This window comes from Azolla caroliniana, unplaced genomic scaffold, assembly GCF_043228905.1.
Source record: "Azolla caroliniana isolate FFs.n. ecotype wild unplaced genomic scaffold, voAzoCaro1.0.p SCAF_8, whole genome shotgun sequence".
Classification (NCBI taxonomy): domain Eukaryota; kingdom Viridiplantae; phylum Streptophyta; class Polypodiopsida; order Salviniales; family Salviniaceae; genus Azolla; species Azolla caroliniana.
In genome coordinates this window covers 12,410,672-12,482,760 of record NW_028230443.1, presented here as the reverse complement: position 1 = coordinate 12,482,760, position 72,089 = coordinate 12,410,672, and the positions used below count along the sequence as shown (strand labels likewise).

The following is a 72,089-nucleotide window of genomic DNA, read 5'->3' as shown; positions in this document are numbered from 1 at the left end:
TTCTTTTATACCTTTAAGTACTAATAAAAGATATCTTATCTTGTACTTATTAATACAACATTATTCACAATTGTTTGTACATAAGACCTAGTTCGTGTGCATACATGCACACCCTTGTTCACACGGATCCTACAAACTTTCCTCCTAGTGGTTGGAATCCTCCACGACAACATGGAAATTGATCACACTTCTTCGTGCATGAGACGTCCTCTCACCTAATCATACTTGGAGAACCATACATCATGGTGGCTCGGATGGAGACGACAGTGGTCAACAATAGTTCAGCCTACACACGAGTGAAGAACCAAGATGGGAGGAACTCCGTCCAATTTCTTACAGTTCGGCCGAACCACGAGCGAAGCAGGGACTCTCTTCGTGATAAAGGCCGAGAGGATTTTTGAAGAGGTTTATCAAGGAGTGGCGCCACGATAGTTTGGACAACCAACCAAAACCCCACACTTGTCCCATAGGCAAGAAATTTTGGCTCCCCGATAATGGAGGTTATACAGTAACTGGCGTCAACGGTGTTGTGAAGATCCGTCGCTAGGTGTGGATCGTGAGGCGGAACCGCCGGGGTCCTGGACCGGAAGGATTCGAAGTTTGCACTAGCTTTAGCGAGAAAGTATTTAAGATAGATTAAAAGAGAGAGAGATTGAGATAGGATAGAATTCTTGACTTTAGATTGAGAGAGAGATTAAGATTGAACTCTTGATTTTAGATTTGAAGAACAAGATTGATACATCAATTGGATAACGAATTTTCTTACTTTTAATTTCTTGATTAATACATCGCTCCTTTCGATCTTTTTCATCCACCCTTTTATAGATGCTCCCATGCATATGATGCATGTGAGGGTACAAGACATGCATACAATGCATGGAATGCATGTGATGCATGTTTGCCATTTGGCGCTCATGCATCACATGTCACTCAATCAAGCTCTAATATGAGAATTTACACGTAAAACTATAATGATAGGAAAAACATTTCTCAGGAAATGACATAGCCTAGTCGTAAGTCTATTGCCTCCTACCTTGGAGGTGTAATGTTCAAGTCTTGCTTACATCTTTTTCATTTATGCACAAAATACAATTAGGGACCAATTATCTTTAAAACGCCATGCACCGCGATCAACCGACCCAACCGATCCGTCCAATTTGCATACGTTCGGTTTGGCCCGGTTCGGTCCGCATCCTGAGGTCACCAATCACCGGATGCCGTCACCGTCCAAAACCAATGAACTTGGCTACATCCATTCATCAAGTCATTCAGCTCATCCTTTCTATTCTCCACACCTAAACAAAAAAATAATAGCTTTTTCTCTTCCTTATATATGGTGAGATCCTTATTTGTCGTGTCTATGTGGGATATCTCACAATTTTTTATTTTTCTCTTTTTCTTTACAAACTTCATACCCACATAACTTGACACTTAGATGTCTGTTTGTTATGTAACAAAGAGCATTCAAAAGCTCTTTAAGATCTCCATCTTTTTGTACCAAGATATTAAACTTATTTACATTATTATTTTTTCATATTGTGTGTGAAGAACTGCACTCGATTTTGTACGTTCCATGCAATTTTCACACTGTTGCCGAAAATCTTCACGACAACCGTGGGAGAGACGAGATGTTGAGGACAAAGCATATCGAGTGCAACCTTTGGATTGGACCAAGGCCTTCCATGTTTCTGTCAATGCATCAGATATAGCAATCATAAGAGCTTTAATGCAACTCATACAATCGAGATGGTACTGTCCGGTGTACTATGCTAGCCGAAAGCTATCTTGAGCGGAGCAAAATTAATTGACAACGGAAAGGGAAGCCCTTGGCATGATCTACAATGTTAATATGTACATGCCATCGCAGATTATTTGATCCGACTGGAATCAAGGGAAGCAGGAAACGAAGTGGAAGACGATTTTCCAGATGGCCACTTATTTCGGATAGTAGCGGCTCGACTAGCGGATAATATTATAGAGCAGGACGACAAGGGGCTCATATATATCTTCACGTTACTGAACAGAGGACTGCCGCCGAACAAGTTAAGTCAAGATCAAAAGAAAAGGTTGGTGGTCAAGTGTCGGAATTTATGTTTCATGCACTATGTGTTATACCATAAAGGAGTAGACAGAATCTTGACGGAATCTAGAGGCGATGCCTCGGAGCAGATCAAAAGCCTATTGTATTGAGGGAAGCACATTGTGGGGAAGTATGGCAGAGTGGCTTATGGTGGCCAACAACATTAAAGTACGCACTTAGGTAGAATTGGGAATGTGATTTATACCATCGCTTGGGCCAACTGACAACACAAGCACGAATGCCGCATCAGTCAATTCTACCCTTAGAACCTATTCAGAAATGGGGCATCAACTTCGTAGAGCCCTTTAAGCCGGCAACAACATGAACTGGCAATCGGTATATAATCGTCGCAACAAATTATTGCACAAAGTGTGGGGAAGCCAAAGCCTTATGCAACAACACAGCGGCTTCAACCGCAAAGTTTCTATATGGAAATATTTTGTGTCGCTTGGGATGTCCGATTTACTGAGGACACGGGCTAGTAGAACCGTTGTAGATTCGGCTCTACCACCATATTCCGGAAGACGAACGCATGGGCTCGCGGACACAAGTCGGTTAGAGCAAAACAGAGGAGAGAATAGAAGACACCTCCCCGGACCGAGAAGGCAAAGAATCGATTGTTAACACAAATAGACAGACCAATACAAAGATCCCACGAATAGTACACCAAATATAGTGAAGACAAGTAATCGGTTAAGTATAAAGAAAGAATACAATGAGATGGCCTTAGGCTAGTTAGCAAAGTTTCGAGCTCAACAGATACACAAACTAGTGAGCCTCTAGACAAGTGCACACGGGCTACCCACGCAAGCAGAAGACCTCACACCACCAATCCGACTGTGCAGAACAGAAAACCTACCGCCTGCGATATCGCTCCACAATTCAATCTAACAACACATTCCCCTTCAAAATGACTGATCCCTTTTATAGTCTCCCTTCCCTCCTTTTATAGCTCAAGGAAGGTCCATTACATCATGTTGTAATGATGGTTGTTTTATGTCAGAGATTTCCCATGCTTCTCGTAAATCCCTCCCATCACATCCTATTATTCTTCCCCTTTTTTTGAGGGCCCATCAGTGCTAATAAACTATTCTGTCTTGTACTTATACTCTTTATTTACATTCATTTTTATACTAAGATCATTTCATGTGCAAATGTGCACTCCCTTGTTCCTACACATCTGAGGAACCTTTCTCCTAGTGGTCGGAATCCTCCATGACATCCACCCCCACCAAATAGCACATCCTCTAGTATTTGCCGACTTGGGAAGCATTGGGTAATTCTGGGTTGACCCTTACTTGTCTTCCTCTGATCCATTGCCACTCTGATCCTTCTTCAACCCTTCGTACTCGTCGGCATCCTCTTCCTCCACCCCCGGATCCGCTTCTGCTTCCAGTCATTTCTTGAAGACATTAACCCGCTTCCCCGCAATCAGCATGACTATCCTAGTCTTGTCGAGCTTCGAAAGGTGATACATGGCATTGGCATTGGCACCTGCTACCACATCTGGCCTGAACCATCTTCTTGGGAATTTCTTTTTCCACCGGTGCTGGTTGTCGAGGCTACTGTCGTAGACCAGCACCCAGTCGACTTCTTCGATCTTCCTTGGTCTAAGTCGGTGCATTCACTCGAACCATACCTTGTTTTCTATACCCACCTCCTTCACCCTGCTCGCTCCACGTCTTCTGGTTGGCTCTCGAGTTGTCGAATTGATGCGGCTAGTAGCTCTTCTCGGCTCATTTCGTCCAACCAGTCGACCACGAACCACGAGGTGATCGTTCTTTCTACCAGCATGATCGGCTTTTGTCCGAACATGAGCTCGGTCAGCATGTACCCCGTTACCGAATTGTGCATAGTTCGGTCGGCCCAAAACACATATGGCAAGAGTCACTGCCAATTTCCGACTCGATCGTTACATGCGCGTACAATGGCCTTCATAATCGGCCCGTGCCCCCGTTTAACCTTACCATTGGCTTGCAGATTATATGCCTTCGTGTGAGAGAGATGGATCCCCAACCGGTTGAATAGCTCTGTTGCCTCGTGTACATCCAGCTTCCCTCTATCGGCCACGATATTTCAGATGCACCCGTACCGGCAAATCACATCTTGAATGAGAAACCGGTAGATGGCGGTGGTCGTCTTGTTCGCCAAGGCTTGCCCTTCCACCTACTTTGTTAGATCCTCTCTTGCCAACACCAGATACCTTACCTGGCCTACTCGCATCGACATTTCCACTAAATCGACCATCTACTTGAAGTGAATGCGTGGCAGGTGGATTGGACGTAGCTTGTCACGGTGACAGTTTCCAGAATGTACTTGGCAGCTTTTACACATCATCACGACTTGATGCATGTCGTTGTACATCCTTGACCACCAATACCTAACCTTTGAGCTTCTCAAATGTAGCCCACGTCCCTCGATGCCCAGACTAGGGACTTATGAAATTGAGCCAATAGTTTAGAGTGGTCCTCCTTCGTCACCACCTAGAGTGGTGTACCATTCTGTTTCTTCGTAGGCCGCCATATTAACCTACCTTTAGGAAGAGTTTGTACGCCTTCTTTCGAATATGACTCAGCTCTTCCTTCGTCCACGACGCATCTGGTATTAGTGTTCTCAGAAACTTCTCGACCAACAGCCACTCCCCCTTGTAGTTGTCTTTGTTGGCCACGTGTAGGGTCAGAGTGCTTTGTTCATTCGCCGATAGTCGAGCCAACTCGAAGAAGTCGACTCCAACTTCCTTATCCTCTAACACCATTCCGTCCTCTCCTTTGAGTCGTGCTCTTGACAACATATTGGCCATGGTGTTGTCCTTTCCACAAATATGTCAGACTTCTGGATTTAGGGATTTTATGTACGCAATCCATCTACGCATAGCCAAATCCAGAATCACGCATCCAGATATCATCCCGAGAATCAGGAGATAGTCTGTCTCGATAATTACGTCTGTCCCGATTAGATAGTCTTTATTGGCCTTCAGTGCCAAAACGATACCCCACAGTTCCCTCTTAACTTGGGTGTATCCTCACTGACGCTCACTTAGTATCTTTGCTATGAATTGGATGGCAAATGTCGTGCAACCTTCTTCCTCCTAGTTGATCAACCACCCGATTCCGATCAAACTTGTATCGATCGTGATGTAAATCAGAGTCTCATTCCCATAGAACTCCTTCCGTAGAGTTGGTACCACTATCAACATCCCCTTTAGTCTCCTCACAGCCTCCGTGCTCTCTTCTCCCCATTCAAACCTCCACCCCTTCTTCAATAAGCCATAGAGTGGTTCGGCAATATGTGCATAGTGGGGGCTTCAAATGTGGTAGAAGATACAGGCCCCCAGAAAGCATTGAACCTCCGTGGTGGACCTGCATTCTTCCTTCATCGCCGAAGAAGCTTCGACCTTAGCCGGAGACGGTTTCTGATCGTAGGGACCGCATAGATGCTTGACCATCAAAATCTTTAACTGTTCGAACACTGACTTCTCCATAGAGAAGGTAAGTCGTGCTCCCTCTAGCCTCTACAATATCTTCTCATAGTCGAAAATGTGCTCGGTCACGAATTTCCGGCACCCATCTTCCCCGACCTTCTCGTCCTTTCCAGTCCTCTGGACACCCCTTTATCGAGATGTCATCTAGGAACGACATGGTGATGTCCGGTATGCAATCCCTCAATACCTTGCTCATTGCATTCACATGTGCTCCACTGAATCTGTCACTCTTTGCGGTCGGGTACACATCTGAACTAAGTTGAGAAGGGTCCACAACATCGTGGTGTCCCTACTTTCGATGCCTAATTGGAATGGGTCATACCCTGAATATAAGTCACCGATCGAGTAGGTCGAGTTTTCAGGGAAGGCCTCTACAAACTCGTCGATGGTCGGCCTTACCCCTGCATTCCGAATTATTACTCATTTGAAGATTGCAGGTCCTGTATGAAACGCAGTGTGTCGCTCTTCTTTGGTATCGTAAACGACCTATTCGAATATTGGGCACTCAGTGGTTTGAGGATCCCCATATCAACCTTCTCCTTGAGTAGCTCCATTAGTTTTTGAATGTGAGCTCTCGGTACCGGAATCGTTTTAAGGTTCCACGGTGTCGTGATGTGGCTCGCCTAGAAGCGTAGCGTTGCGCACACAAAGGATAACGTGAAAGTGAGGAAGGAATCACAGGGATTATGGACGGAAGAGATGAAAGAGTAGATATAGAGTGAATAGATATCAATAAGATATGACAAATTAGAATTTTTAAGGAATATAAGATAAGACAAGATAAGATATAAAATAATATATGAGAAAGTGTATGAAATTTATAATCATTTTCATGAAAGAGTTACAAAATGATTGTACACGTCGTCGAACCTCCAAACTTTGTCTTGCAAGGTAATCGCTCTTCTCTTTCTTGATCGTAGACCACTACAATCTTCACTTCAATATTTTGATGAAGATAAGGCTCGAACCGCCTCCCTCTTGTTGAGAGTTGACCACCACGACCGCCAAGCTAGAGCTCCACCTTTATCTTGAACTTCTTCCTTTCTTTCTCTATTTTATGATATCTCTTATGTAATATATATTTGATTGATATCTCATACACATCTCCCTTTGATCTTCTCTTTCACCATTTAAATAGGTGCCCCCATGCATATGATGCATTGGAGGGTACAAGTCATGCATGTAGTGCATGAAATGCATGTGATGCATGATCGCCATTTGGCGTTCATGCATTACATGTGATGCATGATAAACATCTCGCTCATTTGAGCTTTTATGTATGAAACAATATATGCAATAACAATAAGCATAAAAATATAATCTTAAAGAGAAAGGGCCTAGCCTAATGGTAGGTGTGTTGACTTTGGTGTATGAGGTTGTGGGAACATACAACTCAAAATGCTGTTGAATACAACATACAACTTTATTTTTATATCATGATGCAAATCCTTTATGTAATATAAAGTATGCTTTATTTTATGTATATTACTAGTATAGAGTAAATGGTAAGATTTGAGAGTCATAGGGTGGGGTTATTGGTTCAAGTCCTCTCTTGTATATATATATATATTATTTTTCTTTACATATATATCTAATATTATCATATGGGTAAAAGCATGCGAGTGGAAACACTATTATAGCTAATTAGCTACTAAAATGGCCATAGCTAATTAGCTATTTGTTTAGCTAGTCTTTCTTGTGGGAAAATCAAATATTTGAAAAACTAATTTATGAAAAAACTCAAATATTTGAACTTCTGTTTCAGACGTAGTGGAACTTGGGGAATATCACCATCATCTAAGGTCGACTTCAATGTCATCAATTTCCTGTTTAGCCTAAGTCTGATTTTGAACGCAGATGGAGTACTCAGAGCACGAACACAGACGTAGCTCCCGCAACAGCAAAAAATCGACATTGCAAATTGAGAGCTACAACACAGAACCCGCTCGATCATCGTCCAGGTATGTTTCAGTTACAGAAACCCCAAACATTTGTTTTTTCTTTTTGACTACTGTCTGAACTTTGGTGCCGATTCATATTTCCCCAAAATCGAATAGGGCGAAGTCCTTGGAGTCCCATACAAGGATGTCTCGCAAATCGGGGAGTAGCAACAGGTGTGTTTATATTACTTTTTTTGTGTTTAATCCTGTCTTTAGTGATTAGGGTTTGTGATTGAAATTTCTGATTAGGGTTTTTGATTATAAATTTCTGATTAGAATTTTTGAATAGGGTTTCTGGTTACAAATTTTGATTACAAATTAGAATTTCTGAATAGGGTTTTTGTTTATAAATTTCTGCTTAGGATTTCTGATTAGGGTTTGTGATTGAAATTTTTTATTAGGGTTTCTGATTGAAATTTCTGATTAGGGTTTTTTATTATAAATTTCTGATTAGAATTTCTGAATAAGGTTTCTGGTTACAAACTTCTGATTACAGATTTTGATTAGGGTTTCTGATTTCAAACTTCTGATTACAGATTTTGATTAGGTTAAGTTAAAGATTTTGCACCATTTTTGTTGTTGTTGATTGGGGTTTTTGATTCTCACATATTCTGATTTTGCACTATTTCTGATTTCTGAAATGATATTTCAGATGGCTCGTTCCTCCGTATACGAGAGTGCTAAACTTCGCAAAATTTTGCGAGACAAAGGAGGACTTCCACAACACCTATGGTCTGTCACTCGAGGGTGTTGACCCTGCTGTCCTAAGTGATAAATTGATCAGTGATATAGACTGGATGACAGTATATACAGTGCCTAGAGTCAAAGGCAAGGTCAAGCTGAAGCATGTACGAGCCGACTTGTACGATGACTGCATGAGACTGCACCAGAAAGTTCATCAGGAGATCCCAGTCAACAATGAGTTGTCAGTTTCATTTGCTAGAGCATTTGCATATGAGTACTGCAAAACAGCGAAGGAATCTAGAGACCCTGAAATGTATAGGGTAGCTTGGGCAGTCTATGGTGAGGCATCGGTAAAAAGATGCCGAAAGATGGGGACCTTGGCACAAAAAATAGACAGATTTTGGAGCATGGCAGCTGTTGATGCAACTGCCGACTCCCAGCAAGACCGGGGGCATACACCACACCGACACCCAAGGAAAGCCAATGTCGATGATACAGGTGAGACATTGGTTAGCTATATGCTAAAAAATGTCCATGAAGCCTGTGAGACATTGGCATTTTTTAAGACTGATTTAGAGAAAGCCACAATGGCTTCTGCAATGGAGAGCAAAGTTACTTCTGCTGTTACAACAATTAGAAATAAGATTCAGGTAACTATTGTTTTGCTGGTATGTGATTGTGTTATAAATAACGGGTAAAATGTGCTAATCAAGCATTATCTGGAATAGGTTGCGCAACAGGAGCTTGAATTAGAGGGGCCACTGGATCCCCAGCGTAAAATAGAACTGCAAATAGAGATCCAGGTTCTTTCAATGAACCTGGACCTTCTAGGTGTAAATACTGTTGCAGATTACAATTTGGATAAGCTTCAAGTAAGTTAACGATTCCTGAGCAAAGTTGGTGTATCTTTCAACAACAAGAATAATTAATCGGTAAATTTCTCTGTTGCGTTGAAGGAACAATACATTCATCAAGAACAGGTAGTTAGCTGCCTTAAGAAGAAGCTACATTTTGTGGAGGGAATGGTAAGGACCAGATAGGATTTGGACCTGAACATTCTTGCTCCCTTACCAAATGAAGTAGAACCAGAAAATGATTTATTGACAGTTCAAGCACGTTGCATCGCTTGCGGGTTAGGTGTGGAGGACAAAACTGCGTCTTTGTTGGTTCACCTACAACCATGCAACCACACATACCATCTGCTTTGTTTTCAACATGCCTGTCGAATTGCTGCATTCTGTTTGGGAGATTGCAGTACAACTCTACCAAATGAGTGGAGAAAACAAACAGGTATACCATACTGTAGCTAATAAGCTTAGTCTTTTCTAATTAGCTATCCTACTAGCTAATTAGCGACTGGCAGCTAATGAGCTACTAGCTAATTAGCTATCCTAGTAGCTAATTAGCTATGGTACTAGCTAATTAGCTAGTACCATAGTTGTGTAAAAAAGCTAAATAGCTATCCTACTAGCTAATTAGCCACTGGCAACTAATTAGCTATCCTAGTAACTATTTAGCTACTGCCATAGTTGTGTAAAGTAGCTAATAAGCTATCCTAGAAAGCTAATTAGCTATCCTACTAGCTAATTAGCTAGTACCATAGTTGTGTAAAAAAGCTAATTAGCTATCCTACTAGCTAATTAGCTACTGGCAACTAATTAGCTATCCTACTAGCTAATTAGCTATCATAGTAGCTAATTAGCTACTGACATAGTTGTCTAAAGTAGCTAATAAGCTATCCTAGTAGCTAGTTAGCTATGGTACTAGCTAATTAGCTAGTACCATAGTTGTGTAAAATAGCTAATTAGCTATCCTACTAGCTAATTAGCTACTAGCAACTAATTAGCTATCCTACTAGCTAATTAGCTATCCTACTAGCTAATTAGCTATCATAGTAGCTAATTAGCTACTGACATAGTTGTGTAAAGTAGCTAATAAGCTATCCTAGTAGCTAGTTAGCTATGGTACTAGCTAATTAGCTAGTACCATAGTTGTGTAAAAAAGCTAATTAGCTATCCTACTAGCTAATTAGCTACTGGCAACTAATTAGCTATCCTACTAGCTAATTAGCTATCCTACTAGCTAATTAGCTATCATAGTAGCTAATTAGCTACTGACATAGTTGTGTAAAGTAGCTAATTAGCTATCCTAGTAGCTAATTAGCTACTGGCAGCTAATTAGCTGTCCTAGTAGCTAATAAGCTATCCTAGCTACTACATAGTTGAGAAAGTAGCTAATTAGCTTTCATTGTAGCTAATTAGCTATCCTAGCTACCACCATAGTTAATAAAGTAGCTAATTAGCTATCCTAGCTACTACCATAGTTAGTAAAGTAGCTAATTAGCTATCCTAGCTACTACCATAGTTGAGTAAAGTACCTAATTAGCTACCATAGTAGCTAATTAGCTATCCTAGCTACTACTATAGTTGTGTAAAGTAGCTAATAAGCTATCCTACTAGCTAATTAGCTATCCTAGTAGGTAATTAGCTATGGTACTAGCTAATTAGCTACTACCATAGTTGAGTAAAGTAGCTAATTAGGTATCCTACTAGCTAATTAGCCACTGGCAACTAATTAGCTATCCTAGTAACTAATTAGCTACTGCCATAGTTGTGTAAAGTAGCTAATAAGCTATCCTAGTAGCTAATTAGCTACTAGCAGCTAATTAGCTATCCTAGTAGCTAATTAGCTATCCTACTAGCTAATTAGCTACTACCATAGTTGAGTAAAGTAGCTAATTAGCTATCCTACTAGCTAATTAGCTACTGGCAACTAATTAGCTATCCTAGTAGCTAATTAGCTATCCTAGTAGCTAATTAGCTGCTGGAAACTAATTAGCTATCCTACTAGCGAATTAGCTATCCTAGTAGCTACTGCCATAGTTGTGTAAAGTAGCTAATAAGCTATCCTAGTAGCTAATTAGCTACTGGCAGCTAATTAGCTATCCTAGTAGCTAATTAGCTACTGGCAGCTAATTAGCTGTCCTAGTAGCTAATAAGCTATCCTAACTACTACCATAGTTGAGTAAAGTACCTAATTAGCTATCCTAACTACTACCATAGTTGAGTAAAGTACCTAATTAGCTATCATACTTGCTAATTAGCTATCATACTTGCTAATTAGCTATCGTACTAGCTAATTAGCTATCCTAGCTTCTACCATAGTTTAGTAAAGTAGCTAATTAGCTATCCTAAATAACTGTCATGTTATTGTAGAATCTTGTGGATTAAGGACGGCACATGATGTGTCTGGTGCTGATGATGCTGCAACAGATGAGGATACTACTGCCAATGTGGCTGAAAGTAAGAGTCCTGCTATCACATCTCCTTCAGATCAGCTGCACCCTATTCTTTTGGAACAGTGTACTGAATTAGGCAACGATGTGAAATGCCATGAAATAGTGGAAACAACATGTAAAACTGAGGTTCACAACAACAGTGTTTATGAACACTTGATGCAACATTTCTTCGAGTCTCAAGACCTTGATTCCACCCCACCGAGCCCAACTACTAAAAATGTCCAAACAGATCCCTCTGTACTTGAAAAGCTAGTTCAAGAAACGGCTGATGTGCAATTAGCTGCTGAGGCGATGGGAAGGTTGTCGGAGGAGGACACACTTGCGCATTGGGTCCTAGAAGCAAGGCTAAATGGGGAACCAACCAGAAAAAGGCTGAAGAAGGGGCCACGATCGGGAACAAGACCAGTTACTCGGTCAAGGGGCCCAGACGTAGTGGAGCGAAATACTGTTTAGTTGGATATGATTGTTAGCTTAGGGATTTTGCTAGGGTTTTATGAAGTTTTACTATCCTGTTGGACAAGTAAAACCTCAGATTGGTTGTTGCTTGATCCACATTATGTAATGGAACTCTATGATGTTTTTCCAAGATAATTTGAAGAGTGTTGTTCTATGACTGAAACTCTTTGATGTTCAGGATATTGTTTTGTGAGACTAGTAGTTACTTTGTGAGTGTGAATATGTTGGTGTTTTCTGATGTTGCAGAGTCTAAAGGGTTTGATTCTATTGCTCGTAAGGCCAATGGCAGTGTGGATACTGTTGATGTTGCGGCATGTTTAAAGGGCCCCATCTTGAAAGTAGATGTAGCAACTGACACAAGTGATCTGGTCACACAAGTTGATCAAGCATGTAGCACGGATGACTTGGTGTTGCAGGTAGATGCAGCATGTAGCACGGATGACTTGGTGTTGCAGGTAGATGCAGCATGTAGCACGGATGACTTGGTGTTGCAGGTAGATGCAGCATGTGATACCAGTGGATTGATATCGAGCAGAACAGTAGCTACATGCACTGAGGTAATCCAAGGATTGATAACTAAGTCGACAAAACAAGAGCACCAGAATGTGAAGCTAGGCCCAACACAGTCGACTAGGGGTTTAAAGAGTAAAAGGACACCAGTTGTGTCAGCCGAACCTGAGCTGATTGAGATTGATCGTATCCTACCAGAAAATGGTGTAACAGCGGCTCAGTTTCAGGAATGGAAACCTAAACCACTAGAAGTCGAGCGAAGAGCCTTGATCTTGGAGCTGGATAAAGTCTTGATGAGTGTGAGATATATGCAGCCAAGGAGGGACGCAAATCAGTTTCTAGAGTGGGCTGCGGAGTACTTCGATTTGTTTATTTGGAGTGAGAAACCAAAATCAGATGTGTGGAAGTGTTTGGCAAGATTCTTCCCAAAATGGCGAAGTCGTTTTAAAGGTCAATGGGCACGAGAAAATTGTGAGCAGATGGAAGCTGCAAGATTCAAGAGGCTTTCTGATTTTTGGGCTACTTGGCCTGAATATAATGCTGACAATACATTGATTTTGGATACAGAACATTTCCGACACTACTTCAATATTCGGAGATGCTGTCTCATTCTACCCGAGGAAATGCCTGAACAGTACCTGGTGCAAACAGTGAGCTGCCAACTAGGTGCATGGTTGTGGACTCCATACCGAGCTCAATATGCGGATAATATATGTAGACTCCTTCCACTGACTAGCAAGAGCTTAGCTGTTTATAGGAGATTTGTAGACATTTCCAATGGTAATTTATAAATATGTAAAGAGATGACATTATTCAATGAAGAATTTAATTACTTGTTCCCACTGTACTTATCTACTATGTAATTTGAGGAATATGTTGCAGATTGTTGATTTCATTCTATTGATGACTATTTAGCTATTGACAGCTAATTAGCTACATTTGTACAGCTAATTAGCTGCATTTGTACAGCTAATTAGCTACTGATGACTATTTCGCTATAACTTATAACTTAAAACTTAACAAAAAAGACATGATTTTATTGAGAAAGAAGCACAGAAAGCAGACTGTATACAAGAAATTGATTCCAAACGAATTTATTGATCTGTTTTCGCGAAATACATGTTTGTTTTACAAGAGAACATGGTAAGTGCTACTTGTAGCTACAAATTCCATGGCATAATATTGTAAATACATTTGTACAGCTAATTAGCTGCATTTGTACAGCTAATTAGCTACTGATGACTATTTCGCTATAACTTATAACTTAAAACTTAACAAAAAAGACATGATTTTATTGAGAAAGAAGCACAGAAAGCAGACTGTATACAAGAAATTGATTCCAAACGAATTTATTGATCTGTTTTCGCGAAATACATGTTTGTTTTACAAGAGAACATGGTAAGTGCTACTTGTAGCTACAAATTCCATGGCATACTATTGTAAATACATTCATACACATTAGCACCAACAGTGTATAAACCGGAGCAGCTATTGTATTCTGACATTGGGACGTTGATGCATCTGACCAAATGAGAGTACATATACGCTGCTGGTTTGTCTTCTAACAGCCTGTACACATATTCGTAGTCATCTAGTTTTGCATAAAAAATGCCTTCGATGTAGAATGTCCCGGCAGATACAAAATTTCCCCATGCATCTACAATATTCTGCCTTGCACACTGTTTACTAACCGTGCACTTTAATATATAGAAATCAGCACCCTCTGAATTGCCTTCTTCAGCATTTACAACGAAGTTATCCCCAACGTTCAGGACATCACTCAAAGTATCTCCAAGTCCCTCATATGTGAAGTCAGCATTCTGCCCTGTTTCTCCATCAACTGCTTCCTTATCATTCAGAGTGTGATACTCCCAATTCTGAATGTATGCTTTGTTTAGACAATATCTCCAATTTCCCTGCACACAATGGAAGCAAAAACAAGTCAATTCTCTAACCGCAATACAATGACCATCCAACCTGGAATAACCGCGAACAGCATGCAGAGATCGCAATTCGGGAATTCCTTGGCACTCCCAGGTCTTCTCCCTATTTACTTCATCTATCTTCACTTCCCAAAATTCACGTTTGATATCTCGAACTTGCGAGGAATAAACACCTGTGGCACTCGTCGACATATTTGTTCTTAAAAATTCAACTACATGTGATGCACAATTCATGTGCACACCATCTGTCTTTAGTTGTTCATGGGTAAGTGCCCGCTTTATAACAGCCCCTGCACCATCATGTTCACCTTTACCATGGCCAGACCCAAAAAAATTCCATCTCATCTCCAAACCTGTTATAGCAGGATACCTCCCCACAAAATAAAATGGACGTCGAGCCTTGAATTGTGACGCAGCTCCGTCAGACCAGACCCAATGTTGAGTAAGCTCCAAACGTTGAGCTAATAACCACTGCCAATGTAACTTAAAACAATGTTGGACGAACAAGGTATCATGCTTCTTATCATCGGAAATAAAGAAATGAATTACTTTTTTAACATCACCTGAAACTCGAAAATATGTTATGTGCACAAAAATGGTTACCTGAACTGAACACCAATGCATAGATTGAATTTCATTCTGCTGCTTGAAAGTATAATTCTCTGCGAAATCTACTACTGAGACTACTACATCATTTGGGAAATCAGATATGCAAGTCTTAAACTGATGGGCCTGCCATGAATAAATGAAGTTGTGTTTAATGAACTTTCCTAGAGATACTACAAACAGAGACACCAAATCCCTTGGTTTAAGCATCTTCCGAACTAGATCCTTTCTTTTACACACCTTTCCTTCGAAATTGGTGTTCACTGACTCAAATAACTTCACAGAGATCAATATTTCACTACTCAATTCATTTGGACACCACCTAAATCTAGTAGGGCCACAATCTTGACATAAACCCATGACACATTTATGAATATGGAAGATAGCGTCAGATTCTCTCGGACACAATATTGAATCTAATAAATAACTCATGGAAGAGATAACGTGCTCAGATGATTTACACTCCTCTTGCGGGCTTGATCGACAGATTTGGCACCCACATGTGCAAACTGTATTAGTTAGGGATGCGCTATGGTGACGTAGTAGATTAACAGAGTCCTTCAGAAAACCCATCTGTACATGGTAAATGCAACAACATGTGTATCGATCCTTTAAGCGTCTCACAAAGTGTGGCTTAAGAGACTCGAATGTTCGTAGTTGAACTTTGATAGTTGGATGCATTCGTTTGAACCTAATAAATAAATCGACCTGCGTAATAAAGGGGAATTAGTTATTCTCGTAACTAGCTAACTATCCTAGTAGCTAATTAGCTATTCTAGTAGCTAGTTAGCTATTCTAGTAGCTAATTAGCTATCATGGTAGCTAATTAGTTGTCCTAGTAGCTAATTAGCTATCATGGTAGTTAATTAGCTGTCGTAGTAGCTAATTAGCTATCATGGTAGCTAATTAGCTATTCTAGTAGCTAATTAGCTATCATGGTAGCTAATTAGCTGTCGTAGTAGCTAATTAGCTATCATGGTAGCTAATTAGCTGTCCTAGTAGCTAATTGGTTGTCCTAGTAGCTAATTAGCTATCATGGTAGCTAATTAGATGTCGTAGTAGCTAATTAGCTATCATGGTAGCTAATTAGCTATTCTAGTAGCTAATTGGTTGTCCTAGTAGCTAATTAGCTATCATGGTAGCTAATTAGCTATTCTAGTAGCTAATTAGCTATCATGGTAGCTAATTAGCTGTCGTAGTAGCTAATTAGCTATCATGGTAGCTAATTAGCTGTCATAGTAGCTAATTAGCTATCATGGTAGCTAATTAGCTATTCTAGTAGCTAATTAGCTATCATGGTAGCTAATTAGCTGTCGTAGTAGCTAATTAGCTATCATGGTAGCTAATTAGCTGTCCTAGTAGCTAATTAGTTGTCCTAGTAGCTAATTAGCTATCATGGTGGCTAATTAGCTTGTCTACTAGCTAATTAGCTATCATGGTGGCTAATTAGCTTTCCTAGTAACTAATTAGCTATCATGGTAGCTAATTAGCTGGTCTAGTAGCTAATTAGCTATCGTGGTAGCTAATTAGCTAGTCTAGTAGCTAATTAGCTATAATGGTGGCTGATTAGCTTTCCTAGTAACTAATTAGCTATCATGGTAGCTAATTAGCTGGTATAGTAGCTAATTAGCTGGTATAGTAGCTAATTAGCTATCATGGTAGCTAATTAGCTGGTATAGTAGCTAATTAGCTATCATGGTAGCTAATTAGCTGGTATAGTAGCTAATTAGCTATCATGGTAGCTAATTAGCTATCACGGTGGCTAATTAGCTGTCATAGTAACTAATTAGCTATCATGGTAGCTAATTAGCTGGTCTAGTAGCTAATTAGCTATAATGGTGGCTAATTAGCTATCCTAACTAATTAGCTATCATGGTAGTAGCTATTGAGAGTAGCCAGTTACCTATGTAGTAGCTATCATAGTAGCTAATTAGCTATCATGGTAGCTAATTAGCTTTCCTAGTAGCTAATTAGCTGGTAATAACGAAATAGCTAACTAGCTACCATGATAGCTAACTAGCTAGCAGTACAGCTAATTATCTGGTAGTACCTAAATTAGCTATTGAGAATAGCTAATTAGCTATCATGGTAGTAACTATTGAGAGTAGCTAGTTACCTATGTAGTAGCGATCCTAGTAGCTAACTGAGGTAAATGTAACTGATAAGCTAATTAGCTTTTCTGCTAACTGAGCTAATTAACTTTCCGAGTAGAGTCAAAACAAATGTTGAGATAAATGTAAATACCTGAGGTACATCAAGAAGATGAATGGGATGCTCCTCGTATTGATTTCTTCCAACACGTTTCCTGCATAAATCCTTTTTATTGGGTGAAACCCTACTCTCATTAGTCCAAAACATTGTGATTACATCCTTGATTTCAAATGTTATGGGTGTCATTGGCTTACATCTTGTAGTTAGCTTTAGTAGACTAGTTCCTTCACCCGAGGAAATTATACGGTTCATTGTATTGTACACTGTTTTTCTACTAACACCAATTACCTTAGATAGCTCACTGATGTTTATATCGTCAACATCACTATTAAGTAACATCATTAGACTAGACCTTTTTAAGACAAGATCATCTTCTGACCTGCTCATGGATACGAAACTATTACGAAGATTATTTACTAAAATAGATGATATGTTTGCATTAAGACCATCACAATCAACTAAGTCCTTTATCGATGGATCATTACATATTCCATAAAGTACTACCTTCTTTTCTTCATTGCTGATGTGCTTGGTTTGAACATTGAAATAGTCTACAACCTTTCTCTCTATGATGGTAGTCGCATTACTTACATTCTCATCTAAACTATCCTTACCTTTACTGAGTGTGGCTTTCGTATCCTTCAACAATTGACGATGTTTCCTTTTTTTTTCTGCCCAATAGTTTCGTATGGCTTGTTGTGTCCTGATAACATCATCCCTATCCTTATGATCATTGAGGGGTAATTCTAAACACCCTTCTTCCCCTTCCATTTGGCTAGACATGTTAAAACCCTAAATTTCCAGAAAAAAAAACAAGTATTAAAGATGGCTATGGGCAACAACAATACACAAAAATATTCCACACAATACACAAGATTAGACACAACAATACACAAGATAATCAATAGACAGAAAAGTTATTGCAATCCAAGACCGAACAGTAGAGGATTTCACTCTGTTGGATCCAACAGTTGAGGAGGCGATCCAAGACCGACCAATGGCAACAACTGAGTGTAGAATGTTGCCGTTGGATGAGTGAACTCCGTCAAATCGAAATGTGGAAGCAATCCGGGACTGGACAGTAGTGGCAACTGAGTATAGAATGATGGCAATGGAGGAGAGAACCCCGTCAGATTGAACAGTTACCGATGATGCTTGAAACGCACATAGAAGGCACTTGAGAATAGAGTGGCATAGAGAAGAGAACCCCGTCAGATTGAACAGTTACCAATGATGCTTGAAACGCATAGTAGCGGCCCCTGAGTGAGAGTGGAAAAGAGAAGAGAACCCCGTCAGATTGAACAGTTACCAATGATGCTTGAAACGCACAGTAGCGGCCCCTGAGTGAGAGTGGAAAAGAGAAGAGAACCCCGTCAGATTGAATAGCTCTTCGATTATGCTTGGAACGCACAGTAGCAACCCCTGAGTGTAGAGTGGCAAAGAGAAGAGAACCCCGTCAGATTGAACAACTCTTTGATGATGCTTGGAACGCACAGCAGCGGCCCCTGAGTGTAGAGTGGCACAGAGAAGAGAACCCCCTCAGATTGAACAGCTCTTTGATGATGCTTGGAACGCACAGTAATGGCCCCTGAGTGTAGAGTGGCACAGAGAAGAGAACCCCCTCAGATTGAACAGCTCTTTGATGATGCTTGGAACGCACAGTAATGGCCCCTGAGTGTAGAGTGGCACAAAGAAGAGAACCCCGTCAGATTGAACAACTCTTTGATGATGCTTGGAATGCACAATAGTGGCCCCTGAGTGTAGAGTGTCACAGAGAAGAGAACCCCGTCAGATTGAGCAGCTCTTTGATGATGCTTGGAACGCACAGTAGCAGCCCCTCAGTGTAGAGTGGCGGCAGGTGGACTCGATAGGGTTTAGCAACAGTGGTAGCAACTAACCCACAGTACTCAACTAGAGATGGCCTACGTGATGTGGCAAAGGATCATGCATAATGGACCTAGGAATTCGATATATAATTTATGGTACACATTTATGGTGCACACATCAATTTATGTTGCACATTTATGGCACTCATTTACATATGTAATTAAAACACTCTAGTATTTTCAATGGTAGTTTTTTGCATACTTAATTTATTAATGATGGCTTTTTACTAAAATGACTATTTATCAATGGTAGCTTTTTGCATAGCTAATTAGCTATGTCAAGGACATAGCTAATTGTTTCCACTCGCATGCTTTCACCCATATGTGTTGTTAATATTATCTTTATATATAAAACATTATCAAATGTTATTTTAGTTACGTATTTATCTTATTGTAGATTTTTAATGTGAAGCTTTCGTACTTCACGACAACGGTACATGGGGTATTGTGAATATCACCATCGGTTCGACGATGGCTGGGTCGATGCACCCCATCTCCTCCGGTGCGGAAGCCCTCCCGTGACTCTCGATCATCCTCCGAAACTGGTTCTCTACGGGTAGTAGGAAGCCACCCCCACTGATTTCGAGCTTCCGTAGCATCTCGTTAGTGAACCAATGCCATATGCCACGTGGTGTCACTCTCCTTCGTCCTTCGGGCCCAACTAACCGGACTAACCAGATGGCTTCCGGACTTGAGGACAGAAATGGAGAGGACATGTAAAGGCACCGGAGAAACAACCAGAGAGAAGGAGAACGAAAATTAAATAAAGGGAGCCGAGTCGACTAAAGAAATCAAGACATCAAATAAAGACAGAGAAAGAGGAAACAACGACAGAGACAAGAAGGATAGAGCTGATCAGAAAATGAAGGCTAGGACCAGGACATAGTCTGATGTGGTGAAGGGCCTGAAGAATGAAGATGAATTGGAGACAGTTAATTCAGACAACAACGGGAACGAATCGAAGGTAGCCAATTCGGTTGAACAGTTCTATTCGGAGGAGTTGGTTCACATGAAGGCCAAGCGGAATACAAGGCAGCAGACGTCAACACCGACACGAAGGAGCCAATGGGTCGAGAAGCACCAGAGTCACAAGAGCGAAGGAGTTGAGATGGGCCTTTTGAGCAAACAAGGTGACCGAGAAAGTCATTCAAAGCGGGAACATACGGTGTTGCGCAAGAATTTGCCCCTCAAAACTCTAGCACAATACATCTAGAAACACACAAGGCACATCATCATAGGGCACCATAATGTGAAAGTGTTTTTAGAATTCAAGGTATTGAACACTACAAGAATATAAGGTATGGAGCATTCACATCCAGAGTTCAAGAACATGAACCAAGGTCTTGAGGATAGGTTAAACTAATTGCAAGACACATGGAGAAAAGTAAAAGAAGAAAAAAGTGGGCCACTAAAACCCAGTCTGAAATGAATGCTCATAACTCGTTTGTTTTGAAGCCAAATATCATGTTCATATACAGGTTGGAAAGATTATAATGAGAGCTATCCATAGCATTTTAAATCTCTAAATTTAAAGTGTGGATGAGGGAGATATGATGATTAGAAGATCGTTGTGTCATACATACGAATAGGAGAAGGAAAACTTCTAAAAAAAGCGTAAAAAAGAAAGCAAGGGAAAGTTATCTAGTAGAGGAGACCTTCATATAAAGCAAGAAGAGTAAGGTGGTGGAGAAAGAGGATATTTCATGTGGTGATTTCTTTCCAATTCATGTAGTGTTGGTTGAGTTCTTATCAATATATATTTGTAGTTGTATCTTCTTTCTCTCTTCCTTCCATCATGATCATTCATTATCAATAGATCTTTGGGGTTTTGGATCTATATATTTTCTTTCTCACTTCTTTCTATCATCACCCTTTGACATAACAACATCTTTAAGTTTAAGTAAGAACACAAACCCAAAAGGAGATGAATGGGTATTACAAAGACAATCAATGAAGAAATATGAGGAGAAGATCTATATCAAGAGTTGATAATATTATATACATATAAATTCTCACTACATGAAAGAGGGTCTACAATATTTTATGATAATCATCCATGTACAAAAAATAAGAGATTGGAAGTGACAAAGATATGTATCATAATCTATGAGAGTGGAAAGAAGAATGAACATAGAGTATGTATTAACAAGACGGATATAAAAACTCACACTACATCAAGAGAGATATTTTAAGGCTATTCTATTCTCAAGGCTTCCACACTCATACTTATATACAATAGGGTTTTAATTGTTATTTCTTGCATGTATCCTGCCACTTTCCTTTGCATGCAACCGATAGATCTTTTATTTTGGGTATGAAGACGCTTGATTCTATCCACGACCCGTTCTAGACATTTGGAGTACAAGGAGCAATATTTCCAAAGAATGTTTATTTATTGAAATCCAATATTCCCTTGAAATATTACGACTAAAACATTGATTGCCTGTTGTAAAGTACTCTTTGAATATGTCACATCATATCATCTTGATTCTTCAAATCTACCTTCGACTAAAGCATCCACCATCATGCCTAAAGTGTCATAACCAGCTCATGTCCATATTTTAGTATCTTTGAGCTACTTTGTTGAGCACAAGTATTTACAACACAACACTTTAGCCCCCTCCAAGTAAAGCTTTGATAAAGTCAAAGATTTTTCTCGCTAAACACTAGTAAACTACCAACATCCTCTATATATACCTTATGCTTGTCTTGAGCAACAAATACCTAAAAACAATTCATAAATATGTACAACTAAAAGTTTCATTCTTTGTACTTTAAGAAGCCATTGTCATTGAGGAGCTTATTTGCGTAAATGATATGGCTTTAATCTCACCCCATTGATCCTTTCTCTCATTAATGACCAATCCATACTCTTTAGCTCATATGTACCATTGATAAACCTCTTGTGAATTACATAAGGTCCATCCCACCTATGCTTGAATTTTCATTGAAAAGTCTTATCCAAGGAACTATTATATACTAAGACCAACATACCCTCCATCAAGTTTTTTTTCCTTGCTAGTGCTTGACTTCTTTTATCCCGTCGTTGACAGAAGTCTTCATAGAAATGTATTGCCTCATCTCTTTTCCAAAATAAATCATGCATAGCTTCTTTTCGTATATCCATTTGAAATTCATCATGCACTCCTAAACACTCCATCATTTGAATAGAAGGAAACAACACATTTGTAGGCATCATTGCATCCCCCCCATATACTAGTAAGTGGAAGGGAGTAAAACCTGTGGAAAGCTTATGTGTCATCCTACATGCCCATAGTGCTTTGTTCAACTCTTTATCCCAACTCCGTGGATACAAGTCCAGAAGCTTGAACAATAGCTTCTGTATAGTCTGATTAAAGGCCTCCACCAATCCATTACATTGTGGGTGATATGGAGTACAACTCTTTTATGTGCAATCTCCAAATGAGTTACCAAATCTTTAACAAAATATCCTCTAAATTCAGGACCATTATTTGTAACTAACTCCAAGGGCAAACCAAATCTACATACTACTTGTTCAAAAACAAACCTTGCCATTTCTTTGCTTGTTGAAGTACTTGAAACATATTCTACTGTTGACATAATGTATAATTTGCCACTACTAGAACTAGGTAATGGCCCAATGATATCTAAACCACACTTAGAGAATATCTTATAGCTAACAATCCTACCTGGAGGTTTAGGTATTAATCTTCTTTGTTGATATAATTGACATTCATGACATGATGTACACCAATGTACCACATCCCTATACATGCTTGGCCCTATACATTGTTGAATCTCATCATGCCATAATACACGTTTAAGCACCTCATCTACATCTTTCAAATAAAGACCATCATGTATTATTACATATCTTTGTGCACGTCGTGTTACGGCAAGACGCCTATGATATGGGAACTCTTTTCTAGCCCTTCTTGTCCTTAAAATATATTCCTCCTTTTCTAGGCTCTCTTGATCTTTGTATGGTGACATATTTATAGCATGCACTCCCACTTCTTGTGCTACTATCTTGCTTGCTAGCTCATGAACCCTTGCATTCTTATCTCTTTGGATATGTTGAAATTGACACTCCATGAACTAGTGTTGCAATTGCATCACTTGTTGGAGAAGGGAAAGAAGACTAGCCTTTTGCACCTTCCACACCCCTTGCACTTGTCTTATAATCAACAATGAATCTCCCTTCACAATCAAACTTCTAATTCCTTTTTCGAAGCATACTTGTAAGGCATGAATTGAGCTAAGATACTCAGCCTCATTGTGACTATTCGCTTCAATGTGGTCACTTCCACTCCATAACTCATTGCATTCTCTATTCACAAAAGCATATCCAATTCCTACAATCTTTGTTTTTTTCTTAAAAGCACCATCAAAATATAATACCCCTTCAAACTTTTTTAACATTATTTTAGACTCATTGATTGGTTCGACATGAGCATCTACCTCTTTTACACTTTTTGTTGGCTCAAGCTCCTTATAGGTAAACAAATCCACCATCTTAGACCTAGTAGTTTCTTCTTTAATAAACCTTACTTCAAACTCTTTTATAATCATTATCCACCATTTCATACGTGGGTTATCTCCTGGAAATCTTAACATATGAGGGAGTAAAGCATTGTTACCGACTAGGAACACGGTCTACGGTCAGTCCTTCGACCTAGACCTCCAAGTGACTACGTGACAACGAATGGTAGCATCTGTGCGTAATACTTAGTGGGATATTCCCCGTACCCTAGCAGTGTATAAGGGAGATGGCTACAACCGAGCTCCTTTGACAGTGGGCTAGCGCACACACCGTTACTTACTCCTACGCTCTCACGTGTTACATATACACAGTAGATTAGCCGTAGCTACACACAGATATCAAAGAAGATAGAACTCTATTATGATACGCCTTTTACATTCAAAATTACACACTCCCTCTATCAGAGGTTTTCTGCCCTTTATATACGCAAGGTCTTTTAGCCATTCACGCTTCCCACGTGAACTGTTACATGCGTTACAATATTATACTATTTCGTTTTCCTGCGCTCTTGTCCGTTGGTTACTATTCCGGTGGACAACACCTCGCACGCCTGTGGGACAGTGCCATGGCACGTCGGACCTATCCCTTTAATCTTCTTCCAAAATGACCCTGATGTTTGGCTCTGCTATGGTGTCCGTGTCTGGGGACGGCGTAGGACCCATAGGTGCATCGTGGTGTGGTTCCCCTGCTTGGTCGGGAGGGTTTATCATGGTGTCGCGATCATCCTGTGTGGGCGGTCCAGGTTCTATGGGATCTTCTTGGGCTAGGCGGTTTGGCTCAGCCGTCGGCGGGCTTGCGGTCGGTCGCGGCTGCATTTCGTCTGTCACTTCCTCCGTGATGTCGGTCGTCGTTGTACGCTCTAGGGAATGGGGTCGCAGGTCCTCTTGGTACGCAACGTTCTCCGTGCGGTCGGCCGATAGAGTATGCTCCAGTAGATTGGGTTCCTCTTGGGCCGTGGTTTCGTTGTCTGGTATTGTGGGGGACTCCGCTCGCCGTTCCGTGCTGTTCACCGTAGTTGTAATTTCTGGTGAACTGGCCTGAGGTTCCTCTTCTTTGGCGGTATCCGGAATTGGCGTCGCGATGGATACCACGTTTGTTCGCGTGCTACCGGCTTGCGTGATTTGGTGAAACAGATCCTCCTGACTTTCACCAAAATCATCTAATAGCTACGCGAGTTCTTCGGAATGTTGGTCTGCTAACGTACGATAGTCTTGCGCTAGGTCCTCGCGTACTGCCGTAATGCTTTCCTCATTGAGTTTATAGAAGCCTCATCTGTCTTTTCTCCGGTTCTCCCAGTCCGCTCGATACGCGTGCAATTCCGCCGCTTGTGCCACCCACTCCATCCATCCTTTGTGTAGTGCCATTTTCAATTGCGTCGTAAACCTCTCCCGATTTATTTGTAGAAGGATATGCACATTGTCTGTGATGGCCTGGCAACGGTTGCGTGCTTCTTCCATAGACTTCTTGAGGTTTGCAATTTCTTGCTGACTAACTGTCGCCGCTATTTCGTATGTGCTCTTCATAACCGCCCACAGCTGGGATTCCTTCGCATGTAGTTCTTCCAGCTTTCCTATTTCATTGTTCAGGCGGATTTCGAGCTGATGCCATCTTTCCTGTTCACCCATCAGTTGCTCGTTGAACCATGCCTTCTTTTTCTCCAATAAGGCCTGCAGTCCCGTGATTGCCGCCTTCGATTTTTTCGCTTCCTCTCGTAATTGGGCGTTTTCTTCTTCTGTTCGAGTGTGTTGTGCTGTCTCCGAAGCGAGTTTCTCTTCAAGGGTTTTTACTTCTTTTCGGCCGTTGGCCCGGATGTCCTTTTCCCTGTCTGAGGACTAGCGAAGTTCAACGCGGAGGATGTCAATTTCTGATTCCGGTAGTTGTACGGCCCATTTTGCTTTTGAGGCGACGGTGGTCTGAGCCTCAATCTCTTCCTTCAAGGCTTCGATGGCGTTGTTTGGTGGTGGAGTTGCCCGTTGTGCCGTAGTCGCGTTATTTTCCAACTCCACGATACGTTCGTTGGCTTTTTGCAGTTCAGCTTCGGTCAATTTAACCTTCTTCCAGACATTCTTATTTTTAATGGCCATCTCCTTGGTGCCCATGCTGACCTTTGCCAGTTCCCTATGAACTTCGACTAGGGCCGAGTTTAATGGGGGTAGTTCCATCCCCATTCGGCGTATATCGGCGTTCCTCCGTCTGCCGACTCTGGCTAACTTGTCCTCATCGTCGCTCTCCGTCGTTTGTGTTAAGGCTCGCTCGATCATCTGGCACTCTGCGTGCTCCTCGGCCATTCGTTGCGAGACCTTATCTGTTGCGTTGCCAAGAATTCCATGAGCTCAAAAGAGGTTCTGAACTGTAATAGTGCGCTGAACTCATCGGCCGTGTCCGAGATATCCGGATATGCCAAGACCTCGCTTTCTGCCGTCAATACGGCTTTCCCTCGTTGTGACTGGGCCGTAATGATCGGCCGTGGCTCCCAGATTATTTCAAAGGTGGTGTTGGGCTCCGTAGCTGCGAAGTCGTTGCCTCCGGTGCCGCGAGTACGTCTTTAACTAATCCTTGCCCATCTTTCCTCTCCAACCTCCGCCATTTCAGCCTGGGGCTTTCCTGTCGAGGTTCGGCGTTTGGATCTGGTGCCGCTTGCTCTTCCTGCGTTGTCCGTGTGTCCAACTGGGTGGTTTGGGGTTCATCCTCCCACTCTATGGTGGCTAACTCCGTTAACCTGCGCTTCGCGGATCGAGGCGGCGGCGTGGGCCTACTGGGTTGCGATGCCGGCAGGCCTCGAGGTGGGAATAGTACCATCAGGTACTGTTGTATGATAGGCCTGAGCTTCTTGCCTCCTTGATACGCGTGCAAGCCTTCCCTTAATGCCGGCTCCGTGTTGACCCCCCAACTGACCATACGCCCTTCAAAGGTATCAACAATAATATCTTCCTTCTGCTTGGGCATCCCATATGCGTTTACATGTACGCATCCGACCTCTAATAGAAACTTGGCAACTTCACGGAAAAACGGATCCGGGATCTCCTTCGTTCTATATGCCTTGGCGGAGGATGAATATGGACCGAAATATCTCGGCAACGACTCCGCAGGAGGGATTTCGAAATGCCTTTCCCCTAGTGATGATAAGTCCAACTTTTTCCGGATGGATGAGTTAGTGACCGTGTCGATGTTGAGCTTTCTGGCGATGTCCAATGCATACGGGTGTGGAAGGTGCCTCTGCGACCTTGATGTACCCATCCAGGCGTTTCTCCACGAGCCATCGACATAAGGCGGTAGAGATAAATATCGGCATAGTCAGAGTAGGCTCATTGGGGGAAGATTGTTGGTTGTGGTGGGTTTGAGCTCTGTGATAGGATGGAGAAGAAGGTGAGGGAGGGGAGCGATGACAACGTTGATAGTTAGGAGGTGGATTTCTGTATTGTGCTGAAGACCTTCTATTTCCTTCTTTTTGTGTCCTAGGGTTCATTGGGCGGTGAGCCATCGTGGTGTCGTGTGTTCTTGGTCTAGAAGTTTGTGCATGCATTTAGTCCTTTTTTAATAGCGTCGCTATCTTCTCTCTCTCTTTTTTTCCTTTTTTTTTCGTAACGGTTACATACAAGCCTATTTTTACACTATGCTACAAGTAGGGCCGTACACTTACGCCGCGGGTTCTTCGGCTTTGTCCTGTCTGGCGGGGAATGGGTTAGGTGGCGTAGGTCCCAGATAAGGTTTAAGGCGAAACCCATTCACCTTTTTTCGTAAGACTTCTCTGGCCAGTGTGCCCAGTTGGAATGTGCCTTGTTCCGCTCCTATTAACGTACGGGCCTGTCCAGCGGAATCATAACTTTCCTGGCATATTGTTATGTACACATAACGTTGGTGAGGGTAGGTCACTAATATTTACATTAGTGAAGGGTATGTTCACTATTATTAAAAAGGGGACTAATGATTGGATAGAATGAATGATATGTGCATGCACTATCATGATTTAGACAACCAATGAATAGAGAGCCTTTTAGAAAGGCACATCTATTCAAGGGGCCTAGGAAAAGGTATAAATATGAGGCTTAGCTACCCTCATAAGGATCATCACGTCGGAAGGCTGCTGTCGTAGACACCGGTGGTGCGGGCTAGGCTTTCGTCTCGACGATCGTGTTTATCTCTTCCAAGGTATTAGTCATCCTAATATCCGGCGGTATGGGACGTCGGTGGTAGGTTGGCTATGTCTAGATCATAGCTCGGGGGTGGTCGGGTGGAACGGATTCTTCTATCCAATCTATTTTCTTCCTTTTTACTTGATTTGGTCTATTGATTAGTAATAGACTCTTAACAGTGGTATCAGAGCTTTTACTAACAATTTTTTTGTTGTTTTGATGTTTTTTGCGTGTGAGCGAGGGGGATCTAACAAGGCTCGTCATGCTCTTCTCAGGATCAAAACAACACTCTAAACCCGGTATTCTTCTTTTTTGATCTCTTCTCTTTTTCTATTATGCGTTCTTTATGGTCGAATCAAATTGGTATTACGTTTTATTCTCTTTCTTTCTACCTCCTACTACGCTACGATTTTACTTATTATTATGCATCGGGCCGAGCGTGTTTGCACTAATCGCACACGCTCAACTCATGGCCTTTTGCATATTGCGATATATATCCCACTCTCTCCTCTCTTGAACTCTTACGATAATAATTATTCTTGTGCATTGGGTCGAGAGTGTTTGCTCTAATCGCACACGCTTATCTCATGGCCGTTTTGCATATGATGTTGAGTATACCACTCTTCCCCTCTATTGAGCCATCACTTGGCCGATTCTAAGGGATGATGTGGCCTTGACGAGGTGTATGTTGCCTACCTATGCCACTCTACTCTCTATTAAGCCATCAATTGGCCGATTCTATGGGATGTTGTGGCCTTGACAAGGTATATGTAGCTTACATATGCCACTTTCCTTTTTAATTAGCCATCAATTGGCCGATTCTAAGGGATGATGTGGCCTTGACGAGGTATATGTCACTTACCTATGCCACTTTCCTCTTTAATTAGCCATTACTTGGCCGATTCTAGGGATATGTGGTGGTCTTGAGGAGGTGCATGTCAACTACCCTAGGGTTTCGTATCTTAGGGCATGTTTGATTCCATACACCTAATTGTTGATTATTCTAATTAAATTTTAATTTCATAAGTATTGTTTCACTTATATGATTTTCTAGTAATTATTATTTACCCGCCCACAATTAACTCTCCTTTTTCCACTTCCTTTTCGTGTATAAAGTATTTACATCGTTTACTTTTGATGTAACCTTTACGTGTAGACTATTTTTTTCGTATGGAGTGGCTTGTTGAACGATTTTATTTTTCAACGGGTCATCTAGGTTTAACTCTTATCATCAAGCCTTAGAAAACGAGTAAAACCATATGAGTTCCCTTATTGATGTTTTACTCATGGATTTGAGTATTACATCTTTGCGCACAACACCGTCATCACTTGTATCAATTTGTGGCTTATGTCACAATTGTGCAAGTTATAACAATCATATTGGGATGTATAAGTGCATACCTTGCACTTCCCATTTATTTGTGACATTGTTTTTTTCGTAGGTAACACATGGGTTCTTTTTTTTACCCTTGTTTTCGTCACTACTTAACTCTTATGAGTAGTGCCTTATTTTATCATTTTATCATCACGTTTGCTTATTGCTCGAAAGACTAGAATATTACTTGTGAGTGCACTTGTTTTTTCACGTAATACACTTTCTCGACCATATAATACATGATGGGTTGGCATTAATATAAGGCTATCTAGGAAATTTCATTGATGTAAGAACCATGGTTGAGCCTCGGGGAGCCGCCATGATTACTCAAGATAGAGATCCGAGAAATACATCTTAGCTATGTTTTCCCCCATGGTTTTTAAAACACCATAGTGTTACCATAGTTATCGGATCTCGAATCACATCTCATATGTCTAGAGGGGTAAAGACATGAGATACTTTCTTGGATAAAGTTCTTTCAATCAAAATTTCAAGCATTCATTTTGCTTGTGTATTTTCTGAACCTCCTTATTTTATTGCATACCCACAGCGTGCATCATGGAACAAGTTTTGAACGCAGTTGGAACGATCTCTCCAAATGAGACCTCTCAACCCCAATCCGCATCTCGCACACAAGTTGAGATCACTATTGAGCAATTGCTCACTACTACCTTGAATCAATTGGCCGAAATGAGACAGGCCAATATGGCATTGGAAAAGAAATTCCAAGAATTAACTATTGAGTCCAAGAAAGAAGGTGAACCTTCCTTCGTAGTCACGCCTTTCAAGGGAGATAAGAAAGAAAGAACCGAGGAGGCCATTAGCACTTGGCTTGGTCGTTGGGAGTCTCACTTTGAGCTTCATCCCAAGCCCGATGCAGTAAAAATTGGTTATGTCGGTCGTGAGTTAGGTGGCCGAGCTGCTGCTTGGTGGCGTGGCCTAAGGACCGCAAAAAACTTACCCACAACTTGGGAAGGTTTCGTTGATGTTTTTAAGAAACAATTCTTGCAGCCACCTTCTCAAACCGAACAAGCGCAACACTTGCTCACATTGTCTAGTAAGCCATTTACCTCTCTCGAGGATTATGTGCATCACGCTCGGACCCAGATCCAAAAATCGGGACTTACGGGTGAGAAATGGTTTGTCGCTTGTTTTTTGAATGGTATTCCCAATGGGGATTATCATTGGATTGTCCATGACAAGGACCCCACAACTTTCGAGGAAGCCGTCAACATTGTGCTGCAATACCATAGGACTTCCAAGAAAGACCACAATAAACCTGAGTTCGCCAAAACTCCGAATGTCAAGTTCATTGGGAAACGTAAGCAATCCAGTGACACTCTTGACCGCGACTCAAAGAAACCGAACCTCTTCTGTGCATATTGCAAGAAGCAGGGCCACACAAAGGATACCTGTCGTCGTCTTGAGAGGAAGTCAATGAACACCCCTCCTCAAGACAAATCTACGAGTCACACAGGTGAGTCTTTTGATATTGTTGAAGTTCATACCAATCACTTAAGTTTATGTGAATGCACTTTTCCTTCACATTTACTTGGACCTAATGATTTACTCCGAGCAGTCGGATATATCAATGGAACACAAGCACATTTCTTGTTTGATTCCGGTAGTTCTCACAATTTTCTTAATGATCACTTTGTGCAGCAAATGGAGCTCCACATAAACGCAAGTGATCATATCTATCAAGTTCACATGGCAAATGGAAACGTTCAATACATCAGTGGCATTGTTTGTCAACTGCCAATTCAAATAGATACTTATTTGGAGAAGCTTGACTTTCATGTTATGAAATTACAATCCGCAGATGTCATTTTAGGATATCCTTGGTTTTTTAATAAAAACCCTTCTTTGTCCATTGATTGGGTTAATCACTCAATCACATTTCAACTTAATAATTGTAAACATTTTATTCAATGTTCCAAACTTCCTTCTCATTCACTTGTGTCTTCTAAATCTTTAAGTGAGTATTCTAGTTCATTAATTTATTTGTGTGTAATTGATCCTGCGGTTCAATTTTATTATTTTAATATTGACGCCACACAATTACCACATTTTGAGCAACGATTACTCGACTCTATTTTAGAGGATTTTCAAGATGTGTTTGCTACTAAATTACCGCTTACTTTACCACCTAAACGTAATGTGGACCATCAAATTGAACTCATCCTTGGGGCTGCTCCTGTGAGCATTCCACCTTACCGACTTAGTCGATTAGAAGAGGATGAGATCGCTAAACAACTTAAGGAATACTTGAGTATGGGCCACATTAGGTATAGTAAATCACCTTGGGGTGCGCCAGTTCTATTAGTCAAGAAGAAGGAAGGTTCGTGGCGAATGTGTATCAATTATCGTCGTTTGAATAAAATGACAATTAAGAATGCATATCCATTACCTCGTGCCGATGATTTGATTGATCGTTTGCACGGGGCTCGATATTTTACGAAAATTGACTTACGAACTGGTTATCATCAGATTCGCATCGCCGAGGATGAGATTCCTAAAACCGCTTTTCGTACGCGCTATGGCCATTATGAGTTTTTAGTCATGCCGTTTGGGTTGACTAATGCTCCAGCCACATTCCAACAAGCGATGAATGATGTTTTCCGAGATCAACTCGGTGATTTTGTTGTCGTCTTCTTGGATGATATTTTGATATATAGCCGTACCTTGCAAGATCATGTTCAACATGTTCGATTTGTTTTGCGAAAGTTGCGTGACAACTCTTTCTATGCAAAACATTCAAAATGTGACTTCTTCCAAAAATCTATTGTGTACCTAGGTCATTTAATTACAGAAAATGGCGTTGAAATTGAACCTTCTCGTATTGAAAAGGTTAAACTTTGGCCCATTCCTCGTAATATTCGTGAACTTAGATCATTCTTAGGGTTTGTTGGATTTTTACGAAAATCAATTCGTAACTATTCCAAATTGACTACGCCATTAACTGACCTTTTAAAAGGTCATCCACGTAAGTCTGTCAAACCAATTTCATGGAATGAACAACTTGACAAATCATTTGAGACACTCAAGGAGCATGTGTGTCAGGCTCCCACTCTTCTATTACCAGACCCTTCTAAGCCTTTCTCAATTGAAACCGATGCTAGTGATTATGCTATTGGTGCCGTTCTTTATCAAGGTGGTCACCCTATTGCTTTTGAAAGTAAGAAGCTTGATGCTGCTCAATCTCAGTATTCGGTTCAAGAGAAAGAGTTGTTTGCGGTGATACACGCACTTAAAACATGGAGGCACTATCTCTATGGAAATAAATTTGTGGTTACAACAGACCATCAATCATTAAAGTATTTTTGTGACCAGCCCGATCTTGTTGGTCGTAAAGGCCGTTGGGCTGACCTTATGCAAGATTTTGATTTTTCCATATGATATCGCAAGGGTTCTATGAACACCGTTGCTGATGCTCTTAGTCACATTAAAGAAGTTAACATGCTTAGCTTCACGGAAATAAAATCTGATCTTTTAGATCACCTTCGAGGGAAATACCTTGATGACAGTTATTTCTCAAAATACTGGACGAAAGCCGAATCTGGTTTAGATGCCGATACTAGCACCCTACCCTCGAAGGCGACCTTTCACATTACAAACGGTTTGCTCTACCGTAGTGGAAAGGTCTGTGTTCCAGATTTACCAAATGTTAAACAGAAAATTTTTCATGAATGTCATGATGCACCATCTGCTGGTCATCCTGGAATACAACGCACACTCGTTCTCATCTCGTGTACTTTTTTCTGGCCTAAGATGCGCTCTGACGTGCATAAATACGTAACTCAATGCTTACAATGTCAGATTAATAAGTCGGAACGACTTCAAGCTGCTGCTGGTCTTTTACATCCCTTAGATATTCCCAACAATAAATGGGAAAGTATCTCGATGGATTTTATTGTTAGTTTACCTCGTACACAGAGGGGTCATGATGCCATATGGGTTGTCGTTGACAGGCTAACAAAATTAGCTAGATTTATTCCTACAAAAACCACGGTAACCGCTCAACAGTTGGCTTATCAATTTGTTGATGAGTTATTTCGTTTTTATGGATTACCGATGGATATTGTTAGTGATCGAGATTCCAAGTTTACTAGTGACTTTTGGACTCAGGTCTTTAAGAAACTAGAAACTACGTTGAGCATGAGTTCCGCAGATCATCCTCAGTCTGATGGACAAACTGAACGAGTTAATCAAATTATTGAGGACATGCTTCGAGCTTATGTAGCAAAAACCCCTTCTAAGTGGGAGCAATACCTTCCTATCTTAGAATTTGCCTATAATAGCTCTAAACATACATCCACTGGATATAGTCCTTTTATGTTGATGTATGGTTTTCAGCCACGTGCCCCAGTTGATGTCACGATTCATCGTGATACATTAGACAGTACACGCAATTTTTTGCAAGACATGAACCAAATGTTGCATATTGCCAAAGAAAATGTCAAGACAGCTCAAGATCGTGCTCGATTTTATGCTGATCAGGATAGACGTCCTCGTGCATTTACTATTGGTCAAAAAGTTTTTTTGCGTGTCCCGACTGATTCTATGTCATTATCTACGGGCAAGTGCGCTAAGTTAGCCCCACGATATTGTGGCCCATTTGAAATCCTTAAGCGAGTTGGGTCATCTGCTTATCACCTTGCCTTACCTCGTAACGTTGGTATTCATCCTGTTTTTCACGTCAGTCGTCTAAAACCATTTTTAGGCTCTGGTGATAACACCATCACAATCCAAGATCTTGTAACATTAGAGGATTTTTCTTACAAACCTTATGTTCCTGAACGAATTCTTGATTCTCGTACTAAACGTTTACGTTCTAAAGAGATTCGGCTATTCAAGATCAAATGGATGGATAAACCTATTGATGATGCCACATGGGAACGCGAGCATTCGCTTAAGGCACAATTTCCTCACTTTATATTGCAAGAGTGCAATCTTTTGAAGTAGGGGAGTATGTTATGTACACATAACGTTGGTGAGGGTAGGTCACTAATATTTACATTAGTGAAGGGTATGTTCACTATTATTAAAAAGGGGACTAATGATTGGATAGAATGAATGATATGTGCATGCACTATCATGATTTAGACAACCAATGAATAGAGAGCCTTTTAGAAAGGCACATCTATTCAAGGGGCCTAGGAAAAGGTATAAATATGAGGCTTAGCTACCCTCATAAGGATCATCACGTCGGAAGGCTGCTGTCGTAGACACCGGTGGTGCGGGCTAGGCTTTCGTCTCGACGATCGTGTTTATCTCTTCCAAGGTATTAGTCATCCTAATATCCGGCGGTATGGGACGTCGGTGGTAGGTTGGCTATGTCTAGATCATAGCTCGGGGGTGGTCGGGTGGAACGGGTTCTTCTATCCAATCTATTTTCTTCCTTTTTACTTGATTTGGTCTATTGATTAGTAATAGACTCTTAACACATATGGCCCATGCGGGTTTGGAAAACCAATACTGCTCTACCGACCGCGAAATCCTTTTCCCCTGCGTTCCGATTTTGATCCACAAACGCTTTACGTCGTTGTTGTTCCTGCTCCAACACAACCATGTTGTGTACGCGTGTTTCACCGAGTTCGAGTAGTTGGTGGAGCCTTACTTCCTTCGACTTGGCTTCCGATAGTCGGTCTCGTACCTGAATCCATAAACTGGGTATCTGAAACTCTACCAACATCATGTCCTCCAGCCCAAACGCTAGTCGAAATTGACTGTATGCTTGTTTTGTAGCTGGTTTTGTACGCCCATAACGCACTATGTAATTTGGTATCCCAGTCCGTTCTATTTTCATTGACGATTTTCTTTAATATGGTTTGCAATGTCTTGTTGTTGGACTCCACCAACCCATTTGCCTGTAGATAATATGGCGTACTTTTCTTGTGGACTACGGCGTAATGATGTGTCAGTTCACGAATGACCGTATTGAGAAAGTGGCTCCCCTGATCACTGATAAGCTCAATTGGACAACCGAACCGACACCAGATATGTTCGTCAAGGAATCTCGCTATGACGGCTGCCGTATTCTCTCGTAGAGCCTTTGCTTCTACCCACTTGGTGCAATAATCCATGGCTACCAATATGTATTTATTGCCCGTACGGGCCACCGCCGGTGTGAAGGGCCCCACAAAATCCAATCCCCACTTTTGGAAGGGATCTAACAGTAATACGGGTTGGTGTGGCATTCTTGCGCCCTCCGTGGGCTGGCCCATTAGTTGACACAAATCGTACTTTTTGCAATACTCGTATGCGTCCTTCTGTGTAGTAGGCCACCATAGGCCTGCTTGCCATATTTTCCGGGCTGTAACATCGCCCGCGTAGTGTCCGCCTCTCCTGCCGCAGTGAGCCTCCCATAAGACCGCTTCTTTCTCATCCTGATGTACACTGCGTCGCCAAATGCCATCACTACCTTTGTGATATAAGATTCCTTCTACCAGGCAGAAGTTATGGCTCTAGACGACTAATCATTTCTTCTCGTCCGTGCATAATTATGGTGGAGGCAGTCCCGTAGTCAAAAAGTATGTCATTTCCATGAGTGTTATTCGCTAGCCGGACAAGGTCTAACACAAGGTGTCACGGAGACACTTCACCAAAGGGTGATTACGGCATAGGATTAAGATTCAACGATTACACCGACTTACGTAGGTTACACGATTAAAGTGCTTTGGTTAATTACACGCGTAAGATATAACAGTAATTACAGAACGGAAATCAAGACAGAAGTATAAACATCATAAGCTCTATTAATTATCCGCTGCGATTACAATGGGGTCCGGGCCTTTAAATAGGTTTCCGGCCCGTAGTACAAAACGGTGCCTATCGCACCTATTCGGGATCCGTCCGGATCTGGAACGGCATACCGTTTCCAGTCCGTCCGTCCACACTATCCTCATTTACAACCATATATAATTAATTCCTTCACTCCGTATTTTGGACTCCTTGCCGGCCGGTAACACATGGCACGCCCGTGGGACGGTACCTTGTACGTCGAACCCTTCTCGGCCCCTTCATTGTTCACCCAAACTGTCCAAAATATCTTGTTCCAGAGTTTCCAATTATTCTTCCGGTTGTGGTTGTTGCGGCTGTGCTTGCTGCTGCTGCTGCTGTGGTTGCGGTTAGGATTGAGGCTGTTCCGGCTGCTCTATAGGCGGCTGCTCCGTTTGTTTCTCTGCCTCTGGCTGCTCCGTTTGTCTCTCTGACTCCGGCATCTCCGTTTGACTGCTTCCGGTCCGGTCTCCTTCCCGTAACGGTTCCTCATCACTGAGGTTGACCGTAACCGGTTCTCGTTCTTTCTCTCCCCGGATCCGGGACCTCTCGTAGCTTTCAAACTGGATCTGCGCCTCCAGCCTGTCGTCGTCCAGCTGAGCTACAAGTTGCCGGACTTGCCCTAGTTGGTCGTCTGCCAAGGCTTGAAAGTCCTTGGCCAGCTCATCTCTTATGCCGGTGAAGTCCTCGGAAGTCAGCATATAGCAATCATCTCCCTCCTTCCGCCAGTTCTCTACGTCGGCCCGGAGCAATTGGAGTTCCGCCGCGTTCGTGGCCCACTTGGTCCACCATTTGACGGACCCGTTGTCAATCAAGCTCTTGGTCTGGTTCAACCAGGCCCGCATGATATCCTGGATGCGACTTGCTCCCATTTGCGCTCTGCTTTCCACAACTTGTCGCTACTCCTTCAATTGCTTGATGAGATTAGCCGTATCCTCCGCCTGCTCTCTGTAGCGCGTCAGCTGCCCTTGATATGTCGTTTGCAGCCTCTGCAGTACCTCCGCCGCTCTTTCTTTTTCCGCCTGCTGTTGCCTGAGGAGCTCTGTCCGAACCTTCTCCGCCTCTTCCAACCGTCTTCTGGTTTCCGCTTGTTCCTTGGCGAATGCGGTTGCGGTCCGATCAACTGCTTGCCGGAGCTCATCTGTCCGTTCCTTGTGCTCCGTTTGCAACCGTTTATACTCCCGGTGCAATTGCTCAAATTCCGCCGTTTTTTGTTTGCGCTTGCCGTTGATCTGGCGATGGTTCCGGTCCTCCCGGTCCTTTACCTGCCGGAGTTCCTCTTTCAGGCGCTCTACTTCTGTTTCGGCGTTTCTACGGAGCCTCTCCTTCTCTTGCAGCATTTTCTCCTTCTCCTCCTTGAGCCGGTCGTACGCTTGGTGGCCTTTCCGTAAGCTCTCCTCGGCCCGGCGTAGATTCTCAGCAGTCTTTTTGAGTTCTGCCTCCGCTGCCGTCTTCAATTCTCTTTCGCGGCTCCTCAGCGCTTCTTGGGCAGTTAGCTCATCCTTTAAATCCGCCAGCTCTTGGGCTTGTGCAGCATTTCTCTCCGGAACGGTTTCCGTTGCCGGGGTCTGGTTGCTATGTACAGGTTGATCTGACGCCTTATTCTGTACATTGCCCGGAGTCACCGGTGCTTGGACTTGTGTTGTCAAAGCCAATTGAGCCATTTCCCTTGTGACCCTCTCCAAGTCTTGTTCAAGGCTCCGGATTCTGGACCGGGCCGTCTCTAGATCTACGGTTGTGACGAGCAACCGTTCCTGGTGCGCTCTCTCCTCCGCCTCTATATACTCGACCGCTCCGGCGATTTGCTCGCCTACCCACCATAGCCACATGCTACTGGTGCCTTGCTGCTGTACTGGTCGGGTCGGCTCATTCACTGTGGAATTGTCTGGCCTGAGTGCCTGCATATGCCGTTCTGGTTCTACTCCTTGGCCGCCGTGTGTGCTGGCTGGGCTCGCCGGCTGTTGAGTTCCGGTTCTCGCCGTCTCCGGAACCGTTGGAATGACTTCTTCTATAGAAGTTGACAAGGCCGGTTCCCTACGCACCGGTTCCGGTTCCTCCCTTGTGGTTTGCTCAGGTTGAGTTGGGGGCGTCTCTGCCTCTCGCGGGTACGACCGCTCCCCCCCTCTCTCGGCGGTCCTACTTCTTGACCGTCGTTGGAGGTGCTCTTCTGGCTCCTCCGTTTCCTCTTCCTGTGTAACGGCATGTTTCTGTGCCGTCAAGGGTTCCGGTTCCTTCTGTTCCGGTCACCGTATGGTTATCTTAACGGGTCGGACCGGTGACACCTCCTCCGGTTCTGAGAGCCGTTTCTTCCCTTTCGTCGCCTTCGACGCCAGCAGCTGCTGTCGTTTGGACGCCGGCTTCGAGGTGCTTCCTTCCGATACTCTTGGCCGCTTCTTTGGCTGGACGGTCTCGACCGGCGGCACGAGCAATGTTATCCACTGAGCTACGGCGTGCCACAGCTTCCGGCCCTCCTTGTCGTCCTTTCCTCGTACCATGTCGATTGCCACGCACAACCCGTCTGCAATCAACACCGGCCAATCCACCTTGGTCCCTTCATAGGTGGCTATGATCATCCCTGCCCGATTTTTTGGCATGACAGGGGGTCGGGGGTACACGTGGCCTTACTCATGGAGCACTCGAGCTATCTCCCTGAATAGCGGATCTTCGCCGCCCTGCGTTCGATAGCCTTTGCCGGCAACAGAGTACTCACCGAAATATCGGATGAGTTGCTCCGAGGTTGGGTTATCGATCTGAAAGATACCTCCCTCCGGCAGGCCTGTTAGCGCACGGATCGCTTCCTCGGTGATGACTTCTATGTCGAGCTCCTTGATGACCCGGTCGGCTTCTCTGTGCGGTGGTGCCTCCATGATGGCCAAGAACCCCTCCAGTCCGTGTTGCCTGAACCATTTCCTGGCCGCTTCCGACAGCGTTTGTGGTTCCATGTCTGCTTCGAGGTCGAGGAAAGAAGGCGAGGTAGAGTGGTGATGAGGGTGAGAGCGAGAGAGAGAGCGTTCTGAACGCGGGGGTTCTCTGAGTGCAGGTTCGCGTTTGCTAAGCTTCCACTGCCTTGGTGCTTCTGTGCTTCTTGGCTCGCGAAAAAAGAAGGTCTCCATGCGCTCTTCTTTTCTCTGTGCGTCTTGGCGCCTTTTTTCGAGCATGCGCACGTCGTGTACCGATTTAGTATTAAGTAACGTGGCGGCTCTTTAAATGCCCACTACATACCTTTTCGCTCCTCGCTTTCACGCCCGTTCATACCTCGATTTTTAATGATTTTTTTATTTTATTTTTTTTATATATATATATATATTTTTTTTTTTTAATGACGGTATGTGATCTTACACATCCGTAGGTCCCTTCGGACCCTTACCGTTTTCCTTACGGGTTGCCGTGTCTTCCTTCGCCTCTGCTACGGGTTCCCCGTCGTCTTTTTCTTCCATCCGTACCGTTCCCGGTATAGTGCCGGTGGGCTGCATAAACGGGTTACTTGGCATCGGTCCTTTATAGGGCTTTAGTCTAAATCCGTTCACCCACTTGCCTAGTACTTCACCGGCAAGTGTCCCTATCTGATAGGACCCGTTGTATTTCCGTGTCAGCCAATACGGGCCTGTCCATCTGAACCGGAGTTTACCCGGCATCTTGCCCATCCTTGTTTGGAATACTACCACCGGCTTTCCGATTTCGAACATCTTCTCATTCCCTTTCCGGTGACGGTCAACGAACGCTTTCCGTCGTCGTTGCTCCAGTTCCATGTGTAGGATGCTGGCCAGCCGTTGCTCCTCCAGTTCGCATAGTGCTGCTAGCCGCATTTCCTCCGACTCCTTTTCATTCAGCCGCTCCCGTAGTTGGATTCGTAAGCTAGGTACCTGAAATTCCACCGGCATGACCGCCTCTAAGCCGAACGCTAGCCGGAACGGCGTTGTCCGGATACTTGTTTTGTATGCCGTTCGGTACGCCCATAGCGCGCTATGGAGCTTTGTATCCCAGTCCGTCCGGTTTTCATTGACGATTTTGCGGAGAATGTTCTGCAGCGTTTTGTTGGTGGATTCTGCTAACCCGTTCGCTTGTGGGTAGTACGGTGTGCTCCATTTATGGACCACGGCATAGAACGTTGTTAAGCTTTCCACAACCTGGCCGAGGAAGTGCCCTCCTTGGTCGCTGATTAATTCAATCGGACATCCATATCGGCACCAAATGTTCTCGTACAGGAATTTTGCTGTGGATGACGCGGTATTGTCTCTCAAGGCCTTAGCCTCCACCCATTTAGTGCAATAATCCATTGCCACGATGACATAACGATTACCTGTTCTCATTGCCGGTGGCTTGAACGGTCCGACAAAATCCAACCCCCACTTCTGGAATGGCTCTAGTGGAAGTACCGGTTGGTGTGGCATCCGTGCTTGCTCCGTAGGCTGGCCCATTCGTTGGCATAGGTCACATTCCTTAGCATACCTGACGGCGTCTTTTAACGTCGTGGGCCACCATAAGCCGCTCTGCCATACTTTCCTTGCCGTCGCTTCCCCGGCATAGTGTTCTCCGGCAACCCCACAGTGTGCTTCCCGTAAGATTACTTCTTTCTCGTCACTACGGACTGCCCGTCTCCATATTCCATCTGCTCCTTTGTGGTAGAGAGTGTCCCGTAACAGACAGAAATTGCGGCTCTGCACCGCCAGTCGTTTCCTCTCGTCCCGGTTCATTTCCTCCGGTGGCAGGCCCGTGCTTAGGAACTGGTGCATGTTTGTCAGCCACCTATCTTCTGATGTGACCGTGTCGTCCGCTGCCGTTTCCGGGGTGATACGGAATAACTCTGCGTCCGGGAATTCATCCGCTACTCCGTCGCCTGCTTCTCCGGACTCTAACCGGCTCAGATAGTCTGCTACGGCATGCTGGATATCGGGCCGATGGAAGATCTCGAATTCGAACTCCTGCAACAGCAAGGTCCAACGGGCCAACTTACCGGTTAGGGACGCCTTGGACACTAAGTACAGGAGCGCCGAGTGATCCACATGAAAGGAGAACTTCCTTCCCAATAGGTAATGCCGAAACTTTGTGACACTGTAGATCATGCCCAGGGCCTCCCGTTCCGTCGTCGAATAGTTCTTCTCCGCTTGGGATAGCTTCCGGCTGGCGTAATAGACCGGCCGGTACCATTTAGGCTCCGTAAGTTGCATTAAGGCGCTGCCGATAGCGATGTCGGACGCGTCAACGAACACGTGAAATTCCTTGCTCCAATCCGGAGGCTGCACGACGGGTGCTTGCGACAAAAGTACCTTCAGGGCATTGTATGCCTTATCCTCCGTATCCGTCCATTGGAACGGTGTCCGATGTACCGCGGTGTGCAATGGTGTAGCCAAGTCAGCCAAGTGACGGAGCATCCGGCTGTGCCACCGGATCTGTCCTAAGAATCGGCTTAGTGCTTTGGCTATTTTCGGCGCCGGTGCCCCTAGTATCGCGTTTACTTTGTCCGGGTCGACCGCAATGCCCTCCTTACTTACAATGTGTCCCAGTAAAATTCCACTTGAAACCCCAAAGATGCATTTTGCTGGGTTTAAGCTTAGCCGGTATAACCTACACTTTTCAAGGCATAACCGTAGGTGCTGCAAATGGTCTTTTCCCCGGCTATAGACTGCAAAATCATCCAGGAAAACCTGCATGAAGGCCGGAATGTATTCGCCGAAGATCTCCATGATGATTCGCTGGAACGTTGCTGGTGCCGTTTTTAGGCCGAACATCAATACTTCGGCCACAAACACCCCCCATTCGGTGACGAACGTTGTCTTCTCCTGGTCGTCCGGATGCATCCGGATTTGATTGTAACCGCTGAACCCGTCTAGAAAGCTATAAACTTCATGGCCGGCGACGGCATCCAGTACTCCATCCGTGAACGGAAGAGGGAATGCATCCGTAATTGTGGCTGCATTTAATTTCCTGTAATCTACACACACGCGGATTTTACCGTTCTTCTTTGGGACGACGACGATGGGGCTCAGCCACGTCGCTTTCTTTACCGGCCGGATGAAGCCCACTCTTAGGAGTTTGTCGATTTCCTCCTTCACTTTGGCGGCGTAGTTGGGGTTCATTCGGTAACGTCGTTGCGCCACTGGTTTCGCGTCCTTGCCTAAGTGGATCTGATGCTGATATAATTGAGGGTCCAGCCCTTGCATGTCCTCGTATGACCAGGCGAATACGTCGCGAAACTCCGTGAGAAGTTTGATCATCGCCGCTTTATCTTCCGGCTTCATTTCTTTGGCGATGTGAACCGGCTTTGATTCGTCCTTGCTTCCTAGGTTCACTTCGTCAAGCTGGGATGTTTTTACCCTTTGGGAAACGGCCATTTCCCGTTCCAACGCTTCCTATGCTTGCCGTAATTCCCGAATCGCATCTTTGTCTGGTTCGGCTTCGGTTTCGTCCCGCTGCGGCAAGTATGGCGCTACGGCTTCAGCCACGTCAATCTCGAAGAGTGGTACGATCTTTGGGTGTTCCTCCAAGTACTGGGCTTCTTCGTCATCTGCCAACCCTTCAAGCATGTTCACGCATTCCGCATATAGCGGTGTGCATTCCTTACCGTTGCTCGTCCGTGGTTGTGTCGGAACCCGGACCTTGGCTTTTCCGTGCCGGAAGGTAATCATATTTTTCTGCCAATTTTGCTTGATGTGTGCTGTTTTCAACCATGGTTTGCCCAGCAACAGTGGGTACGCGCCTTGCGCCTGTAGCTGCAGCACTACAGCCGAGATGTGAAATGTGTGGCCTCCTATGGTGACTTCCAATTTCCGTATTAAGCCCGTTGGCCGTACAGAGCTCGTATCCGCCATCCGTAGCCAGAACGGACATGGCTCCCATTCATGTATACCCAAGGCATCACACGTGCGGAGGCTTATTACGTTCACCCCGGAACCTCCATCGATTACTGTGCCGGGAAGTTCGTGCCCTTTGACAATAGTTGTAATCACTGGACTACTTGTGTCCACCACCGTCGGTCCCTCCTCCGGATTCGAGAAAAGGACTGGTGCCGGTGGGGCTATACCGTCTGTCATGACCGTTTTTAGCCCTTCCGTAAATCGCAGCACGAGCTGTAAGAGTCTTCCTAATGGCAACGTGATCTGACATTCTTGCAGTGCTTGCCATGTCTCGTTTTCTGGGTGGCTACCGCTGGCACTCCCTATGGTATTTGCCTTTTGCCGTTCCACGTCCGCGACATTCCTTTCATTGGCTTCCTTCACCCACTCCGTCGCCTATTTTCGTATGGCCTCTTGTGTTTCCCACTCTTTGACCATGCCTTTCGACCGTGTGGTTACTTGCTGTAAATCCGCCACTTCCGAAACCACCATATTAACTGCTGGTCGTTTATCGTAGCTCTTTGCCGGGCACTGGTTACTGTAGTGGCCTTCCTGCCTGCAGTAATAGTAGTATTCTTTACGGGTATTGCTGGATTCAGCTTTGCTGGTATCCGGAGTCGGTCCCGTAGTGAGTGGTGCGTTCTGTGCCGGTTGGCTCCTTGGGGTTCCCTGTTCCGGGTCCCTAGTGTGACCACCTTTCTTGAAATTGCGTTTCTTATTATTCTTTTTATTTCGGTAGTCCGGTCGTGGTGGATCGTAAAATCGGCCGTAGTCCTCCTGGTGCCTTCGGTAACCAGGGGAATGGTCTCTGTTGTATTGCTCGTGTCGTCTGTTGGGTTCCCGATAACGGTCCGATCGCTCATACCGGTCATAGTTATCACGCCGATTCCCGTACCGGCCATCATTCTCTTGTCTGTCTCCGTACCGGACATCCTGTGCCGGTTGGTACCGGTTCATTCTTTGCCAACGATCGTCATCTTCGTCTCGGCTGCTTCTTGGCTCGATCCGTCGGACGGGTGGTGCTTGTCGGTTTAACAGGTTATACTCGCACTGGTCCGTTGTATGACTCTTGGATTGACAAATCACACACTGGGTTCGCATGGTGCACTCCACTGCCGAGTGTCCGGCATTCAAGCAGATTGTGCATTGAATTGCTTGCCGGAACCGGAGATCTTCCTCGGTGGGTAACGCCCGTTGCAGCGTTCCCAGCGTAAGCCATGAGCTTGACTTTTCCATTTCTCTGACCCGGTCAATGACCTGGTCGATGGTGCATCCTCGAAAGTCGATCACCGTACACACCGTGCGTAACGGTTCCCGGAGTGCGTTTAGAAATATCGTCCGTAATTCCTCCTCCGGGGGTGCACGGGCAAGCTGGCTATGCATTCGTTGGAAACGGATGACGAATTGGGGAAAGCTTTCCCCTGCCTCCTGTCGGATCGTATAAAACAGGCCCACCATTGTCGTCTGGTCGACCTCCTTGTGGAAAAAATGCAAGAATTTTGCTTTTAATTCTGCAAAGGTTGTGATGGTCGCCGGGTCCTGCGTCCGCCGCCATCGTGTCGCTGGTCCCTCCAACGTGACTCCGAATTCCGCTATCTTCGAGCGTTCTTCTTCCTCCGGTGTCATTCGCTGGGACGTGTGATTTGCTTCCCATGTCTGCTCGAAGTCATGAACATGCGCTTCCGCATCCGGATCGTCGCGATACTTTGAGTATTGGAACGGCATGTCGTCGTCCAGTATTAGGCCGCGGTTTAGTGGCGTTTGTTGATATCTTTCCGGTTTTCTCTCCGGTTCCACTTCCGGTTCTTGTGCCGGTGCTTTTTCCGGTTCCTTTTCCGGCTCTTCTTCCGGTACTTTTGCCGGCTCTTTCGTTGGTGTCGGTGGCTTTGCTTCTTCCACTCCCGGTGTTGGTGGGTTGACGGCTTCCGTTTGTGGTTCCGGGTAGCCCTGGTTGAGCGGTTCCGGTTCTGGAGTCGGCACGGTATCCGACCCGTCGTCCTCCGGGCCGCCGGGGGTATCGTTGCTGCTCCGGTAGTTCGTGTGCACGTTGTATCCCCCTTCGGAATCCGATTCGTAGGCTGAAAAGGCTTCTGCCTCGTTTTCTCCGCTTGCCAGTGCCTCCAGGAGGCGTTCGGTTTCCCGGAGACTACTTAGACTGCTTCCGTCGTCCTGGTCGCGAGTTTGCCGTAACCGGAGAGATTCCTCCGCGACTCTCCGGATCTCGTTGGAGAACGAACGATCCGAGCGAATTTCCTGCGCTGCTTGCTGGAAAGTCTCACGCCGTCTTTGCCGTTCGGCGAGGCGTCGAGCTCGGTCCGTAACCAAGTCGTGTGTTGGTCTAGTCATCCATTACCGTCGTTCGCTGCGAGAAAGCAGGAATCGTGGTCGCCAAAACTGTGTTATTCGCTAGCCGGACAAGGTCTAACACAAGGTGTCACGGAGACACTTCACCAAAGGGTGATTACGGCATAGGATTAAGATTCAACGATTACACCGACTTACGTAGGTTACACGATTAAAGTGCTTTGGTTAATTACACGCGTAAGATATAACAGTAATTACAGAACGGAAATCAAGACAGAAGTATAAACATCATAAGCTCTATTAATTATCCGCTGCGATTACAATGGGGTCCGGGCCTTTAAATAGGTTTCCGGCCCGTAGTACAAAACGGTGCCTATCGCACCTATTCGGGATCCGTCCGGATCTTGAACGGCATACCGTTTCCAGTCCGTCCGTCCACACTATCCTCATTTACAACCATATATAATTAATTCCTTCACTCCGTATTTTGGACTCCTTGCCGGCCGGTAACAATGAGCCACCGGTCCGGAAAGGTCGTTTCCATTCTTTCTGCTAGTGCTACTACCTGCAAAATGTCTGCGTCTGGAAAGTTGTTGTCGTCCTTTTGCGCCATTTCTCCATTATCGAGTCTGCTTAAAAAATTTGCCACTGCATGTTGCGTACCCGGGCGGTGCTGAATTACAAAATCGAATTCTTGGAGCAGCAACATCCATCACGCCAATTTCCTCGTAAGTGCTTGTTTCTCCACCAAATACAACAATGCCGAATGATCCACGTGGAACGTGAATTTCCTCCCAAACAGATAATGTCGGAATTTATTGATGTTATAGATCATCCCTAACGCCTCACGCTCCGTTGTGGAATGGCTACACTCTGCTGTTGATAATTTGCGACTACCATAGTACACTGGCCGGTACCAATTCGGTTTGGTGAGCTGCATTAGCGCACTGCCTATTGTTATGTCCGAGGCGTCTACGAACACGTGCAATGGCTTCGCCCAAACTAGTGGTTGTACGACGGGTGCCTGCGTGAGCATTATCTTGAGTGCCTCATAAGCCTTGTCCTCCGTTGGAGTCCATTGGAAGGGATTCTGATGCACGGCGGCATGTAACGGTGTGGCGAAGTCCGCCAAGTATCGTATCATCCAACTATGCCATCGTATTTGTCCTAAAAACCGGCTGAGTGATTTCGAGTTTGTCGGAGTTTTGGCTTGAGTAATCACAGAGATCTTGTTCGGATCCACCGTTATTCCTTCCTTGCTGATTATATGGCCTAGGAGAGTCCCGCTGGTCACGCCGAAGGCACATTTCACGGGATTCAGCGTGCGGTGCGGCAACGTTCCAAGCACAGTTGCAAATGCGTAAAATGGTCGGTTTTTTTCCCATATACCGCAAAATCATCTAAAAAAATTTGCATGAATGCCAGAATATAATTCCTCAAAGATCGCCGTGATTTTCCGTTGAAATGTCGTCGGCGCCATCTTTAGCCCGAACATCATGACGACTGCCACATAGACTCCCCAGTCCGTGACAAATGTCGTCTTCTCTTGGTCATCGGGATGCATGCGTACCTGGTTGTATCCACTGAAACCATCTAAAAAACTATACATGTGATGCCCTGCGACAGCGTCCAGTACGCTATCAGTGAATGGTAAAGGGAATACGTCCGTAACGGTTACGATGTTTAATTTTCGGTAATCCACGCATATTCGTATTTTGCCGTTTTTCTTCGGAACGACTACTATTGGACGTAACCATGTGGCTTGTTTAACTGGCCATATGAATCCCGCCTTTAGGAGTTTTTCAATTTCTTCTTTTATGCGGGTCGCATAATTCGGGTTCATGCGGTAGCGACGCTGCTGGATCGGTTTTGCGTCGGTTGCCAAATTAATCTTATGTTAATAAAACGTCGGATCTAACCCCTTCATGTCCTTGTGAGCCCAGGTGAACACATCTTTATATTTCTTGAGTAGTTCGATCATTGCGTCTCTCTGGTCCGGCCTTAATTTTTTTGCGATGGAGAGGAAACGGGATTCTGACGCCTCACCCACGTTTACTTCTTCCAGGGTTGAGGCGGTGACTCGTCGTGAAATTTTCATTTCCCTTTCGAACGCTGCCCGTGCTCTGCTTAGTTCTAATATTGACTCTGGGTTTGGTTCGTAAGCCGCGTCGTGGAGAGTAGTGGCCGCGGCATATTTTGCCGCGGTTGCGATTACGTCGATTTCGAACAGCGGAATAATCCGAGGGTGCTCGTCTAGGTAGGCCTCTAATTCTACATCACCCACCCCAACCATCATATTTATATCTTCCACGTATAATGGTGTTATACCCTTGGATTGTGTCTACCTTTCCTCCGTTGGTACGCGAACCTTGGTGCGTCCGTGTCGAAAATTGATACACTTGTGTTGCCAGCTCTGCTTGATATTCACTACACAAAGCCACAGTCTACCCAGCGGCACTGGGTACACCCCTGGGGCGTCCAGGGCGAGGACTACCGCCGAGATGTCGAAGCGATGTCCTCCCACAATAATGCCTAGCTTGCGTATCAACCCCAATCGTCGTACTGGGCGGGTATTTGCCAAATGGAACCAGAACGGGCAAGCCTCCCATTCTGAAATGCCTAACTGTTCGCATGTTTTCATGCTAATTACATTAATGCCCGAGCCCCCATCGATTATGCATCCTGGGATTTCCCGACCGTGTAATATCAATGTAATAGCCGGGTTGTGGTGATCCACTACAAACGGTTCGTCACTAATGTCCGTAAAATTCGTAGCGATGCTTATCCTGGGTATGCCCGTCACCTGTTCTTCCATGGTCTGATGGAAGCATGGGACTAGTTGCAACAGCTTCTCCATGGTTAACGTTATCTCGCAGCCTGCCAGTGCTTGCCAAATGGGGTCCGGGGCCGGTCCTTCGTCCTCCACTAGCTCCATAGTTTTCGCGGACTCCTTCTACATGTGTTCCGTATTTGTAGTGTTTGCTTTTTCAACCCATGCCTGGGCTGTTCGTCGTATCTCATCTTGCGCGGCCCAATCAGTCATTTTTGTTTGCTGACGTGTCATGACTTGCTGCACTTCTGCCGTAATCATATTGACAGTGGGCCCCTTGCCCTTGCGTACTGGGCATTGCATGGCATAATGTCCAGGCTGCTGACAAACAAAATAATGGATGCTAGATTCGCCCTTCTCGGCCCCTAGTGGTGTGTACTGATCCCCCGATGCGACTTGCTCCTCACGATCCAACTTCATTTGTTGGAGCGTACGCGGTGGTTGTTGTTGGTCCCAGCGTGGTTCTTGGTGCCGATCATCGTCCGAGCTTTCGTCATATCGCCGGTGGTCCCGATATTGTCGTTGCTTTCCACGAGGTCCATTGATGCCGCCACGTTTGTTTGTCGGCCAGTGATTCTCATAGCGCCGGGCCCCTCTAGCATATCTAGGGGGGACCACGGTTGTCCTCATCCTCTGGTTCGTCTTCCTCGAAATCATTCTGATTCCGACGATTCCGGTAGTGCCAGTCGTCACGTGGGGTGCGATCCATATACCGTGGTCGGTCTTCTTGCCTCCTTTGTTCAGTATGGCGTGGGGGACGCTGTGTGTCCATGCTGCATACTGTGGGAGCGGCTCTATTCAGCATATTGTATTCGCACTCCTTGACTGTGTGAGCCTTTGAGTGACAGATTGGGCATGGGATTTGCATGTTGCACTCCACTACGGAATGCCCCGATTTCAAGCCAATTGTGCACTAGATTGCTTGACTAAAATGTCGTTCCTTGTCCTGAGGTAACGCTTGTCGTAATGAGGACATAGAAAACCTTTCCTCTTCGTCGTCCAGCTCGCATTGTAACGCTCGTTCGATGACCATATCTGTCATTTCCCCTTTCACGCTATTGTTGTTGAGCATTGTTCGTATGGGTCGGCGTAATGCCGCTAGAAATCTCTCCCTAGCCTCGTCCTCCTCGGGGCCCCATTCTAGTTTCCGCCCGTAAATTTTGGAAACGTAAGCTGAAATCTGCGATCGTCTTGGTCGGCAGCTGCTTAATTGTGTAGAACTATCCAAAGATTTCGCGTTGTGGAACCCTCCGATGGAAGAACCGCAAAAAGGCGAACTGCAGATGTTTGAAGGTCGTGATCGTTGGCAAATCCATCTGTGAATGCCAAAACGTTGATCGCCCATCCAATGTTAACCCGAACTGCGTCATTTTGGACTGGTGCGCTGCCGCCTCAAAAAGGCTCTACGCCATGTGGTTTGCATTCCAGACATTGAGGAACAGGCGAATATGGGTTGCGGCGTCGGTTTCGCCGTTAAAGCGGGGATAGGCAAAGGCCATGTTGGGGCTCTTACATTCAAAATTACACCCTCCCTCTATCAGGGGTTTTCTGCCCTTTATATACGCAGGCAAGGTCTTTTAGCCGTTCACACTTCCTGTGTGAACCGTTACATGCGTTACAATATTATACTATTCCGTTTTCTTGCGCTCTTGTCCGTTGGTTACTATTCCAGCGGACAACAAGCGCATGAAGTTAAAACTATTGTGATTTTTCCTAACAAATAGGATTTCCATTTTTGGAGGGAAAATACCAATTCCCATACAAGTTTCTCATCTTGTGTCCAAGCCTTTTCTATCATTGACATTTTCCTACTAATATAATATATTGGGCGCATATATGATTGCTTAATACCTTTTTGCATTAATACTACACCCGCCACTTCAAATCCCATAGTCAAACTAACATAGAATGGTTTATCCCAATTAGGTGGCATTAGAATGGGTACAATACTCAATCTATCTTTTACTTCTTCAAAGGCATTTTGCTCCACTTTTCCCCACACAAATGGATCTCTCATTGAGGCTCTTTGTAGTGCTTGAATATACTCTACCAACATTTGAAATGAACATGAAAGATATCGTACCATTTGTATAAAGCTTAACAATTTCTTTGTACACGTCGGAGCATCCATCAATAGTAAAGATTCTACTTTACTTGGATCAATGGCAATCCCATTAGCAATAACTTCATGCCCAGTAGAATAATTTTACTATGTACAATTTTGCACGTTTTAGGATTCAATTGACCTCCATCTCCATCTATTTTAGCAAAAATTTGATCAAGCTTTTCGACACTCTTTCTATCACTATATATTCCTATGTCATCCATAAATGACCTTGCAAATTTTCCAAAGAAAGGACTTAACAACCTATCCATCCATCTTTGAAAAGTTGCATAAGCATTAACTAACCCAAAAGGCACCCTAGTGTTACAAAATACACCCATGACGTGATGAAACTAGTCAACTTTTGATCTTCAAATGAAATTTCTATTGGAAAATATCCACAAAAGCCATCACATATTGAATACCTTGCATGTCCCGCCACTTCATCCAATATTTCATCTTGGAAAGGCATTGGGTAATAATGTCACTTCGTTGCCACATTTAAAGGTCTGAAATCCACACATACTATCCACTTGCTATTCTTCTTAGGTACTATGACCACTGGGGATATCCAGCAGCCAACAACTTGCTTATCTCTTCCTCCAAAATATCTCTCCTTATATTGCCCAACCTTCATGTTTTTTGAGGAACTAGCACTGTATTGCTATGCAACTTTATCTCGTGTAACACAGAATGAGTATACTCCGTATCAAACAACATGGAATATTGGTTTTTCTCTTCTTTAGTCAAATTAGGGGATAACATTACCATGAGTTCCTCCTTGGGCTCATTGGGCTGACTTTTGGTGGGTTCTAACCCAATACCAAATAGGTCGACTCCTATGTGTAATTCCTCATATTCATCATCAACCTCATCCTCCTCACTTGACGAAAAGGATCCCTCATCTGAAAATTCTTCAACATCATCTTGCTGCTCTTCTTCTAGTCTACCATCCGGGAAATAATGTAATTGTCCTGTCTTCATATCACACTTCACTCTTTGACCATGAGGCTTATCTGTGAACAATTCTAATTCCCCACGATGTCAATCTTGTCTCACGGCATACCCATCAACCATGGTCTTCGTAGTATTAGTGGATAAGCCCTTGGTCTTGTTGGCATGACGTGCAAATCCACCAATAATTGTTGCCCTAAGACATACAACTCTACTTGTTCTGCTACTCCCACACATCACACTATTGCATTATTTGCCATATTCATGTTATATGCATGGTTTCTATTAATCTTTAATTGTAATCTTCTTGCCGTATCCTCCGTTATGACATATACTTGTGCACCACCATCTACATATGTTGGGGCTACCACTTGCCCTTGACACCAAACTTCTAGTACTAGCAACAAATATTTTTCATGATTGTAACATATTTGAGGGATATTTTGAGTATCTACCCTACCTATAGTAGTAGTTGCCCTTCTACCCTTCTTAGAAATACACACCACCTTCCTCCATTCTCTACGTAGCTTAGGAACTACTAATGCTTGGGCAAAGGTCATATCCACTTTTCTTTCTTTAAGTAATTCAACAATGAATATGATTCTTGATTTAAACCTAATGGATAATCCTTGATAGTTATCCTCCTCTTTGACTCTAAAGTTTTTCTTTCCTTGCTTATCCCTATGCTTACTAGGTCCTCCCTCTTGTGATATTGCTCCATCTTTCGCCTTATTATGCAACCTAGTTCGCATTCTCAAGCCTCCCTCGTGCTCCTCTACACGAGCTCTCTTTCCCACTAAAACATCATATGAATCCCCATCTAACATGACCTTCCCATATGTTGTATTTAATGCATCCTTTACATTATCATTTATCTTAAACTCAATCAAATTAATACCATGAGAATTTACTTGATTTTGTGACCTTTGCTCTTCTACTCGTCTTGGAATTGGGACAATACCTCCTTCTCACTTAGGATGTGGGCAATTTGGTGAAATATGCCCTCGTTCAAAACAATTATAACACTGTACATTGGGATTTTGCCTCCCAATATCTTTCTTTTGTTGAGAAACTTGCATAGACCTTGTAAGTTTAGCTTGGTTGATACAAAGCCTATTTACTTCATCAGCCATCTTTGCCACTTGTTGTGCAAGATCCATGGCCCCATTTGTAGAAGACTCTCGCCATGAAGATACATCGGGATTTTTCTCATGTACCCTGTGAACATATGGTGTCGCACCTTCAATAGCTTCATCATCTTCTCTCATGTCCCTCCCAAGATTTCTCATCCTCTTTCTCCATTTACTTATTGCCATTTCTTTTGCCCTTTCAAATGATTCAAGTTCCTTATCATCTACCTTCTCTTTAATATGCTCATGCAAGGCCATGATAAATTGGTCACGCTTCATAAAATCAGGTGGAACTTGAACATTTCCTAATCTCTCCAATCTCCTATATAAATCTTCAAACCTCCTAATAAAATCCCTAATATCCTCTTCATATCCTTGCCTTACCCTTCTAATATCCTTCCAAATAGCATCTGGAGTCTCGGTTTTTTGAAATTGGGTTAACAATGCTTGTTGCAAACGTGCCCAATCATTCTTCGCCTCTATTGGGTCCGACCTTACATATCAATCTAAAGCCATCCCGTCCAACAAAAGGCTTACCATTATCGCTACATCAGCATCACTCTTCCCAGCTTGTAGAGCCCAAATCTTCAACCGACGCACGAATTGCACCACATCACTATTCGTCTCGGTGAAAGGCTCACTCAAGAGATCCGCCATTATTTCGAAACACCTAACTACCAAAATATGCAACAAATATAGCAATACTTCCAATTCCAATATTAAAATACTTGGCCTTGATTATGACAAAACCGAAAGTTCTCAGATGTTGTCAAGATTGGTCCTCAGTGGGGGCACCAAAATGTGTTGCACAAGAATTTGCCTCTCAAAACTCTAGCACAATAGATCTAGAAATACACAAGACACGTCATCATAGGCACCATAACAACATCTTTGAGTTTAAGAAAGACCACAAACACAAAAGGAGATGAATGGGTATGACAAAGACAATCAATGAACAAACATGACAGGGGAAGATCTATATCAAGAGTTGATAATATTATATACGTATAAATTCTCACTACATGAAAGAGGGGCTACAACATTTTATGATAATCATCCACGTACAACAAATAAGAGATTTGAAGTGACAAAGATATGTATCATAATCTATGAGAGAGGAAAGGAGAATGAACATAGAGTATGTATTAACAAGACGGATATAAAAACTCACACTACATCAAGAGAGATATTCTAAGGTTATTCTATTCTCAAGGCTTCCACACTCATACTTATATACAATAGGGTTTTAATTGTTATTTCTTGCCTGTAACCACGACCTCTTCTAGACATTTGGAGTACGTCGCAGAAGCTTTCCAAAGAATGTTTATTTATTGAAATCCAATATTCCCTTGAAATATTACGACCAAAACATTGACAACCTATTGTAAAAGCACTCATTGATTATGTCACATCAATTCATCTTGATTCTTCAAATATACCTTCGACTAAAGCATTCCCCATCATGCCTAAAGTGTCAAAACCAGCTCGTGTCCATATTTTACTATCTTTTAGCAACTTTGTTGAGCACAAGTATTTACAACACAACAACGGGTTGAGGAGCGCGAACAAGGCCTGAAGACATTAGGAAAAGCCGAAGATAAGGACCGGCAAAGACTGACACAACAATCCGACCTCAAGTTGAGCTTGAAGCGGACTATTGAGCGGATAAGATCACCATGGGCCGAATCGGGTGAAAAAGCCGAGAGCCGGATCGGATGAAGACCGATCAGATCGAAGAGCCAGATTGAAGGGAGCCAGATCGGTGTCCGGATCAGTATAATACCAATAGGCGATTAGAGGCCTATGATCGTAGCCTAGTACATAGGCATATATTTGGGAGTTAGTGCCTGTTGCTGAGTATGAGCATTGAAGTACTTGTTAGTCCTTTTAAGGACTTGTATAAAAGTGCTCTCTCAGCACATTAATATGTACAGGGTATATTAAATTTTTGAAAATAGAGTTTTGACATGTTCTGCTCTCTCTATGTGCTTTGTGCATTCTTTGTGTATTCTTTCAAGTTTTCCATTAAACTTTCGTTTTGTTTTTGTTGCTATCCGGCTGAGCCGATTGTGTCTACGAGCTTCCGCACATAACTCTTTACAAAGTGGGACAAGGGAAATGGTGATAGTACAAAGTAGAGAAAAATTTTAGAAGAGAAAAATACCATAAGAACTTGCTTAAGGAGAAGCTTGTTGCTTTTCGCATGACAGTGGACTTGGTTGATTTTCCCATACAACAGTGAAAGGGGAGGAGTTTGTTGTGTTTTCCCTCGTCATGAGAGATGAAGTCCAAATAATGTTTGGGCATGACTAGTTACAAAGTTTCGTAGGTCCAATGTTATGCCCCAGTTAAAGGAAATCTTATTTAGAAAGACCCTCATATATAAGAGGAAGAAAGACTTGGATTTCTAGCATGGAGTTTTAGGATCTCAACTGGTCACAACCGGTTACTCGTACGTATGTTCAGGTGCAAAGAATCAACAATGACAGTGCACAGACAAAAAACAAAAAACTTAGAAACGAGACATGGATATTTAACGTTGAAAAAAGTAAAGGGAAAAACCACGAGACTCCTCGAACTCCGAACTAGATCACTATAAAGGGAGGAGTACAATCAGAAGCTCCAACGTGCCAACAACCTTAAGCTCTCCTTCATCAAACTGACGGTCGTAGAGTTACTCGCTAACTCTCACTCTCTCTCATGGTTATAGAGGCAACTGCCTTCTCTAACTATACAACCACTATTGCTACAATGATCAACCACAAACTAAATTTTCCCATAGTTGTATATATACTCATATACATAGCATACTATTTACAAATATAGCCTCCCGACTCGGTTATATAATCGATTCTAGATTTTGGTTTTCAATTTTCCCATGTTTCTTTGATTTAGTTTGTTCTCTTCTTCCCATCTAGAAGAACATGTTATCCAACAGAGAGAGGGTTGGAAATATGAGATCAAAAGGAGAAGAAAAGAAGAAGTAGAGAAATGTTGAGCGAGCAAGCTCAACTTGGGCCGGATCGGCTGAAGAAGCTTAGAATCGGATCAAATTGGACCGATCGGTTAGGCCCAGATCGGCTAAAGAAGCCGGGAGCTAGATTGGACGGAGACCAATTGGCAAGGGAGGACTAGAAACCTGTAGGAGAGATATTCCATGAAGGAATATATTTGGGAGTACTGTAGGAGCTCTTTTATGAGCATTCAAGTACTGATGGTACTTGTGTTAGTCCTTTCAAGGACTTGTATAAAAATGTTCTCTGAGCACATTCGATATACAGAACAAAGTATTATTTTGAAACTAAGTTTTGTTGTCTGTGTCTCTCATGTACTGTGCTCAAGCTTTCTATTAAACTTATGTTTCTGTTTTCTATTGCTATTTGGATGAGCCAGTTGTAGCCTGTGTAACTTTCACAGAGTAATTTCTACATGGTATCAGAGCACGAGGGTTAGAACATCCTCTAATTCTAACAAGAACATTCAAACACGGAGCCAAGGAATGCATTTTTCGAAAAATAGAAGAGGAATGGACAGAGGTATGGGAAGCTCGCTTCCGACGAAGAAGCTCGACAAAAGCAACTTTGCATCGTGGTCATACAAGATGCACCAATACCGCCTGGGACATGTGTACTGGAGTTATGTCGAAGGACCGAACGATGCAGCACCAGACACAATGCACAGGGATTTTCCGGCATGGGAGCAGTCGGCAAGCAGAGTAATGTACTACTTCACGGGAACAACTACTCAGCTACATCCGGGATGCCAAGATGCCCAAAGATGCTTGGACAAACCTAAAGAAGGTTTTTGCGGCAAGCAGAACGACCAAGAAGCTGCAGTTCCGGCAAGAGCTCAGCTCAGCAATGTCTAAAAAGAAGATCTGTCTGTGGCCGATAATACAGCCCGAATCAAGGACATCTGCGACTCCCTGGCCTCCATCAACGTGACCGTTGAGGACGAAATGGTGCAGGTTTGTCTCGGTGGGCTGGTGTCTAAGTTCGAATCATTCCAAACGGCTATGTGCATGAGAGAGAATACGCTATCTCAATGGGCTGGCATCATTGAAGAGAACCATGCGGGTGCGTTGACAAGTATGCACATCGACATCAAGATGTTGTGCATGGAGGAAGATAGGCCACGTGGTGGTGGTGGACGAGGCGGGTCGGTATGCAATGGAGGTGGCCGACAGGAGCAAACCGAAATACCAACAATTCCAGACCCTCCGCAAACAGGGGAAATCGGCAAGCAAAGGCCGACTCGGAATGTTGGTACTGTGGCAAGAAAGGACACTAAGCGAGGGAGTGCTGGAAGAAGAGCTCCGATTCGGAAAAATTTGGATCGAGCCAGGAAGACGCAAATAGGCGTATGTTGAGCGGACAAGGTCAACCGGATCCGAATCGGCTGAATAAGACGGCGCCGGATCAATATCTGAAATGGACAACCGGATAGGTATCTGGATTGGTATCCGGAACCAAGAGCTAGATCATATTGTAACCGGTAGGCCGTTGAAGGCCTACGGTCCAAGCCTAGTATGTAAGTATTTTTCTTGGAGTTAGTGTTAATCGCTCGTATGAGCATTGAAGTACTTGTCAGTACTTCTATCAGTTCTTTTAAGGACTTGTATAAAAGTGCTCACTGAGCACATTGTATAGTGCTAGAGTATTATTTTGAAATGAAGTTTATGTTGTTCTACTCTCACTATCTCTCTCCCGTGTACACCGTATGCACCAAGCTCTCCATTAAACTTGGGTTTGTTTTCTTCTGCTATCCGGTGAAGCCGGTTCTGTCTACAAGCTTCCGCACGCTATTTTTACATGGTATCAGAGTGCGAGGGTTGAAAATCCTATACTGCGGACACGAAACCTGAGAAGACTAGAGGAAACCTAACTTCTGTTAAGAACAGACCGAAAAAGAAAGAAATGGACAGAGGGATGGCAGGCTCGTTTTCGACTAAGAAGCTCAACAGGAACATCTATGCATCTTGGTCATACAAGATGCATCAATATCTATTGGGACACGGGTACTAGAGTTATGTCAAGGGAGCAAACGAGGTTGCGCCAGAGCCGGCACACAAGGACTTCCTGGCATGGGAGCAAGGAGTGAGTAGAGTGCTATATTGCCTCACATCCTATGTGCAAGATCACATGCTCGGCTACATCAGAAACGCAAAGCCGCCGAAGGAGGCTTGGCGCCTCCAGTACAACAACTCGTAAGTTGCAGCTCTGGCAAGAGCTGAACAACATTCGACAGAGGGACATGTGGGTTGCAGACTACACCACCATGATCAAGGAGATCCGGATCTACCTCGGTGGTCTAGTGCAAAGGTACACGCCTGTCTATACAACGATTTGCACCCGGAAGAAGCCATCGTCCTTCTTCGACCTACAATTGATGCTAATGGTCGACGAAAACCATGTGAGTGGGTCAAGGACCACTCAACCAGACTGCCGAATGTACAAGAGGTGATCGGCTTTGTGGGCGTGGAGGACAAGGTGGGTCCGCACGCAATAGAGGCGGGCGGCAAGAGTAAAATCGGAGGCACAGGGATAGTGTTGACAATAGTTCTGGACCCTCTACAAGCCGGGGGAGTCAAGGTAGCGACGGAAACTAGCAATCTAAAGTTGAGACGGAATGCTGGTATTGTGGCAAGAAAGGCCACCGGGAGAGTGAGTGCTGGAAGAAGTGCACCGATTCGGATAAATCCGGATATGGCAAGACCAGACAAGGGAGAACGGCAAAGCTCACACTACACCAAAGGATTAGAAGGATCCAGAACCAGAAAGACCAGAAAAAGGGCTAGCCTTTATGATGAAACACAAGGCCAACTCGATGGAGAATACCACTTCCGGATCAAAGGAAGTGTAGTACATTGACTCCGGAGCATCAAACCACTTGACAAGCCATGTGTTTGGATTGAAAACCGAACCGGCAACATTTCAGTGCATCATCACCGAAATTTTCGACGAATATATTCTGGCGTTCATGGAGGTCTTCCTCGACAATTTTGCAGTATACAACGCACAAGCCAAGCATTTATATCGCCTGCAATTGTGTTTAGAGCGATGTTGCTCGGCACGACTGTTCCTCAATCCGGCGAAGTGCGTGTTTAGTGTCACAAGTGGGGCTCTCCTTGAACATATAGTCAACCGAGAAGGCATCGTGGTTGATCCTAGGAAAATCAAGGCCATCGTCGAGGCCCCAACCCCGAAGAACACAAAGGCCCTCAGTCGCTTTCTGTGGTAGATTCGTTGGCATAGTCGCATGCTTCATTATCTAGCAGATTTCGCGACACAATTACATACAGCGGTGCACCACACACCATTCAGTTCGACGGAGATGGAAGAAAAGTCTTACTTGGCTTTGAAGATAATGCTCATGTAGGCACCAGTAGTACAACTAGCGGACTAGACGAAACCATTCCACACCTTCGTGGATGCGTTGGATATAGCCAATTGCAGCGCAATAAGGTAGTTGACTGAGCCGAATTGGTATCGACCAATCTACTATTCCAGCCGGAAATTGTCGATCGCCAAACATAACTACTCCACATCCGAGCGTGAAGTCCTAGGTATGATATATAGCATCAACAAATTTTGACACTATCTACTAGGCCAGAAATTCGTCTTCCATGTCGATCACACAACGCTACTCTATATAGTTTCAAAGCAGTCACTCACGGGGAAATTGGCACACCTGAGCTACAAAAGATCTAAGAAGAGCTCAAAGCTCAGAGGGTGATATCGGCCTAGGCCAAAAAGGTGACAGAAATCGCCAGCACGGAGATAAAGAGACTACGCTCCGAACTCCGACAATCATTGGATCGAGAGTCGGATGTTAAGGTGAAGGGACATAAAACCCTAAAAACGATCCAAGAAAATTTGGATGCCAAAATCGCATCTAACCCAAAAACGACTCGAGAGCTCAAGAAGAAAAGGGAAGAATTCGGTCAAGTTGAAGGGATCATCACGACACTATAGGAGGTTGTGTTGAACAAATGTCAATGGTACGAACAACAACACACGCGAGTGGTCGAGGTACGCTTGAATACTTAAATGGTTCGATGCGAAGCATTGCATGAGAAAGAATCATAACTATGGCAAGAGGTAAAGGCCCACTACGAAGAGAACGCAAGTTCTGGCGCAAACAAAATTTCGCACCTCAAGAAGGCTCTCAAAGAGATGTAGACGCGCTCAGAAATGAAGACCAAACACATAAAAATCCTCCTTGAAACAAAGTGGGAGAGATTCTCAAAACAACTTCAAGTGGCGCTAAACAGAGGATGGGCCGAATGGGCAAAGTAGGCCGCCGAACTCCACACGTATCGGGCCGATTAGGAGAATTGGCAACAAGACGGTAAGAGCTTCTACAAGGTGAATGAGGAAAGCATTGTGTAAAAGAATATGATTGCGGAAGCTAAGACACAACCATCTCCTCCAGATAGCTAAAGTGTGCAGACACAGGTTTAATGGAAACCTACCACGGGAGACATAATGCTAGAGCAGAAGACAGAAATAAAAACACTAAAACACTCTTTCTACATACAATGTGCTCAGTGAGCACTTTTATACAAGTCCAAAAAAGGATTGACAGATAGAAGTACTGACAAGTACTTCAATGCTCATACGAACGACTGACACTAACTCCTAAAAATATGCCTACGTATTAGGCTAGATCCATAGGCCTCTAACGGCCTACTAGATACAATCTAATATGACTTTTGGTTCCAAATACCATCTGGACTCCGATCTGGTTCTTCATTGCAGACTCTGATCTAGCTCTGGCTTATTCAGCCAATTCAGATCCGGTTGAGCTTGTCCGCTCAACACTCCCCCTCAAGGTCAACTTAAGGTCGGGTCGTAGTGTCAATGTTTGTGTTTGTCAGTCCTTTCCTCCAGCTCCACCAAATGTCCTCCCGCCTGGCTCGCACTCCTCGTTCAGTACAGTCATGCTTTCCTTGACCCGTCCAGTTCCGCGCTCCTCGACCTTCTTCAGTTGGCCCTGTCTGGGGCTCTTCATTCCGGTGGCACCCCCTGCATCCGGTCTTGACTTTCTCAGCCATACCATGCACTCTGACTTCTTCAGTCGAGCCGAGGTCGAAATTGGTTTCCAACTCCAGTTTTTGGCCGTTTTTTTCATTCCTCCCCCTCAAGTTTGGTATATCGAGGTACTGCACACCCATTGCACTGGAGAATTGCCGCAACTTGTCTGAGCCGAGGGGTTTGGTGAAGATGTCGGCCACCTACCGATGCGTCGGAACATGTAGAAATTCCACTTCACTGGAGAGAATGCGCTCTCAGACAAAATGATAGTGCATCTCGATGTGCTTAGTCCGGGCGTGAAAGACAAGGTTCTTGGCCAACTGGATGTTGTTGACGTTGTCGCAATAGATCGTTGTTGTATCAGACACCTCCACTCATAGATCCTTTAGGAGACACTTGAGCCATAGGGCTTTACACGTTCTGACTACCGCTCCTCAGTACTTGGCCTACGTGCTGGACAATGCTACTGGAGGTTGCTTTTTCATGCTCCAAGCGACCGCGACGCTTCCAAGTGAACACATATCCGGATGTAGACCTACGGTCGCCGGCATTTCCGTCGCAATCTGCATCCGTGTAGCTAACAAGTTATCCGACTACACCGGTCTGATACAGCCGTTGATGTATCTCAGGATTCAGTGCGTGCACTGAAGGTGCTCTACGGTCAAATGTGCCATAAATTGAGTGATCAATCTGATTGGATAACTGAGGTCCGGCCAGGTGATGGTCAGATATATGAGGCTTCCAACAATTTGTCGAAACCTTGTCCGGTCACATGTCATTCTGGAGTCGGGGCAAAGCTTCACATTCCGGTCCAGAGGAGTCGAGACTGATTTGTATTCCATCATACCAAATTTGAAGAGCATACTCAACACATAGTGGCGTTGATTGATCTGTATGCCTTCCGGGGTGCGGATCACTTCGATACCGAGGAAATAATGAAGGTTCCCAAGATCCTTCATGTCAAACGATGCCACGAGTTCGGACTTGACGCAATCGATTTCATCCAAGTTGCATCGACGATGACAAGATCATCCACATAGAGTAATATGCTACCGCCCCATTCCAACCTTGCCGGATGAAATGTGAAGAGTCTGATTTCGACGGAGCAAACCCCATCCGACACAATCTCCGCGTGATCTTCACATTCAAGGCGCGCGGGGCTTGCTTGAGTCTGTAGAGGGACTTCTCCAATCGGCACACCGCTAATGTATTCACTCCGGACTGAAATTCGGGCGATTGAACCATATACATCTACTCCTCAAGATCTCCTTGCAGGGACATGTTCTTTACATCCATTTGATGTAGATGCCACTCCTTCGCCACAGCTACTACAAGAAAAACACAGACAGTTGTCATCTTTGCAACCGGTGTGAATGTCTCTTCGTAATCGATGCCATGTTGTTGCGCATAGCCCTTGGTCTTCTCTCTTTTCTTCTCGATTAGATAGATCCAAGTGTGTCGGGTGAAATCATCGATGAAGGAGACGAAATATCGACTCCCACCGATGCTCACATTTTGTGTCGGTCCCCACACATCTGAATGGATGATATCAATCCTATTCCGGCTCCGACTATTCTCGTTGGGGAATGGAAGCCTATGTTGCTTCCCAAGCTAGCACGCTTCACAAATTTGGCCTTTCTGGCCATGAAACTTTGGTTTTTCGGAAACCACGTGTTTCAACTACAACTCGTGAAGCTTCTGGAAGTTGATGTGTCTGATCCTCTTATGCCATAGGTCGATGTCCGACTTGACCTTCAAACCTTTTGCGAACATAGCAATGCCTACATCATTCATTTCGAGGATAAACATCCTTCCATCTCGGTGCCCTTGCGCGATGACTTTGCCCTCTTCTTCAATGAAACACCCAAGATGTGTGAACCGGACATGCATCCCTTGGTCGACAATCTGTCCTACTGACACCAGATTCTTTGTGATTATCGGGACATGCAAGATGTTCATCATCTTTCCCTTCCACCCAACATGATTGAGGGGAACCTCACTGACATGCTTGATGGTATGTGGAACGTCATCGCCGGTTTCGACGACCCCCGGTTGTTCTGGTTTCTCTAGGTAAGAAAACCACTTCACGTGGCTTGTCATATGGCTTGATGGTCCAAAATCAACATACCATACCTCATTTGCTTTCGAGGTTCTTGTCTTCAACAAATTAGCCTTGTGTTTCATCACCAAGGTTGGGCCCGATCCATCTTTGGAATCGGATCTTTCCGGTTCTTCGGCATAGTGCAAGCTTTGCTGGCTTCCTCGACCAGCCTTGCCAGATCCGGATTTGTTTGAATCAGCGCACTTCTTCTAGCATTCTCTCTCTCTCTATGGCCATTCCGACCGCAATACCAATAGCACATCGCGGTCTTCTCTTGCCGGGTCTCGGCACCATCATTGTGCCATCGGTTCTGCTCTTGTCAGTCGCTTCCACCACATGTCGATCCGCCTCATCTGTCACGACCACGGGGCCTCTCCGCCTCCGTGTACAACATCTTGTTGTCGGTTTGTGTACTCGTTGACACACCCGCGTGGTTCACCTCAACTAAGAGCATCGACTGTAGATTGAAAACCGAGGGAGTATTCTCCCTTGTACAAACTGTCGTCCAGAATGCTCCAAACTTCGACGTCAGGCCCTCTAGACAGACCTGCACCATTTCATCTTCCTGAACGCTCATGTTAATAGAGATAAGTCAGTCGCCCATGTCTTTGATTCGGGTCGTGTAGTCGGCCACCGACATGTCCCTCTGTCGAACATTGCTCAACTCCTGTTGGAGTTGTAGCTTCCGAATTGTGGTGCTTGCGGCGAAAACCTTCTTCAGGTTTCCCCAAGCTTGGTTCGTCGTCTTGGCATCCCGAATATGGCTCAGAAGTTGATCTTCAACATTGGAGGCAAAGCAGTACATAACTCTGCTTGCCGCTTTTTCCCAAGTTGGGAAGTCCTTGTGTGCCACATCAAGTATTGTATCGTTGGCTCTATCAACATAACTCTAGTAACCATGCCCGAACAGGTACTGGTACATCTTCTATGACCAAGATGCATAGTTGGATATGTCGAGCTTCTCCGTCGGGAGCAAGCTGGCCATTCCTCGGTCCATACTTTTCTTCTGTTTGTTCTTTAATGGGTGTTAGGGTTTGTCTTAAGAAAATGCTTGTTGGTTGCAGAGGTTCTCAAACCCTCATGCTCTCATACCATGTAAAAGAATACAATTGCGGAAGCTAAGACACAACCGTCTCCTCCGGATAGCCAAAGAATGCGGAAGCTAAGACACAACCTTACACGGGAGAGACAGAGTTAGAGCAGAACACAGAAACGTGTATATTCCAAGAAAACACTAAAACACTCTCTATACATACAATGTGCAGAGTGAGCACTTTTATACAAGTGCATGAAAGGACTAACATATGAGCGACTGACACTGACTCCTAAAAATATACCCACGTACTAGGCTACATTTGTAGGCCTCTAATGGCCTACTAATTACAATCCAATCCAGCTCTCCGATCCGGCTCCTAGTTCCAGATACCATCCAGACTCTGATCCGGTTTTTCATTTTGGACTCCGATCCAGATACGGTTGAGCTTGTCCGCTCAACAAATTGCCACGGTCCGTGGCGACCTTACACAAGATTATCAAGCCCTTGCCGATTGAGACTCCGAGGAGATCGTGCAATTGCTCGAGGAGTTCGGAGACATCTAGCTCGACACCTCCCTCAAGCTCTAGGCAATCGAAAACGAGTAGGAGAAGGCAGAAGAGGAAAAAAGAGCACGCAACACTCGGAAGAAGAAATTCCAAAAGTCACCACAGAGCCACCGAACTCAATCGAGGATACGCACCTGGACCTCCTCGGCACCACGATGGCCGATACGGAGGAAGGCCCGAGGCATGAAGAGCTAGTACAAGAAGCTGCACTTGTGGAAGAGGCAATACCAGTGCCATCGGTTGAGGAGAAGGCCCCGAACATCAGACACAAGAGGCAGAAGCGGTACCAACAAAACCCACTGCCCCACTCGTACCAGAGCCGACGGCGCACACTGGTCCCCCCCCCACATTGAGACAACCGAGCCTACCGGTCCCCTTGAGGCCACGCCTACGATCCAGACCATGACAACCCCCATAGTTTTCGCCGAACCGGACCGTCGGGGACTAAACATCCTGAACATCTTCGACGATGAATGAAGGTCTTATGTGGGTTCGACGTGCAAGCATTGTCCCACAGGTGTGCCATTTGTTGTCTGCCTTGAGGACCAAGTGGGAAAAGTCGAGAAGGGAAGACAAAAGGGGATGGTTACAACATACGATGCGGATGGGTGGGGGCTGAAGCCTAACAATGAGGGAGTAGTAGCAGGCGTAACGGTTCACACGTCGAGCGTATCCAATTATGACCCTGTATATAAAGGGCATGGAAAACTTGTAATAGCTAGTGATAATTTGGTATTGAATCCTTACAATATAGTCTCTGTTTTGCCTGACTTATTGTGTTTTCGTAATTCTTATCTCTGTTAATGTTGAGTTCATTTCTGTGTCGAGTCTCATACGTAGGGGTGCGCTATTGCGTAAGGAGTCGGTTGTATCCATCCTCCTAATCTTCACAGCCTACACGGTTAGATTAGCACTTAGGAGTTCAGTACACAGTCATCTATACCACGGTCACAATGTACGTGTTATCCCTGAACCATTATCACCTTGAGACGAACCCCGAAGGACTGAGGGTTAGGCACCGTGTAACCCTAACTGGTAACAAAAGGTAGTGATACTTGACAATCGGCCAGACTTTCCATGCTTCCGTAACATCAGGTGTTATCTTCGATGTGATTTGATCAACTCTGTGCCCATCATCTACTGCAACATTTTCTTGCAGCATTCTCATGACATTGTTATTATTAGCTTCTTCGACCCATTCCTTAACTGCCTCAGGAAGGGCTTCCTAAACTTCCCATTCAGATTGTTTTCCTTTGCTACGAGTGGTTACCTATTGAATCTTGAGCACGCCCATAATTACTGTTGGTGCCTTGTTGTTTTCTTTTATCGGGCATTGATTTGCATAGTGTCCACCTCTTTTGCATATGTAGTAATTCGGAACTGATAAGCCACTAGATTCTCCGGGTTCATATTGAGGTCGACGAGCATCCTGAGTTTGAGGATTATCCCTGTCCTAGGAATTATGTTCAAACTGTCGAGACCCTTTCGTCTTTGGGTTGTCATTAAATTGACGATTTGGTGGTCGATTATCCTCATTTCGTTTATAGTTATTGTCCCTTCAATCGTCCTGATTCCGACTTCCCCTATAGAGCTGTCAGTTAATGTTATCTTGTCGGGGTGAATAGTTATGCATCCGATTCCAATTTTCCTGATAATTATTTTTAGGATAAATTTGCCGAACTAGTGCGACTATTTTATTGAGTAAATTATACTCACATTGCTCGACTGAATGTGCTTTAGAATGGTAAATCATACAATGAGTGTGTACAGTGCATTCTATTGTCAAATGCCCTGTGTTGAGGTAAGTCCTACATTGAACAACTTCCCTGAATCTGAGCTCGTCCAATATAGGTAAGTTGTGGTGTAACGTTGATATGTTCATACTATTATGATTGTGTGTCTGATCCATTGCCAGAGCTTTATCTATCACTTGCTCCAGTGATTGATTCTGGAAATCATACACTGCTAAAGTGGTTTGAAGAGGCTCATGTATAGCTTCCAGAAAAATATCCTTCAATTCCTCTTCTAGAATCGATCGCGAAATCTAGGGTCATAAATTTTGAAATCGGATCACAAAATGTGATACCGTTTCATGTGAGTCCCGATAGGCGGCATAGAACTAACCTATTAAATCCTTCTGGGGAATCTTGCGATGAAACAATTGTGTGAGTCGAATGCTTTTGGCCCATTCTAGGCATACCAATTCGCCGACGGACCGTCCAATGAGAGAACGAACTCCGCGATTTTTTATTTTTCCTCGGTTGCTGCTGATAGTCGTTGCACTACATGGTTCACTTCCCATGTGGTCAAATAATCTCTTATATGCGCTTCCACATCAGCGCCATCTCTATATTTCAAGTAAGGGTACGACATATCGTCGTCTCCCCAAATATCGAAAAAAGAACCTTGCTCAAACTATTCCTCGTCTGAACGATTATCTGTTAAATCCAGAATTCTACTCCACTCCCGATTAACTTGTTCGAAATTGTCAGCACTACCTTCTGCTACATGTTGAGTCTCTGCTTGTGCGCGAGGACATTTTCGGTCGACAGGTGTTTGTGGACTAGACGACATCCATTCCACCTTGTTCTCTGCCTATTGCAGATGTAACCGGGTGTGCCCAAATTATTGTGTTGTTCAACCGACAGTCAATTATTGTACATAGTTGACACAATATGTCGAACATTTTGATCTAAACATTCTATCGAGATGATTGTGGTAGTAGAATGGATAGACGTTCTATCGAGTTTGTTCGTCGGCACTGTTCTTCTCCCTTCCCATCCAGAGGAACCTATCTCCCAACAAACTCCCCCTTCACTCCGGCATGGGGTGTCTTACCAGTTCGATTCTCTTCCGGCATGCATCCAGCTTGTCGGGTGTCAGCACTTTGGTCAGCATATCTGACCCGTTCTCGGCCGTGTGGATCTTCGTCAGTGCGAACTCCTGGTCATCTACTCTTTCCCGGATCCAGTGATACCTCCGCTGGATATGCTTCATCCGGGAATGGTAGGCCGCATTCTTAGCAAGGTGGATGTCACTTTGACTGTCGCAATAGAGTCGGTATTCGTCTTGCCGTATACCGAGCTCACCGATGAAGTCCTTCATCCATAACATTTCCTTGTCGGCTTCCACAGCTGCCATGTACTCCGCCTCCGTGGTTGACAATGCAACCGTCTCCTGCAGCCTCGACTCAGCTCCCCCTGCATATGTCATCACATACCCGGATGTAGACCGGCTGGTATCCACATCAGCCGACATGTCCAAATCGATGAAACCGTCCAATTGAGGTTTTCCGGAGCCAAATCGGAGACACATATTTGAAGTGCCCTTCAAATACCGGAGTATCCACTTGACCGCGTTCTAGTGCTCCTTGTCGGGATTGCTCATAAACCGGCTCACCACTCCGACTGCGTATCCAATGTCTGGTCGGGTACAAACCATTGCGTACATCAAGCTCCCGACGGCAGAGGCATATGGGATCTTCATCATATCCGCCTTCTCTGCTTTCGTCTTCGGGCTTTGCTTACCGGATAGCTTGCAGTTTGCCGGAAGTGTAGATCCGACCGGTTTCGCTTCTGACATGTTTAACCGGTGAAGCACCTTTGTCACGTACTTCTCCTATGACAACCATAATTGCTTCGCTGACCGGTCCTGAATGATGTGCATCCCCAGCATCTGTCTTGTTGAACCCAAGTCTTTCATTGAGAAGGTCCGGTTGAGGCCCAGTTAGAAGACGAAGGGTTCGAGACTCTAGATGAGAGTCCGGAATTGTTTCGGTTGAGCGGGCCGAACGAGCGAGTGAGTCTGACAGACCAGTCAGATGATGAACCGGCAACACATGGGACCTAGTTGGCCCTCCTCGACATTGTAAACCGATCGGATGTAAGTGGGTGTACAAGGTAAAGTACAATGTCGACGGTTCAGTTAACCGGTACAAGGCCCGGTTAGTTGCGAAGGGATACGCGCAGACCCACGGAATCGACTATGATGAGACCTTCGCTCCGGTAGCGAAGATGACGACGATTCGTGTGGTGTTGGCGGTTGTTGCGGCAAGGGGGTGGCATCTTCAACAGATGGACATGAAGAATGCATTTCTTCAAGGCGATCTTGAAGAAGAGCTCTTTATGACCCAACCCCCTGGTTTCCAATCGGCAATATGCCGGCTGAAGAAGCCACCTTATGGCCTGAAGCAAGCCCCCCGAGCTTGGAATGCGAAGATCACACACCGGTTGCGTAAGATGGGGTTTGTGGCCTCCAAGTCCGACTCTTCGTTGTTCATCCAGCAAGGTTAGGACGGTCCGGTTTGCATCTTGTTGTATGTTGATGATCACCGGGCCTAGACTCGATGAAATCAGTTGAGTCAAGTCCCAGCTGTCGGACGCATTTAAGATGAAGGACTTGGGGGACCTTCACTATTTCCTTGGGATCGAGGTGATCCGAACCCCCAACGGTATATTGCTCTCACAAAGACACTATGTGTTGAATATGTTGTACAAGTTCGGCATGACTGAATGCCGACCGATCTCCACACCCCTAGACCGGAACCAGAAGCTCCGTCTTGACTTCGGACCGGCCTGCGATGAGAAGCAATTCCGACAAATCGTCGGAAGCCTTGAATATTTGACAATCACCCGACCCGACATCAGTTATCTGGTCGGTGTGATCAGCCAATATATGCAGAAGTCGACCGTGGAGCACCTTCAGTGCGCGCATCAAATTTTGCGATATGTGAGCGGTACGAAGGACCGGGGACTGTTATACCGGCATGGTACAACCCAAGAGCAATCGGTTATACTAATGCCGACTGGGCCGACGATGCATCGGATCGCCGATTCACCTCCATCTATATGTTTTCCCTTGGTAGTGCGGTTGTTGCGTGGAGCAGCAAAAAGCAGCCAATAGTGGCCCTTTCGACCACTGAGACTGAATATCGGGGCACTACTGTTGCCACCTGTGAGGCCATTTGGCTTTGGCGACTGTTGTAAGACCTGCGGATCGAGGCGTCGACCCCGATCCTGATCTACTGCGACAACATAAGCAGCATGCAGCTCGCCAAGAACCTTGTATTCCATGCTCACACAAACCACATAGAACTCCACTACCACTTCGTCCGTGAGCGTATCCTGAGCGGTGCATTCGAACTTCGGTATGTTCATACAGATTGGCAAGTTGCCGACATCTTCACCAAACCGTTCGGGTTGGACAAGTTGCAGCCGAGATGCTTGGTGTTCAGCACCTCAACGTGCCATACTTGAGGGGGAGAACGGGCAAAGACACCAGAACGGGCAAAGGCAAAGAAGCTGCAGATTGCGCCGGTGAGGGAAGAACCGACAAAGGAAGAGACAAGAAGAAGGAAGGAGCCAAGTCGACAAAGGAGGTTGAGGAATCCGAACAAGTCAGAACAAGCGGCAACAAGGTCGAGTCAAGAAGAACAGAGCCGACCGGAAGAAGAAGCGACTGTTGTAAGACCTGCGGATCGAGGTGTCGACCCCGATCCTGATCTACTGCGACAACATAAGCAGCATGCAGCTCGCCAAGAACCTTGTATTCCATGCTCACACAAACCACATAGAACTCCACTACCACTTCGTCCGTGAGCGTATCCTGAGCGGTGCATTCGAACTTCGGTATGTTCATACAGATTGGCAAGTTGCCGACATCTTCACCAAACCGTTCGGGTTGGACAAGTTGCAGCCGAGATGCTTGGTGTTCAGCACCTCAACGTGCCATACTTGAGGGGGAGAACGGGCAAAGACACCAGAACAGGCAAAGGCAAAGAAGCTGCAGATTGCGCCGGTGAGGGAAGAACCGACAAAGGAAGAGACAAGAAGAAGGAAGGAGCCAAGTCGACAAAGGAGGTTGAGGAATCCGAACAAGTCAGAACAAGCGGCAACAGGGTCGAGTCAAGAAGAACAGAGCCGACCGGAAGAAGAAGGCCAAGTCCCAGACATGGTCCGATGTGGTGAAGAGCCTGGAATCTGAAGACGAATCGGGAGCGACCGATTCGGAAAAGACAGCCGATTCAGTTCAACAGAAGGATTCGGAAGAATCAGATCAATTCAAGGCCAAGAGGACGAGAAGGCAGCGAAAGTCGACGCCGACGCGAAGGAATCGGCAAATCGGCAAGCGCCAAAGTCACAGCAGCGAGGGAGCTGAATTGGGCCTGTTGAGCAAACAAGCCGAACGAGGAGGTCAAGGTGCGCAGAATCAGAAGGGTCCTAGCAAACAGGACCAAACCGGACAAGGAGCGCGAGCAAGGCGGAGTGACGCCAGAAGAAGCCGGGTGGAAGGATCGGCTACCATGGAGACTGACCCTACGATCCAACCTCAAGTTGAGCTTGAGGGGGAGTGTTGAGCGGCAAGCTCAACCGGATCCGAATCGGCTGAATAAGCCTAAACCAGATCGGCATCCGGAAGGATGAGCCGGATCGATGAGACGGTGAGCAAGTGAGCCGGTGAGATGGGGAGCCGGTTAGCCGGATCCAGCAGTAACCGGAAGCCTAGTAGCAGTCTAGACTACTAGGTAGTTAATGTCAGACGCTCGTGTGAGCATTGAAGTACACCGTACTTTTGTTAGTCCTCTTAGGACTTGTATAAATAGTGTTGTTGAGCACGTTGTATGTACAGAGAATTTTACAGAGTGGTTGATAATAGATTTAAGTTTCTGCTCTTTCTCTGTCTCTCCTGCGTACCTTCTGTGTGTTAATCTCTCTCTCTCTATGTTGCTATCCGGCTAAGCCGGTTGTCTAACGCTTTTGCACCTTCGTTTTTACAAATTTCCAACGTCAAGGTCCATTTGTAATATCTCATCAAGTCAAGAGGTTGCATTTCTTCTGGACTTGCCTTCACATATGCGTCTTCCTCCAGTGTTTCATGTTTCATTATTAGAACCATGGACATCAAGTTCTATCCCAAAACAAGTTATTCCACCACCACCTCCAGTTCAACTTGCGGATGGACCAGAATATGAGGTAGAAGCTATTTTGGACTCCAATGTCATCCGCAATAAGTTATATTATTTGGTAGATTGTCTTGGATACACGCCTGAGGATCGAACATGGGAACCCGCAGGGAATGTCACTAATGCCTCTGAACTTATACAAGAGTTTCATCATCGCTATCCCCATAAACTAAAACCTAGTTCATGCATTGAGACTCATAGAACTCGTCGTAAAAGGAGGGGATGATATCACAAAATGTCAATATCAAGATTTGAACTTGTAAACAAGGGTCTCACACTCTAACCAGTACACCAACTTATTTTAATTAATAAATACATTTTCATATTATTATTATTCAAGAATTATGGGCACTAGACACAATAGATGACCGCCAAATGGCATGCATGGATGTATGCCAAGTGGCACACAACATGTATGCCAAATGGGGATCATGCACAATCTTATGTACACTATATAAGTGAAAGATCTTATTAATGTTGAACCATTCCGGTTCAACACCAGTCTTCAACAACCTTGTAATCTTGCTTTCCGGCAATAGAAATTCTTGTCTTCTGGTCTTGTTATTGTCTTCTCGTTTGTTATTGTCTTTTTTTTTCCAAATCGACATCATCTTCTAAACTTCGGTCGTGACATAGACAACAAAAACAGAATCAAAGCTAGAGCCAAGGGAGAAGCAACCGGAACATGAGCAAAAACAGTAGCGGATGGAGACAGAGGAGGAACCACTCGAACCCTTGTACTAGAGTATATTGGACGTACTTGATGAAGAGTGATGGAGCTAACCTGTGGATTCGACATGCAAGGCATTGTCCCATGGGTGTGCCATGTGTTGGCCCTACAAGTATGGTTCGGAGGAGAAGTGTCGATGGGGAAGAGTCGTATGAATAATTTAAATATTAGTTAATAATTTAATAGGAACGGACGGATCCAGATAGTTGTACCGATCTGGATCCCCACCAATTAAGTAGTCAGTAGCCCGTAAGGCGCCGTTTTGTAATTCATACTAGATGCCTATCAAAAGGATCCGGATCGATGTATAAATTTCACAAAAGTAATACAAGTTGTGGTTTGTGCGGCGAAGTCGCAAGGACTAAGGTTAAAGGAAGTTGGCTATATATTTTACAAGGCTTGTACGTTGATGTTAGAAAGATTAAGGATAGGAAGAAGAAGAGTTAAAAGTAATGTGTGGGAGAGAGATGAGCATAGATAAGATGACAGAGACAATGTATGATTTAAGAAGGGAAAATGTATTAAAGAATAAGTTTTATATTAGCAACACAAGGTTTTACCAAAGTTACAATGTCAATCACAATATTCAACTTTTC

At 44.5% G+C, this 72,089-nt stretch overlaps 1 protein-coding gene across 1 annotated transcript; it reads right to left on the bottom strand.

Annotated features, from left to right (window-relative positions):
• Positions 1-23,175: 23,175 nt before the first annotated feature.
• Positions 23,176-50,451, bottom strand: LOC147861021 (uncharacterized). Its single transcript, XM_087323331.1, has 4 exons — positions 50,405-50,451; positions 50,122-50,255; positions 49,727-49,921; positions 23,176-23,678 (listed from the first exon to the last, which is right to left on the bottom strand). The coding sequence occupies exons 1-4, from the start codon at positions 50,449-50,451 to the stop codon at positions 23,176-23,178; spliced, it is 879 nt and encodes a 292-aa protein (XP_087179457.1).
• Positions 50,452-72,089: the final 21,638 nt, after the last annotated feature.

Bases quoted from the DNA above. Each gene is read 5' to 3' on its own strand.
- LOC147861021 (XM_087323331.1), bottom strand. From the start codon at position 50,451: ATGCCTTTCCAAGATGAAATATTGGATGAAGTGGCGGGACATGCAAG. The intron at 50,256-50,404 runs GTATTCAATATG...AACTTTTCAAAG, and splicing joins GAAGTGGCGGGACATGCAAG to ATGGATGGATAGGTTGTTAA. The intron at 49,922-50,121 runs GTCAATTGAATC...AAATGTTGGTAG, and splicing joins TAAAATAGATGGAGATGGAG to AGTATATTCAAGCACTACAA.